The sequence below is a fragment of the Panthera uncia genome, chromosome F2 (assembly GCF_023721935.1).
Source record: "Panthera uncia isolate 11264 chromosome F2, Puncia_PCG_1.0, whole genome shotgun sequence".
In the NCBI taxonomy this organism is placed as follows: Eukaryota; Metazoa; Chordata; class Mammalia; order Carnivora; family Felidae; genus Panthera; species Panthera uncia.
The window spans coordinates 65490395-65562483 of NC_064812.1; the positions used below are offsets into that span (position 1 = coordinate 65490395).

Genomic DNA, 72089 nt, shown 5'->3' on the forward strand with positions numbered 1-72089 from the left:
GATCAGGGCTTCTTCATCGCGCATCAATTACTTCCCGGAGAGCGAGCTAAGGGCAGGCACTGCCAAGACCAGACGCAGACCTGGATTATTTCCTTTTTCTGTGCCAAGCATCTTTCCAGCTAAAACCTTTTTTCACCTGTCACTCCTGCTTATTCTTGATATTCAGTTTTCTGCCACAGCCTTCGCTACTCTAGTAGCTATGATGTCTGGGCAAAAATAGCTCACATTTTTGCTTAAGCAATAACGGCCGCGCAAATTTTATGGTTAGATTTGTCTCAAGTCCGAAGACCGCGCCTCCAAACTAATGAGGCGGGATACACCCGGAGGAGTTCGGAGTGGAGGAGCAGTGGCTGAGAGAAGGCTGTGGGGACTTGGCTAGGCGGGGCCACCCAACCCCCAGAGACCCTGACAGCACACTCCGGGAAGTTTGGACTCTTACCGCAGCTTCCGGACCCGCCTCTCTGCGAGCACCGGAACTCGCTTTCCCAGAAGGCCCCGCGCGGTGCGGCGCTGGGCGCGCTCCGGGTCCTGTCAAAGCAGGACCGGAGAGCCCGTTCTGCGGCCCCACCCCCTGATCCCCAGCTCCTTCCCCGACTCCCGCGAGTTCCAGTCCCGACTTCCAGCTCCCCAGCCCCGCCCTCAGCCGCGCGCGCTCTCCCCACCACGCCCTCGTCCCCCCGCGTGCGGCCGCTACAGCCAATGAGGTTCGGGGCCGCGTGCGCAGATTCAAACGGCGGCTCTTGAGGGAGGCTGGGCGCGAGATTCGGCGGTGCGGACAAAACCCTGCAGGAGGCTGCGAGCCCTGCAGAGCTGCTCGCTGCGGGGTGAGGGTGGGGGTCGGCGCCAGCCGCGGAGCTGAGCTCGGACCGCAGCTAGGAGGCTGAGAGGCGGCGGGAGGGGTCGAGGGAGGGCGAGAGCGCGCCTGCTGACATGTTGGGGGCATCCCTGACCGGGCCGGGCCGGGGCTAGGAGTGGCGCTGCGGGCCGGGGGCGGGTCGCGGTCCGCCCCTCCGTCCCTCCGTCCTGCCCTGCCGGGGACGTGCGTTCCACTCTCGGTCGCCTCGGAGAGGGAGCGAGGGAAGCGGCTGGAGGGTCGGGGACAAGGAACATTCGCTTGAGGCTGGAGGAGGCTGAACTGCGTCCCCGCCCAGCCCGCGCCTATGCGGTACTTGAAGGATGGCGAAGAGGTCGCGCAGGTGGGTGACATCCCTCTTACGCAGGCCTGTTGGCACAGTCTCGGCTCAGATTCTCTTCCTTTACCCGGTGCGTCCCCATCAGGCCCTCCCCAGCTGGGGCAGAGGTTTTGCTTCCCGCTGCTCCGCAGCCGCTTCGGCCCGGCTGGCTGGATCCCAGCCGTGACTTGTGGAGAGTTGGGGACCACTATGTTTAAGGCGCAGAAAGTGAGTAACAAATGGTCAGGTTGCTCTTTTGAGTTGATTCTCCCCACAGCGCACGTCCAGACTCCAATCTCGCACAGCCGCATCTTGGTCGGAGTTTCTTGCCAGGTAAGTCTGTGCGCTTTTAGGGAGTACCCTGCGCACGTAGAAGTGCTAGTGTACAGCCCGGACTTGAAAATGGTATTCGGAGAGACTTTTTTCTGAACTACTGTACCAATTAAAATAGGAACTATGTGATAAGCCTGTGCTGGGACGACTCTGCCATCTTTGCTGCCTTGACAGGTATGGAAAATCCCCTTAGGAATAGCTGATTAGAGAGGACCGTTTTGACGTGTTCTGTAGTTACCATTACCGTGTCTCAACTTTATGTTTATCTTTTTAATATCTTCTGTTGGGAAGATGCCACACTGTTACCACCAGTAGCTTCATCTTAAAACAATGTTTGATTCACTGAATATTTTTAGTGCCCGTGTTTGGCTCTGACTGTAACTAAGTGTTGCCCAGAGGTAGGGCATATTTTTTTGTTGGAAACTTGCTAGGAGGAGTTTACTCATCTAATTTTTATTTATATGTTGCTATAGTAGCTACACCTAAACTGTGTGTAGTAACCACTTAGATGGCACAAAACTAGGGTGTCTTTTGTCACTATTATTAAATAAACCTTAAAAGATGTTTGGTAGGGTTTACAAATGGCTTTGTTTATCTAGGTCCACAACCTTAAAGTCTTAACGAGAGATGTATTTCCAAACTTGGAATTTAGTACTAGGATTCACTCATTGCAGATTTCTGTTAAAAACTGGCAATAGCGACACAATATTTACTGCCTTGTTCATTTATTAAGTATCTGCTGTATGTAGGGTATTTTCGCAGAAATCAACATGAAATATATGATTAAGTCCTTGTTAGACTGTTATTTTGTGGCAAGTACAGTATAGGTCAAACTCTTGAGGTGGAACAAATATACACATACACATGCATAAACCCACCTCTAGAATAGGATTTTCAGCCTTGTCACTATTGATATATTGGATTAGATGATTCTTTGGGGGTGGGGGGGCTGTCCTGTGCTTTGTAGTATGTTTAACAGCATCCCTGGCCTCTACCCAGTAGATGCCAATAACACCCTGTTTCCCCCAGTTGTGACAATCATATGTCTCCAGAGATTATCAAATGCGTTTTGAAGGCTGGGGGGTGAAATCACCCAGGTGAGAATTGCTGCTCTAATTAACTTCCTAATCTTCAAAAACAATCAATATTAAAAGCTCCTATAATTATAATTACTGAGGAACTCGTTTAGGCCTTTTCTTTTGGATTTTTAAATATACAGAATTTTAAAAATAAAGTAACTTCATTAAGCAAGGTGACACTTAACTATGTCAACTCAGTAATGGAAGTTTGTTTATATTTATTGTGTGGCATTATCTACGTATCACTATTGATGTTAATCTTATTTGAAAGAATGCCTTAGCTAATGCTATCATCAGCATTTAGTTATGGTTAGACAGGGATGCTTGAATGTCAGAACCCTGCCCTCTCTGGTTGATTTTGTCTGTTCTTTTCATAGTTTTTGTATGCTTAATAATAATAGACTAAGAAAGGAGAAGTGATTTAATGACTAATTTGCCTGTGTAGGTTATTTTCTTTTATTGGTGGTACTGTGAGCCCTGAAATCTAAACATTAATTGTACTGTTGACTTTTGTTCCTTGTCAGCTGTATGAATTGAAAAGTATTGTAGAATGAGTTAGAAAGTCAAAAGGCTGGAGTAACTAAATGTGGTGGGGTGAAGCTGTGTTCCCTATGGGAGTGTAGAGGTAGAGGATGTGGTGAGAAATTATCATCTCTGGTGTATTTCTTAGGATCTTCATACTTGAATGTTTCATGCTCTAAATTATATTGCTTATTTATGAAAATATGTCTTATTTATCTTAGAAGAGAATAGAATGTGAAATGTTTTGAAGGAGAAATTATTTGTTGAGCAAAGTGTAGTCTCATGTCTCTTGGCTAAATATCTCAATAATAAATATGAACTTAATTTATAGTTGAATGAGAAAGGAAATAATTTAGTCAATTTAAGATCTCCACCATACAACTATTTAAGTATTTGAGCAAAAACTGTACTTTGCTGTATAAATGATTTACATAAGACTATGGGCATAAATTCTGTAGTATACTTTTTCTGTATGATATGGGGAAAAAAAGAGTAAAAAAACTGTTACCTCAGGTTGAAACAACTGAAGGATGTTGGCTCTTTTGCTTTTTGTTTAAGATTGCTGTAGTGTCTCTGAACTAGATTTACATAAAGGAAAAGGCTCATTTAATGTGACTTTAAATAGTTTTAGATCCCACTGGGGGGTTTAATGATATATTTTACAGGCAATACCAATTGGCATATCTGTTACTAACATGTATTTGATTAAAAAAATTGTTTTTAATGTTTATTTATTTTTGAGAGACAGAGACAGAGACAGAGTGTGAGTGGGGTAGGGGAGAGAAAGAGGGAGACACAGAATCCGAAGCAGGCTCCAGGATCTGAGCTGTCCACACAGAGCCCTACGGGGGCTCAAACCCACTAACTGTGAGATCATGACCCGAACCGAAGTCGGAAGCTCAACAAACTGAGCCCTCACGCGCCTCAACACGTGTTTGATTTTTAAGCATCATTATGTATTAAGTAATTAATTTTAGTTTTTAAAAGCCAGGGCTACCCTTAAATAAACTTTAAAAAATGTCATTTAGAACCTAGAAGATCTATTTAAGTAGTAACAGATTCAGATATATACACTTGATAAAGGTAAAAGCCAGATTTTGCATTGGAAAATGTTTTTCAGTGGTTATGTATGTGTGTGAGGGGAAGCAATTTTACTATGTTGTTTCCAGCAAAATGAGTATTATGGGTGAAAAGAATACTGAAGTATGAGAACTGATTTTTTAATCAGCTTTGTCATTAACTAGCAAATTGTTTTAGGAAAGCAAGTAAACTCTATATCCAGGTTTTTAAATCTGTTTTATAGGGGGTTGGATTTTATGGTCTGTATGGTAATTTCTAGATTTAATATATATCCTGTTTTGAACCCTTTTGTAATCATCCTTGCTCATTTAAAAATATATACACTAATGGAATAAAATAGAAAAATTCTCTCATTATTTTCATTTATGAATAGCTAGGTAAAATTCCCTTCAGTATGTATTTCAGTATTGCTATTAGTAATGGTCAAATGAAGTCAATTTTGTCTTACTATAATGATGCTAGCTTGCAGCCTATGTTTGGAAATAAAATATTCATGTATGCAGTACATAATATTAACCACTGGGTGGCCTGATTTCACTTTATTAAATCAACCTGGTAAATTTTCATACCTTGAATTCAATTGGACTTTAAAAAATACAGAATTACCTTGTTAAGACAGTATAATAAAGATATAATTTTGGATTTTGATAAAAATTTCATATTTGATGCAGTTTATGACTTAAAATATGATCAAGTTGAAGTGATTTTATTAGAGCCAATTTTAAAGAACTTGATATATCTCTAATTTCAAACCAGTAGTTTCTTTTCATATAAAAGTAAATTTTAAAAAATTCTCAAGTTCTTCCTTTCAATACCTTATATTACTCTTTTTAGGTGAGATAATTAATGTCCTTTAAAATTGAACTTCTCCCTAATGTTTTATCTTAATATTGTCAAGTATTTTGTGTTAATATTGTCAAGAATAGTTTGTGTATTATTTCACAGGGTAAGTTATGACTGTAATATCCTATTAGCTCATGCCTAGTGTAGAGTTATTCTTAGCCATTTTCCTGGCCTAATGAGTCATAGTATTTATGTGTGTATGTGTGCATGCATTTCATTTTGCTGTTTAATACTCATCCTAATCACTGTTCATTCATAATTTAAAAAAAAAAACCTTTTCATTTTAATGTAGTGCTTAGCTTATGTATCAGACAGTTATAGAATAAATATTTTCTTTGACTTAAAAAATAGAACTGGAAGAGTAATTTTGGAAACCAAGTCCTGGATGAAGATTCAGAAACCAAATTCCTCTTCTATTTTTGCTTTGTGATGGGACCAATAATTTCACCCATTTTGCTGTCTTCTAGATCAGTCACTCTAGATTAAAAATGGCTTATTTGTTTATAAGGTAGGGAGTTGATTTTATTTAGTTATTATCATCGATTGCTATAATATAGAAATGCTAAAGGAAGACACTGAAAAGCAGAAAAATAGAACGGATTTGTTTTGATGGTATCTAACCATTATTAAGCAATGGAACCATTTTTACTGTTAAATGGTGAAAGTGGGATGTTGGTGAGATTATTTGTGGAGTTTTATCCCTTCTCTTTTTCTTGGCAAATTGTAGGCATTCTCAGGCATCATTCTGTTGTAGCTAGTGATATTGATAATTTTCTAGGATCTTATTCTGTCACACTTATTTAAAAGTTACATCATCCTTTAACAATTACTTAACTAATATAGAAATAACTTTATGCTAAAACTAAGAAGTAGCTGGGTGGATAGACTCTAGGAAAGTCCCAGTGGTAGAGAGATGATTCTAAGAATTCTACTTTAATCCTCCCTCACACTAACCCACTCAAAAAACCCAGCTTCCTGAACATTGGGCTGTATAACTCTGTCTGAAACTGATGACCATGCTGATGCAAAACAGAGAATGAAACCGCATGTAGAAATAGAAATTTCTCACAAATCAAGTATATGGTTAAAAAATAAGGCAGAATCTTAAAGTTGAACAAGTTTTTAGGAAAACTGCTGCTTGCACACTAGTCTTTTGACCCAAGTAACATCTTTAGACTCATATCCTTAACTTAAAATATTTTGATAAGAACCCATGGTGAATTTTGTACAGATGTGATGTAGATATTTTTTTGAATACTCAAGATTTATATAGGCAGGTCCCCAAATTAAATATTGTTTTGATCCAGAAATAACCCAATTAAAAAAAAATTTTTTTTAACGTTTATTTATTTTTGAGACAGGGAGAGACAGAGCATGAACAGGGGAGGGTCAGAGAGAGGGAGACACAGAATATGAAGCAGGCTCCAGGCTCTGAGCTGTCAGCACAGAGCCCGATGCGGGGCTAGAACTCACGGACCGCAAGATCATGACCTGAGCCGAAGTCGGACGCTTAATTGACTGAGCCACTCAGGCGCCCCCAGAAATAACCCAATTTTAAAAAGCAGTCTCAAATATGCTATTGTGGAAGTTGTTGGGATCTGAGGGGAGGGAAGAAAGAGGGGAAGCTGTGAAAAGCATGACTGAGGGCTCTTTGGGATGGCAGGAAGTGTCAGTGTTGGTAGGGACAGTTTTAGGAAAGGTTAGGCAATATTAGTAGATACCCTAAAGAACCCATTGTGTACTGAATATTTTGTTTCAGCAAACAAACAATTAAAATTCTACCACTTGGAGGTGCATTTGGATTTTGAAAGTCCTTTTTAATAAATGGGAATGCCTTTCACCTTCTAAAGATATTTTCATTTGTTAAAAAAAGAAAAAAGTTCTTTCTCATATCCACTTGAGGTCAGTTGTACTGAGAGAGGTGGAAATTTTGATTGGATTGGAAGGGAGTGAGCTAATTTTGGGATACAGAGTACTTGGAGGAGGTAAAAGTAAGGAAGATCATTCAATAGTCATTAATTTTACAAATATTATAGGTACTGTGTTTGTGCAGAGAGGTCAATGTATCAGATATGGTCTTTGCACTCCTGAACTTATTATTTGGTTGGGAAGGTTGGCATATGTGATGAGCATTAAAAAGGAAGGGTAGATGCCATGAATATATACAAATGGGACAGAAAGCCTCAATATGGTGTTTATCTGATTTGGTAGCCTTAGAAATTTATGAAGTCGTTGGATCCTGAACCATCTCCATTGTAACAATTTCATCTTGGCTAATCAGGTGATATTTCTGATAGCTTTAGATGGCAGCAAATAACAGGTATTTATTTTTTTAAACTTTTATTTTCAGATTAGTTCAACAAAACAAGCATATATGAAAGTGGGACTGGCAGATTAATGTTACAAATAGACACTGGCCTTAGTGAGAGAGCATTGGAATGTTGAAATGTATTGAACTGAAGCAGAGATAGATAGCTATATAGGTAGGGGACTTGGGGTTCTTGGAGTCTTGCTTGGTCAGATATGAAGAATTTAGGTCCTATAGAAGTGACAAATCAAGGGAAATCAAGTTCCTGCAAAGGATCTGTAGACAGTATATGTTAAATCTAGGCCTCCATTTTTCAGTTTTGTAAGAACTAAACTATGTGTTAGATATTAGGAACTGCCCACATGTTCTTAAATATATTACATTGAGATTAAACAAATCATCAAACATTAACTGTTTGAAATCTGAGTGAATTTTTGGAAAAGAGTTGAAATAGCAGAAATAATCATGGATATTGCTGGTCATTCAGCCTATGCACATAATACTAATGTTGAACTACCTCTCTGTGCCACAATCCTATATGAGGTATTTTATGTGTTTTTTCATTTAATTTTATCCTTAAAGAAGCACTATCAGGTAGGTGCTCATTTCACAAACAGGTAAACTAAAGCCCTAAGAGGTTAGTATGTCCAAGGATGCAAAATAAGTAAAGTTGTAACTAGAACCTGGTTCTTCTGGTGTCTTTGGTGTCTTTCAGCTTCTTCCCTGTTTTTCTAGTATGTGGTAGTATAGTGGTTAAGTAGTGGATTTTGGAGTTCAGTCATGCTGTGTTTGGCATAACTATGGGCAAGAAGTTAATTTTCTAAGTCAAGGCTCCCTATTATGTAAAATGGGAATAATAATATTTTCTTCTTGGGGTTATTGTGGGGTTTTAAGAGAGAAATTTCATAGACGACCGAATGTCTGGTACTTAGAAAGTTTAAACAAATATTAGCTCTTGTTATTATCAGATACTCATGACTGTATTCAGTCCTCTAGCTACTCAAAGTCTTCTGATTCAGTTTATCATAAAGACCTGCCCTCTCTTCTGGGGATTTGTGCTCTCATGGCTTTAATTGTTCTCTGTATGCTGGTGACTGTCAAAACTATGTGTCTACCCTAGGCCTCCTACCTGAGCTGAAGATATTGGGCCTAGTTGCCTTCTAGATTTGCTCTGCCCATAGGATAGCACTTCCCACATGTGGCTGTTGAGCTGTTGACATGTGGTTAGTCTGAATTGCAATGTACTCTAAGTATAAAATACACACTAGATTTTCTTTAGTAAGAAAAAAGGAATGTAAAGTAGCGCATGATTATGTTGATTATGTGATAATTTTTAATGTATTAAATAACATAATTAACATTATTTTGACATGTTTTTATTTTTAAAATGTGGCTACTAGGAAATTACATATATGGCTGCATTATATTTCTATTGGACTGTGCTATTCTAGATATCTCCTCTTATATATTTCTCAAGTGCCTTGAAATTAGCTAGTCCAAAACTGCCTGAGACTCTCCCCATTCTCTTCTCCCTCCCAAAGTTTTGTTTTTCCTTCTATTCTTTATCTTGGTGGATAGCTCTGTTTATGCTCCCAAAGCCAGAAATTTTGGAGTCATTGATTCCTTGCAAAATCTTTTTCTACTTTTTTCATATTTGTCATTTTCATGCACTTCTTATTGTTGCCACTATTACTACCTTCGTTGGTTTATTCTTTTATGGTTTCTTGATTTTGTTATATTTAGATCCGTTCTACTCAAGGATATAAAAAGATGGAATTCTACCCTATTTTTTTTTAAGTTTATTTATTTATTTTGGGAGAGAGAATGTGTGTGTGCATTAGTGTACATGTTCACACAGGGGAGGGAGAGGGGCAGAAAGCAAGGGAGAAAGAATCCCAAGCAGGCTCTGTGGTGTCAGCACAGAGCCCTGTGTGGAGCTCAATCCCACAAAATGAAATGAGATCATGACCTGAGCTGAAATCGAGTCCAATGCTTAACCAACGGAGTCACCCAGCCTCCCCTACCCTATTTTTTTTTTTTTAATTTTATTTATTGAGGTAATCTTTACACTCAACATGGGACTAAAACTCATGACCCTGAGGTCAAGAGTCACACTCTTCTCTGACTGAGCCAGCCAGGTGCCCAGGCCTACCCTATTTTTTTTTTTTTTAATTTTTTTTTTCAACATTTTTTTATTTATTTTTGGGACAGAGAGAGACAGAGCATGAACGGGGGAGGGGCAGAGAGAGAGGGAGACACAGAATCGGAAACAGGCTCCAGGCTCCGAGCCATCAGCCCAGAGCCCGATGCGGGGCTCGAACTCACGGACCGCGAGATCGTGACCTGGCTGAAGTCGGACGCTTAACCGACTGCGCCACCCAGGCGCCCCTACCCTATTTTTTTTTAAATAGTATTGTTACAGTTTCGTGTTTTTTTTTTAATATATTTGGCTTCATCTAAAGTTTTTTATTTTAAAGTAGGACTCAAAGTTTGTTTATAAATTTTTTTTATTTTTTAATTTTATTTATTTATTTATTTATTTATTTATTTATTTATTGAGAGAGAGAGAGACAGAGCATGAGCTGGGAAGGGTCAGAGAGAGAGGGAGACACAGAATCCGAAGCAGGCTCCAGGCTCCAAGCTGTCAGCACAGAGCCTGATGCAGGGCTTGAACTCATGAACCATGAGATCATGACCTGAGCCGAAGTCGGATGCTCAACCAACTGAGCCACCCAGGCGCCCCTCAAAGTTTGTTTTTAAAATTTGTTACCCTCTGTCTTACCATTTATTGAAAAATCCATCTTCACACCACTGATTTGATATGTTACTGTTAAAATTTACCGAATTCCCATTTGGATTTTGTTTTTTTATGAATGTTCTAGTCTCTTCCATTGATCTGTGTATCTGTGTGCTGGTAGTATTCTGTTTTATTTATTGTTTCTCTGCAGTATGTCTTCATTGGGTAGTGCTATTTGTTTACTTTTCCATATGAACTATAGAATCAGCATGTTTAAATTCCTCTGAAAATATAATGGTATTTTAATTTAATTTAAATTTATGAATTATTTTAGGGAGAATGGACATCTGTAATTCTGTTCCTATCCAGGAATGTGGTCTGAATGTTTTTCCATTTGTTCAGATCTAATGTGTATTACAATAGTGTTTTGTTGTTTACTATATTTTGATCTTGTATATTCATATTATTTCTACATGTTTTAATGTTTTTGTTGTTTTTGTAACGTTAATGGATCATTTCTTCCATTGTTTCTTTTAACTGGATGTGACTGTGTTTTGTATTTTACCTTTACCAGTGTCAGGCCCTAATGATTTTTTACTTGGATTATTATAAAAAATTACTAATTGGTCTTTCTCCATTTCTCTACATCCTGCCAGTGATTTTTCTGAAACATGAGATATTTGTGTTTTACTCCCTTACTTAAAGTCCTTTGACCCTTTAGGATAAAGGTCAAATAAAGAATGAAAGTCAAACTCCTTAGCATGACATAAACTCTTTCCTTGTCTACAATTGACCCCTGATGGCATATCAACTCCTGGTGTCAGTAAGAACTATAGCTACTCTACATTGTATAACTCTTACTTTTTTGTATCTTGAATAATCTGTTGGGATGTATGTTTTTAGTCTGGGTGGCTTCTTCAGTCGTACCTGTATACACAGATTCAATGATTGAATTTACAAAGTTGCATAAAATTCTTGATTTCACAATTTTTTTTTTAAGTTTATATATTTATTTAGAGAGAGAGAGAGACACACATACACAGTGGAGAGAGAGGGAGAGAGAGAATCCCAAGCAGGCTCCATGCTGTCAGTGTGGATCCCAACAAGGGGCTTTATTTCATGAACCATGAGATCATGACCTGAGCCGAAATCAAGAGTCAAATGCTCAACCGACTGAGCCACCCAGGCGCCCCAACAATTGTGTGTGTTTTTTTGTTTTTGTTTTTGTTTTTGTTTTAGTGAGGATGAGGATGATGACCTCCAGTATGCTGATCATGATTATGAAGTACCACAACAAAAAGGATTGAAGAAACTCTGGAACAGAGTAAAATGGACAAGAGATGAGGTAATTACATGATAAGGTTTAGTAATTTCATACTTGTACTTATTGGTTAATAATATTTAATAAAGGAATTAAAGATCTTGAAAAGCAAAACATGAGAAAAGCTATTCATCAACTGATATGCACATATTTTTCTTCCACCAGAGGTGTGAATAGTGGTATGATGTTAAGACTGACAGAAACACTGTAGTAAATGGGAGAGCTTGTATTACAGTGGCTTATCCTTCTACAAATGGTCATCAGATATGACATGAAAGAATTAGTTATCTATATTTAGCGATAGAGGAATAGGCAAAGGAAAGAAAGCTTTCTAATTTTCACACCTGTTTTAATAGGATGATAAGTTAAAGAAGTTGGTTGAACAACACGGAACTGATGATTGGACTCTAATTGCTAGTCATCTTCAAGTGAGTGAAATATTTTCTTCTATTTATAACATGGATAACATAAGCTATTGGGTTAAATTTGCTGTTTTTCAAAAATGTGTCTTCATTATTTTAGACTTAGGTTTCCTTTCTAAAAACATCTCTGTTTTTCTGATCTTCCTATAGTGGCCAGAGGCTTAAAAAGTCCGATTTTTCTAGTAATTAGTTTATATAGGGGCCTAAAAAGATTACTAATCTAAAATGAAAATACTAGGTTTGGGTAGAGCTTTATAAATATTTGCTGATAAATGTTAAAACATTCTGACAGAAGTTAAATGTATGGAAATCTTTTGGCAGCTAATCAATAAAATCAGAAAAAGCTCTGTTGAAAGTTTGTCAACCTTTATTTGGATTTTAAGGGGTTATTGATCTTTAAAAGAATTCTACTTATTGTTCGTTCATCATACTATTCACAGGCTATTCATTAGTATGTATGTATGTAATTTTATATTACATACATACATATGTATGTAATTTTATAATTTACATACTATTCACATGCTATCCATTAGTATGGAAGTTTATAATTTACAAAATTTATAAATTTATAATTTACATATATTCCTTTTGTTCCTTACTACATTAAAGGTAGGGAGGCAAAATAGTCACATTTGAATTTGTTTTGACTACTGTGGATATCAGAAATCAGATTACCTATGTTCTTTCTAAATTGTTATGATGCTTTCCAACATAACCTGAAAATTGAGACCAGATAATGGAAAGTGCGTAAGTTTTGGAGTCAGTCTGATCTATATTCAAGTGCCAGCTCTACTAGCTGTTTGCTCTTAGAAAAATTACTAACTTCTTTGATGTTCAGCTTCCTTGTCTATAATATGTAAATAATAGTACTCGTTTTTGTAGTATTGTTGTGAGAATTAGAAATGACATATAGGATGTTGGGCATATTTCCTGACATTTAGCAGGTGTTAGATAAATGGAAACTAAATTAGAAAAGTTATTTATATTAGGTTTACCAGTTTAACTTGAGGGTATAGCAGCAAATGAAGTGAACAAAGAAATGCTACAAGCACATACAGGAGCAGTCTGATTATTTTGAAGAAAATGATAGCCTTAAAAATGGATCAGCATTGATGTTTTGAAGCCATAAATGAAGAAACTCAGTTTAAATAAAAATAACTTGAGACCCACTAGACACAAAGGCAGTGACTGGTAAACAAAGTATTTGTATTTATCCCTTTATATACTTCTAATATTTTTGTCATTCATGAAGTTAACTGTTTTATTATTATTATTATTATTATTATTTATTATACATAGGAGTTAATGTTTATTTTTGAGAGAGAGAGAGACACACACACACACACACAGTGTGAGCAGGGAGGGGCAGAGAAAGGGAGACATAGAATCCAAAGCAGGCTCTAGGCTCTAAGCTGTCAGCACAGAACTCGATGTGGGGCTTGAACTCATGGACTGCGAGATCATGACCTGAGCTGAAGTCAGATGCCCCACCGACTGAATAACCCAGGTGCCTCTAGTTTTTTCTTGATAACTTGGAGGTCATCATGTATAAAAATCCTTTAAATACCATGCAGTGGCCTAGTAATGCCTTTGGGGGTTTTTAAATTGTATAGAGTTAAGTACTGCTGTACTGTATGAATCCAGACTGCTGTGCTATTTGAGTTCATTTGTCTATTTTGTATAGTTTTCTGTTTACTCTCTTTTATTTCTCAATCTTAGATACATTTTTTTTAATGTTTATTTATTTTTGAGAGAGAGAGACAGAATGCAGATGGGGAAGGGGCAGAGAGAGGGAGACACAGAATCCAAAGCAAGCTGCAGGCTCTGAGCTGTCAGCACAGAGCCCTACATGGGGCTCAAACCCACAAACTGTGATATCATGACCTGAGCTGAAGTCAGACACTTAACCGACTGAGCCACCCAAGTGCTCAGATACATTTCTTCATGGCAGTATCTGTGTTATAAGGCACAGTGTAGAGATATATACTTAAAAATATATAGTCTAAGCCCTTCCAGAGACTTTAATTTAAAAATGAATTGAGACACAGGCATATAAGATAAATAGTACAGTTTAAAGAATGTTATTGAATGCATTATTCTTGAAGACTTTCTTCTTGAGTTTAGGTTGACTTGCTTTCTGGAAGACATTGTTCAATAACAAAATTATCAATTCTTTCAGAATCGTTCAGATTTTCAGTGCCAGCATCGATGGCAGAAAGTTTTAAATCCAGAATTGATAAAGGGTCCCTGGACTAAAGAAGAAGATCAGAGGGTAACATGTTCATATATTTTATTCTCACTGTGTAGGTGGATTGGCTTTTTTTTTTTCTTCCTAATATATTGTTTTGTCACAAAGGTTATGTTTAAATCACTTTGATTTGGTTGCTGCTTGTAGAAGAATTGAAAGTTGAATGTCTTGAAATATAGTTTTTCTGAATTGAGTCAAACCAAGTATAATATATATAGCTTTTCTTTGTGAGTTTAGTTTACAGAAGGAAAAATGTTATTAGCTTATTTATCTTATTTAGAGCTTAGGTTAGTAACATTTAGGGTATAGCTTGTTGAAAATTGAGTTAGCATTTTAAAAAACAGAATTTAATTTAATTTTAATTTTAATTTTATCTGATAACATGATATGTGAGGAAGTCATTCTTAACTTTCCCTCTTGACCTATAATGTGCCCCAAAATAAGATAGATACCAGAGCACTGTATTTCTAAAAGGTTTGGTGATTTCGATATTAAGGTAATTGTTTGTTTTATAAAAGACTGAGAAGAATGGGAAAGTTGCTGCCCTCCGCTAGGAATTGGCTTTAGTTCATGCTCTTTATGGCAGAAATGTTGTTAATAGGGTTGAGGAATTAGAGCATTTTTTCCTGCCACTCAAGGGGGAAAAAAAAGTTCACTAGGCTCAGAACTGGTAAGATTTACTTGATGGTCAGTGATAGGTTTTATAATGTGTGTTCTGTATCCTTTTAGTATGAGAAAGGAAGAAATGAGAAGACAATAACTTTGTAGATCCTTCTTGCTTCCAAACTGATTTATTTGGCCTCCAACTGAAGCTTTTTTTTTTTTTTTAATTTTTTTTTCAACGTTTTTTATTTATTTTTGGGACAGAAAGAGACAGAGCATGAACGGGGGAGGGGCAGAGAGAGAGGGAGACACAGAATCGGAAACAGGCTCCAGGCTCCAGGCTCCGAGCCATCAGCCCAGAGCCTGACGCGGGGCTCGAACTCACGGACCGGGAGATCGTGACCTGGCTGAAGTCGGACGCTTAACCGACTGCGCCACCCAGGCGCCCCCAACTGAAGCTTTTTTTAAAGAAAGAGTAGAAAATCTATAAGTCTCAACATTTTTACCGTTAAATTGATTTTCAGTGATAACATTTTAACTTACAAGTCACTTTAATTAGCACATTGTATTTTAGATAAGTTTGAGGTAAGCTTTTGTACTTGGCCAATGCTGAATTAGTATTTATTAGTATTTATTAGTTAACTTATTAGTAACTTAACTTAAATAAACTTAATTAGTAGTTGTGGTTTGGATTTAATGCATTTAAAAGAAATAGTATTCTTGAGTTATGTTTTGAAATTCTATCAAGGTAATGCTTTTTCAAATTGAGATGTATTCTCACTGTGTCATGTTAAATTGACATGTAACACTATAGTAGTTTCAAGTGTACCACATAATGATTTGCTCTTGGTTTGTATTGCTAAATAATCACAATAAGGATTCTAGTTAACATCTGTCATCATATATAGTTAAAAATTTTTTTTTCTTGTGATGAGAGTTTTTAAGATCTAACAACTTTCAGATGTGCATTACAGTATAGTTTTTATTTATTTTTAATTTTTTTTTAATGTTTATTTATTTTTGAGAGAGACACATAGCATGAGCAGGGGAGGGACAGAGGGAGAGGGAGACACAGAATCTGAAGCAGGCTCCAGGCTCTGAGCTGTCAGTGAAGAGCCTGATGTGGGGCTTGAATTCACGAACTGTGAGATCATGACCTAAGCTGAAGTCAGATGCTTAACCCCCTGAGCCACCCAGGTGCCCCTGCATTACGGTATTAACTATAGTCACTGTGCTGTACATTGCATCCCCATGAATAAACTTTTAAAAAGGTATTTCTTTTTTAAACTTTGTTTTTTCTGTTTCTTAGGTTATTGAATTAGTTCAGAAATATGGGCCAAAAAGATGGTCTTTAATTGCAAAACATTTGAAAGGAAGAATAGGCAAGCAGTGTAGAGAAAGATGGCATAATCATCTGAATCCTGAGGTAAAGAAATCTTCCTGGACAGAAGAGGAGGACAGGATCATCTATGAAGCACATAAGCGGCTGGGAAATCGTTGGGCAGAAATTGCCAAACTGCTTCCTGGAAGGTGCTTATATAAATGTATATGCATTTTCCTGTACTTAAACTTGATCTTTATTATGTTACTATTAAATATATTTGCAAGTACCCCATGACTTTTATTTTTTTTTTAGACAAGCAATTTTCGGGGGCCTATTTGTAATAAATTCTGTGTAAGGGATAGAATTACTTTTATAATTGAAATTTAGACAAGCATCCTTTTGGGCCTATTTGTAATAAATTTAGACAAGCAACTTTTTGGGCCTATTTGTAATAAATTCTGTATGAGGGATAGAATTACTTTTATAATTGAAATTTAGACAAGCAACGTTTTGGGCCTATTTGTAATAAATTCTGTGTAAGCAATAGAATTACTTTCTTAATGAAATATTTTATAGCAGTAATTTGTGCAGTAAAATGATAGACCTTCAGATTATGTGAACATTTAATAACTTCCTAGATTGTTTACTTATCAGTGCGAGTCAGACAGACCTTCTGTGTACAAACCTGGTTGGAATAGAATGTAAATTGAAGAGATTTCTTTCATACTAGATTCTATGCACAAGACCAGGGAATAGCAAATACATTGCCTAAAATAAACTATGAAAGTTCATTAGACAAAATTTAATTCTTAATTAATTATGGTATGATTCAAATCATGAGAGTAGTGTATATATCCCTGTGGCTAAAATACAGAATTTCCTTCTGGGAGAGTGATATACCGCTGTATACTATACGTTGTAAGTATTACTATACATTGCACTGGTTGAAATTTTTCCCTATTGTAGTACAGTAGACCATCAACCTTGGGAAAATCCATACCTCACTCAGAAGGTATGCATGTTTTGTTTTTTTTTTTTAATTGCTGTATGTAGTCTCTATATTATACTTCATAGTTTATAAAATGCTTTTACCTATATTTTTAATTAATCTTTATATGTAAGTGAAATATGCAGAGCAAACAATGCTGTCCTTTTTTTTTTTAATAGATAAGGAAATTAAAGCATAGTGTTGTGTTTTATTCAGGTTACTCAACTTGGTTTAGAAAATTCTGATGTTTTCAGTCTTACATATATTTTTACTCAGCTAGCTTAGTGCTTTAACATAAAGTAGGTTCTCAGTAAATGTATATTTTATGAAGGATAGAATTATTAAGTGATCACCATCTAAATCTAGCTACTATCTGCCACCATCACAAAATTGTTACCTATTGGCAACCGTCACATAGTTCTTTGTTTCAATGAGTCTGTTTCTGTTCTGTTTTGTCTGTTTGTTTTGTTTTTTAGATTCCATAGATAAGTGAAATTGTATGGTATTTATCTTTACCTGACTGTTTTCACTTAGCATAATACCCTCTTGCTCCATCTATGTTGTAGCAAATGACAAGATTTCGTTCTTTTTTATGACTGAGTGATATTCCATTGTATGTATATGCCATATCTTTTTCCATTCATCTGTCAGTGGCCACTTGGGTTAATTCCATATCTTGGCTGTATATAATGCTGCAATGATCATGGGGTGTGTATATCTTTTTGAATTAGTGTTTTTGCTTTTTTCAGATAGATTTCCAGAAGTGAAACTACTGGATCTTATGGTAGTTTTGCTTTTAATTTTTTTGAGGAAACTTCATACTATTTTCCATAGTGGCTGCACCTTTTTGCATTCCCAACAGTGCAGGAGGATTCTTTTTTCTCCACATCCCTGCCAACACTTGTTATTTCTTGTCTTTTTTTTTTTTTTTTTTTTTTTTTTTAGTTAGAGAGAGAGAGAGAAAGAAAGAATGTCTTAAGCAGGCTCCATGCTTAGCACAGAGCCTGATATGGGAGCTTGATCATATGACCCTGGGATCATGACCTGAGCAACAGTCAGATGCTCAGCCAACTGAGCTACCCAGGTGCCCTGTTGTCTTTTTGATAGTAGCCATTCTGATCTGTGTGAAGTGATATCTCATTGTGGTTTTGACTTGCATTTCCCTGATGATTAGTGATGTTGAGCATCTTTTCATGTGTCTATTAGCCATCTGCATATCTTCTTTTTTTTTTCAATTAAAAAAATTTTTTTTTTCTTTTAAGTAGGCTCCACATCCAGCGTGGGGCTCGAACTTAGGACCCTGACTGAGATCAAGAGTCGCATCATCCACTGAGCCAGCCAGGTGCCCCCATCTGCATATCTTCTTTGGAGAAATGTTCATATTCTCTCCTCATTTTTTAATTGGGTTGTTTTTTGATACTGAGTTGTGTGAGTTCTTTATATATTTTGGATATTAATCCTTACTGATTATATCATTTGTAAATATCTCCTCCCATTCAGTAGGCTTTTTGTTTTGTTGATGGTCTCCTTCACTGTGCAAAAGCTTTTTAGTTTGATGTAGTCCCATTTGTTTGTTTTTGTTGTCCTTGCCTGAGGAGACAAATGAAAAAAATACTGCTTAGGCCAATGTCCAAGGGCTAACAGCCTGTTTCCTTCGAGTAGTTTTATGGTTTCTGATCTTACATTTAGGTCTTTGATCTATTTTGAGTTTATTTTTGTATATGGTATAAGAAAGTGGTCCATTTTCATTCTTTTGCATGTACTTGTCCAGTTTTCCCAGCACAATTTATTGATAAGACTGTCTTTTTCCCATTTGGATGTTCTTGCCTCATTTGTTGAAAATTAATTGACTGTGGGTTTATTTCTGGACTATTTGGTTCCTTTGATCTGTGTTTCTGTTTTTTGTCATTACCATACTGTTTTGATTACTGTCACTTTGTAGTATAGTTTGAAACCAGGGAGAATGATACTTCTAGCTTTGTTCTCTCTCAAGATTGCTTTGGCTATTGGGGGTGTTTTGTGGCTCTATACATGTTTTAGGATTATTTGTTCCAGCTCTATGAAAAATGCCATTGGTATTTTGGTAGGGATTGCATTGAATCTGTGGATTGCTTTTTGTAGTATGTGCATTTTAATGATCCTTCCAGTCCATGAGCGTAGTATATCTTTCCATTTATCTGTGCCATTTTTGGTTTCTTTTATCAGTGTCTTAACAGTTTTCAGAGTACAGGTCTTTCACCTACTTGGTAAAATTTATTCCTAAGTATTCTGTTTGATGTAGTTGTGAATGGTATTATTTTCTTAATTTCTTTTTGATAGTTTGTTATTACTGCGCTAGAAACAACAGATTTCTATATACTAATTTAGTATATTGCAATTCTACTGAATTCACTTATTAGTACTAATGTTTTTTTTTTTTTGGTTGACTCTTTAGGGTTTTCTGTATACAGTCATCCATCTGAAATGGTGACAGTTTTAGTTTTTTTCAAATTTGGATGCCTTTTATTTCTTTTTCTTGCTATGGCTAGGGCTTCCAAAACTATGTTGAATAAAAGTGACAAGAGCGAGCATTCTTGTCTTAGAGGAAGAGCTTTCCTTTTTTTACTATTGACTATGATGTTCGTTGTGGATTTGTCATATAGGGCCTTTATTATGGTGAGGTGTGTTTCCTCTGTACCTACTTTGTTGAGAGTTTTTATCATAAATGGATGTTGAATTTTATCAAATACTTTTTCTGCATGCATTAAGATAATCACATGGTTTTTATCCTTTATTTTGTTACTGTGGTGTTGATTGGTTTTGCAGATATTGAATCATCTTTGCATCTTTAGAATAAATCCCACCTGATCATGGTATATGATCTTTTTTTTGTTAAATGTTTATTCATTTTTGAGAGAGTGCGTGAGCAGGGGTGGGTAGGGCTGGGACAGAGGATCCAAAGCAGGCTTTGTGCTGACTGCCGTAAGCCTGAAGTGGTACTTGAATTCACAAACTGTGAGATCATGATCTGAGCTGAAGTTTGACACTTAACTAGCTGAGCCACCCAGGCACCCCTGATCTTTTTATATATAGCTGAATATAGTTTGCATTGATGGTTTCCTTCTTATTTTTTTTGTTTTTCTATTCTTCCCTCCTTCCATGCTGCCACACTTTCAATGAGAATATAAGCCCCATGAAAGCAGGGACTTTCTTTCTTTTTTTTTTTTAAGTGGTTTAAAACAACTAATTTATTTAGTTCATGATTCTTTGGATGGCAGGTGATTGTTCTAGTCTGGGCTGACTGCTGATTTCCACAGAGTTTTTCGTGCATACATGGGCAGCTAGTGAGTTGTCTGATGGCTGTAACTCAGGATGGCCTCATTCCCATGTCCATTGATTTTACACTGTCAGCCAAAGTTTTCCTCCATCATGCTAGCTCAGTCTCATTTAACATGGTGAGCTCAAGGTTCCCACTGCAACAAGAGTGGACAAGCCCTAATGCAAAACCACTTTTCAAGTCTCTGCTTGAGTCATGTTTGCCGTTGTCCCATTGGTCAAGTCTAGTCACAAGACAAACTGGAGAAATAGATGACACATTTTGACTGAAGGAATTACAAATTCACTTTGCAAAGCAGTATTCATGTTAGGATGGGGAAAGTCTATGGCCTCTTTTTCAATATACCACAGTATATATAGCATTTAACAAAGATGTAACTTCAGTGGAGTAGAGTTAATGTTAAAAAGAAGTGAAGAAACATAGTTGTTTCCCCTTGAATGAGCCACTGCAGGGCTATTGCCAGGAGAAAGAAAAGATGACTAAGTTAACATTTTATGAATATTAATCTGAAAGTTGGGTAGAGGATAGTCTGGAAGAGAGAGAATTTAAGGAAGGATTCAATGTTTATGAAAGCAGCTAGCAGTATCTGGCACCTATCAGTTGCTTACTACATGATCCCTACATCTTAATTTGAATCCAGATGTGAAGTAATAAGGACATGGACTCTGGTAATGGTATGAATGTAATGAAAGTGCCAGATGTGAGAAGCAATTTTGAATGAATTACTAGTGGATTTGGAGGTTAGGGGAGAGAAGTAGAAGGGAATTAAAAAGAAAAAGATAGCTTCAAAGCTTCAATCCTTGATGAAAGATTGATTATATATTAACAGGTACAGGGAAGGAAAGGAGAACTCACTGGAGTAAATTTTTGTTCAGATACATTATATGTTAGTATAGGGTAGCATCTCCCACTGATCATGTTCAGTGGGGCGTTGGAAATATGAGTGCAAAGCTTGAGGAAGGGTCAGGAATATAGGAATAAATAGATATTATTGTCCATTTTCCACATAGGGATGATTAGAAAATGTAAAAATTGGATGAAGTGCCCGAGACAGAATACAGAGAGAAAAACAGTGTGGAGATGATCACTGGAGGAGAAAAACAGAAAAGAAATCAGAAAAGGATTATTAAAAAAAAAAAAAAAAAAAGCAAGAGGGAGGAGTGGTCAAAGGTTTAGGGAATAGGGGTGGAGAAAAATGTCATAAAATGTCAGAACTGCCAAAATAGGAAAGAGTTCAAAACAATTTCCTGAGTTCTTATCAGGAGTATTAGAAAAGAAAAATTTTGTTGCTTCAATAGGAACAACAATAACAAGTTGGGATGAGGTTGTCAGCAATACAAAGGAGCAGTCTAGAAAGATAGCTGATGGCAGATTCCCACTTGCAAGATACCTCTTTTGGATCAAGGGGAAGATCAAATCACTAAACTGTGTTTTAGCTCATCAACTTAGATTACAACTGTACCGTTGGAAACAAAGAAGTTTGACAAGATAAGAAAAATTTCTGACCTGGGCAGATGCATGGGCAGAGTGAATATTTTCTTCATTCATTTTGTTCTAATTTCTAACTTTTTAAAATGATTCCAGTGTGTTATTTCCTAGTTTTGCATGCATGTCCATTGTTTGCTTAGCCACTTTTTTTTTTTTTTTTTTTTTTTAAATTTACATCCAAATTAGTTAGCATATAGGGCAACAATGATTTCAGGAGTAGATTCCTTAATGCCCCTTCCCCATTTAGCTCATCCCCCCTCCCACAACCCCTCCAGTAACCCTCTGTTTGTTCTCCATATTTAAAAGTCTCTTACGTTTTGTCCCCCTCCCTGTTTTTGTATTATTTTTGTTTCCCTTCCCTTTACGTTCATCTGTTTTGTCTCTTAAAGTCCTCATATGAGTGAAGTCATATGATATTTGTCTTTCTCTAACTGACTAATTTCACTTAGCATAATACCCTCCAGTTCCATCCATGTAGTTGCAAATGGCAAGATTTCATTGTTTTTTGACTGCCAAGCAATACTCCATTGTATATATATACCACATCTTCTTTATCCATTCATCCACTGATGGACATTTGGGCTCTTTCCATACTTCGGCTCTTGTTGCTAGTGCTGCTATAAACATGGGGGTGCATGTGTCCCTTCAAAACAGCACACCTGTATCCCTTGGATAAATACCTAGTAGTGCAATTGCTGGGTCATATGGTAGTTCTATTTTTAGTTTTTTGAGGAACCTCCATACTGTTTTCCAGAGTGGCTGCACCAGCTTGCATTCCCAAAAGCAGGGACTTTCTTATTCACTGCTATATCTCCACTATTTAGAACTGTGCCTGATCTATAGATGGACAGTTTATCTTTTGAATTAAAAAAGTATTGGGGCTCCTGGGTGGCTCAGCCAGTTGAGCATCCGACTCTTGATTTCAGCTCAGGTCATGGTTTATGGGATCGAGCCCTGTGGAGAGTCTTGGGATTCTCTTTCTCCCTCTTCAGCTGCCCCTCTCCCTCCCTCCCTCCCTCCCTCCCTCTCTCTCTCTCTCTCTCTCTCTCTCTCTCTCAAAATAAATAAGTAAACATGAAAAAATGTATCTAGTTTCATTGTTTGTAAAAAATTTTTTTAAGCACTTACATTTTATACAGTGTTAAAATTTGTGGAATCCCTTTTTTCTTTTTAAATTATACACTTTCATTTCTTAGGACTGATAATTCTATCAAAAATCATTGGAATTCTACCATGCGAAGAAAAGTGGAACAGGAGGGCTACTTACAAGATGGAATAAAATCAGAACGATCTTCATCCAAACTTCAACACAAACCTTGTGCGACTATGGACCATTTGCAAACCCAGAATCAGTTTTACATACCTGTTCAGGCACATATTTTTAATACCTTTATTATTTAAAAAAATTTCTTTAGTTGCTATATGGGAGGATATTTGGTTTCTTAATAAAACAAATACAACATATATTAAGGGGAATAGATATTTAAATTTCCAGACTGAAAAAAAATTGCCTTATCTAGCTGTTAAACCATTAGTGGTGGTTTATCTACTTGTTTGATTGATAAATATTTTGGAAACAAACTCATTAAAATGTTTCCTTTTATATGTAATTTTTATATTATCTAGTTAAGAACCTTAGTATGTACACTTACTAATGCTATCATTCTTTGAATCTTCATTTATGATTCAGTGCTTATAGTCATCTGTGCTTTAACATCCATTGCAGTTTCCTTTTTAAAAATATTTTATGTAATTGTAGTTTTACTTATCTCTAAGAGATAAGTGTGTATAAAATGATCTTAAGAAGAAAATAGTCAAAATTCATTCATCATTTTGGGAGGTGTGGTAAATAATTAATTGGTTCTTTGATGACACTCAACTTTGCCTTTCTCCCTAGTAACCAGTCAACTAAGTGATGTCATTCTTTGTTTAGACAGGTTTATTAGAGTAGAGATTGCCCAAGTTCATAATAGGGCAAGCTGTATTTTCTTTACAGTGCATTTTCTTATCTGCAAGACATTAGTTTAGAAGTTTTCATAAGGTTTGTTTTACATTTCTCTGCCTGTCATATAATTTTTTATGTTGAACAATTCTTGGTTTTCGTCACATAAAAGGTAAAGATTAAATCAGGACTTAATAGTGTCTACCAAAAGATAAAATTTTGGTGTTAAAAGTCTGCTTAGTATGCACAGATTTCATTTGAATGTACTTCATTAAATGTGCATGCTTTTGGACATAATTTTAAAAGAATTAATTGAAAAAAGTATCACATCTTAATTTACAAATAGGAAAATATATGAAGACAGTACAGTTATCTGCTGATATTCACAGTACCTTAAGGTTTTTATTGTTTGTTTCTTTACATTTTCTTTAGAGTCCTAGATTTCAGCAGCATAAACTGAAACATTCTGCTCTGTCTTAGAAAGGTCATCATTTACATTTATTGCTTTAACTCATAGAAACAGTTTTAAAAATTATCTGGGGCCAGGAGAGTATTTAACAGTCTCCATCAAAATATATTGGAAAATAAGAGTATTTCTTGTGCTTTAAGAATGGCTTATTGTACTTTTAATAATTCTTGGAAGATTTATGTATTCATAATTCAACTCAAACTACTAAAAAGATGATTCTAATTTGGATTTGAAAGAAAAAAATGGATTGGTTTGAAATGCTGTTACAGATTTAAATGAAAAGTTTGAGAAAGATAAGTTTCTAATTCATTGGAAATTTAGTGATAACTGATACAAACCAGGTATTATGAAAATTAAATTCTTTGTTAGAAGTTATTTTTGTGATTTTGCAGCAGATAGTGATTTAGGTAGGCCATTATAGAAGATGAACAATTTTATGTTTATATTCATTACATATTTAGGTTTTTAAAAATACCTTCTCTTATATTTCATTCCACCATTGCACACTAAATTTGCATGAAACTTCGAAATTCTTATTACAGATGCTTTAGAAAAGAAAAAATAATTCTTAGTCTGTTGTCAGAGTATTAAAAAGCACATGAGTGATTATGACGTTCTCTGAGACAAGTAGTAGAAGCAGCTTCATATCTTTCACACAGAGATTGGCATGGGGAGTAGGAGTAGGAGATAAGAATATTGAAAAACCTGCTTTAATGTCTGTTCTTGTGAGTGCTTTGTATGGACTAACCCCTTCCTCTGAAAGATAAGAAAGAACGCAATTACTTTGTTTTCTCCAGGAGATAGAGCAATCCTTCTAAGAGGAGATTAAAAAAAATAATAATTTGGAGGATAGTGTAGATAATAGATGGACTGATTGGCTGATAAATACAGGCCAAGTAATTCTCATATTTCATCCAGGAGAAGATACAGCTTTCCTAAGAGTTACAACTTTTCGTTAGTAGATTCTAAGAACAAAAATGTAGCTGTTAGAAACTATTATATGAATGAATATTCAAAGTTAACAGAGATACTTCATGAGTTTCTATTGTCGATATTTGTCAAGAGTTTTTATGCTCTGCCTCAGATTTAAAAAATTTATATGGTATTCTATGTATGATACTAATGTTTTAATTCCATTTTAGATCCCAGGCTATCAGTATGTGTCACCTGAAGGCAATTGCGTAGAACATGTTCAGACTTCTTCTGCCTTTATTCAGGTAATTTTTTATTTGTAACAAAAAAAAAAAAAGAGAAAGGGAAAAAAAAACCCACACTTTCAAACATATATTTGAAAGTTCTGGGGCGCCTGGGTGGCTCAGTTGGTTAAGTTTCCAACTCTGGCTCAGGTCATGATCTCACGGTTTGTGGGTTCGAGCCCCGTGTTGGGTTCTGTGCTGACAGCTCAGAGCCTGGAGGCTGCTTTGGATTCTGTGTCTCATCCTCTCTCTGACCCTCCCCCACTTGGGCTCTGTCTCTCTCTGTCTCTCAAAAATAAATAAATGTAAAAAAAAAAAATTTTGTTTTTAAAGTTCTAATAGTGCCTATTTCCTCATCCATAAAATTAGGATGAAAACAATACTATCTGTTCTATTTACTTTGAGTATTATTACACTAGAGGAGAAACTTTTGTGAGTTTGAAAAATATAAGCTGTACAAATGTAAGGTGGTTGACAGCACCAGTAAGGTATTCCTTTCATTCTTCCAACGTAAAGCATTAGGTTGTGAATGGACATATTTTTTGTTTGTTTCTTTTGTTTTTCAAATTTTTTTTTTTTTTTTAATTTACATCCAAATTAGTTAACATATAGTGCAACAATGATTTCAGGAGTAGATTCCTTAATGCCCCTTACCCATTTAGCCAATTCCCCTTCCCACAACCCCTCCAGCAACCCTGTTTGTTCTTCATATTTATGAGTCTCTTCTGTTTTGTCCCCCTCCCTGTTTTTATATTATTTTTGTTTCCCTTCCCTTATGTTCATCTGTTTTGTCTCTTAAAGTCCTCATATGAGTGAAGTCATATGATTTTTGTCTTTCTCCAACTGACTAATTTCACTTAGCATAATACCGTCCAGTTCCATCCACGTAGTGGCAAATGGCAAGATTTCATTCTTTTTGATTGCCGAGTAATACTCCATATACTCCACGGTGTGTGTGTACACACACACACACACACACACACACACACCATATCTTCTTTATCCATTCTTCCATACTTTGGCCATTGTTGATAGTGCTGCTATAAATTTGGGGGTGCATGTGTCCCTTCGAAATAGCACACCTGTATCCTTTGGATAAATGCCTAGTAGTGCAATTGCTGGGTCATAGGGTAGTTCTATTTTTAGTTTTTTGAGGAACCTCCATACTGTTTTCCAGAGTGGCTGCACCAGCTTACATTCCCATGGATATATGTTTTGATAAACTGGGTAGAATATAGATGATATAATATAAGTTTTTTAATGACCTTTTTTTTTTTTTAATTTCCCAATTCTGGGGGCTCCTGGCTGGCTCAGTCAGTAAAGCATGTGACTCATGATCCCAGGGTAGAGATTACTTAAAATAAAATAATAAATTTCCCAAATCATTTCTGTTAAATTGAAAATATTTGCTAGCATTTCTGACTTTTTATTTCTTATTGTATTATTTTTTAATATTAAATTTATTGTCAAATTGGTTTCCATGCAACATCCAGTGCCTATCCCAACAGATTCCCTCCTCAATACCCCTCACCCACCCTCCCCTCCCTCCCACCCCTGTCAACCCTCAGTTTGTTCTCAGTTTTTAAGAGTCTCTTATGTTTTGGCTCCCTCCCTATCGGACAAAGGGCCAGTATCCAAAATCTGTAAAGAACTCACCAAACTCCACACCCGAAAAACAAATAATCCAGTGAAGAAATGGGCAGAAAACATGAATAGACACTGCTCTAAAGAAGACATCTGATTGCCAATAGGCACATGAAAAGATGTTCAATGTCACTCCTCATCAGGGAAATACAAATCAAAACCACACTCAGATATACCTCACGCCAGTCAGAGTGGCCAAAATGAACAAATCAGGAGACTATAGATGCTGGCAAGGATGTGGAGAAACGGGAACCCTCTTGCACTGTTGGTGGGAAGGCAAACTGGTGCAGCCACTCTGGAAAACAGTGTGGAGGTTCCTCAAAAAATTAAAAATAGACCTACCCTATAACCCAGCAATAGCACTGCTAGGAATTTACCCAAGGGATACAGGAGTGCTGATGCATAGGGGCACTTGTACCCCAATGTTTATAGCAGCACTCCCAACAATAGCCAAATTATGGAAAGAGCTGAAATGTCCATCAACTGATGAATGGATAAAGAAATTGTGGTTTATATACACAATGGAATAATACGTGGCAATGAGAAAGAATGAAATATGGCCTTTTGTAGCAACGTGGGTGAAACTGGAGAGTGTTATGCTAAGTGAAATGAGTCATACAGAGAAAGATACCATATGTTTTCACTCATGTGTGGATCTTGCGAAACTTAACAGAAGACCATGGGGGAGGGGAAGGAAAAAAAAAGCATCTCTTTAGATACCAGAGGGATTGTGATATTGAGCATTTGGGATTTACTTGAATTAAGCTTTATTAGAGAAAATAGATTTTATGTTGCATAAAAGAAAATAAAAATTAGAACAACAACAATAATAATAAAGGCATTATTTAAATAGTCTTTCTATTTTACTTATTTTAGCCACCCTTCATTGATGAAGATCCAGATAAGGAAAAAAAAATAAAGGAACTTGAGTTGCTTCTTATGTCAGCTGAGAATGAAGTTAGAAGAAAGCGAGTTTCATCGGTAAGAAATAAGCTTAAGTGTTTAGACCTTGTTAGAAGTCTTTTTGTGCTCTTGTAGTTTTCATCAGCATTGACTTTCATATACTAACACAGAAAGCCTATTCAGTATGACTTCAGATTTTAATACAGACTAAAAGTAGTTTTTCTAATTTGCAACTTTGAGGTTGCCTGATTTTGATATACAGCTCTTTGAACATATTTTACAGTGTTCTGTACTAAGATGCTTTTTGAGTCATAAATGTCAAGCAGACTTAAGGTATGATTATATATCTACACATATGTGTATATGTATATATATAAAAATATATGTCTCTATATATTTGTAAAATGTGTGGTTTAGATTAGTCTTTGCTTTTATTTTAGACATTCCTTGTAATGATGGCTTTAATAGAAAAAAGTTTAAAAAATAAAGAACTTAATAGACATGTAGAGATTTATGTGCTCAAAATTACTTTTATTCTGTCCTTGAACATTTTTTCCTATTTACTATATTAAGAATACAAATTCGGTAATTTGGAAAAAAAATAATAACTTAAAAAATATAGGGAAAGGGAATATTTAAATTTTATGTTCTTTAAAGAAATTTTTTTATGGCTGTTGGGTTTTGGTTACTACATGTGCAAACTCTTGTCTGGGATTTGGTTGGTGAGAACAATTAGGAGTATTAAATTAGGATAAATGGTAATCATCCTAGCTAAACTAGGCTATGCTTGATGGACTAAAAGAAAAAAAAAGTTTATACTTAAATGACAGTTTTAAAAGTTTAATATCCTGAGACTTTTTACATTTAGGAAAAGGTTATTCTTGGTTTGGGGCTTAATGAGGGGACTATCCGTTTAAGGTGACTAGGAACTAATACAAAATTGCTAAATAGAATTACCTGAGATCTTGAAATAGTGTTAGGAGGCACCTGGTGATGTCTTTATACCATTTAAAACAGTATTAATAAAAATGACACTTGTTAACTAATGGACAAGATATATGCCATAGGAAGCATAGTTTTTGTTTTGAAACTGCAAAAACCATGGGCAAATAGGAAGACCTAAAGTGCACTTATTTTAAAGTTAATTTTGTTTTTTTTTTTTTAAGAGAGTCCACGTTTCTAGATAATTATATCATGTTTAAACCATTTTTGATTTTTTTTGAGTCTACCATTATTACTATTATTATTTTTATTTTATTTTATTTTATTTTTTTGAGAGAGAGAGAAAGAAAGCATGTGGGTGGGAAAGGGGCAAAGGGAGAGGAGAGAGAGAATCTCAAACAAGTTCCACTCTCAGCGTGGAGCTGGACACAGGCTTGATCCCACGACTGTGAGATCATTAACCTGAGCTGAAATCAAAAGTCGGATGTTCAACCAACTAAGCCACCCAGGCACGCCCATTTTTAATTTAACAGGAAGATATAACTAGCTAAAAGAAATGGCATTTAAAATGAAGAAAGATATTAATTTTTTAGAACTTGTTTATTTAAATATCACTCTTATAAAGATCTGGTTGGAGATTCTAGATTCTAGAGGGAAGTTGTTACACCCAGTGAATTAGTCTATACACATAAAGTATGTGTGTAAAAGTATTTATTATTAAAAATTATGTGATAGTAATTATTGTCATTTACTGGGTATCCATTATGTTGGAGCATTGTTAAATGTTTTATGTATTCTTGGTAATCCCTATTATTAACTCTGAAGTTTGTGGTTTGTTGTTAGAAATTCATTGTTCAGGTGTGTCTGAAGGTAGCCCTGTGGTTTTTCCACTGGGCCTAGTCACCTTTGGAATCTTTTTCCCACCTCCAAACTTAATTGAAATGCTTATGGTTTGGAAGCTATCTCCAGAAAGTGACCATAAACTCAGAAGTTGGCTGTGCTAATAAAACAAGATTGCTTTAATTTCTTTTATTTTGGAGAAACTTTAAAACAGGTGGAACTTACTTTGTAACAATGTTGAAAACTTTTTTCACCTTACTTAACTTGAAACTTAACATTTTGTTATTATGAATATCTAGCACAGTCTAGTAATTTTTTTTTTAAAGTAATAGGTACCATTTTTTTAGTACTTCCTATGGACAGGGCAATGTACTCTCTAAAATATGGTAGCTACTAGCCCCATTTAATTTTAAATAAAATTTAATAATTGAGTTCCTCAGTTGCAGTAGTCACATTTGATTCCTCATATGGCTAGTGGCTCTCATATTGAGCAGTTTCAGATGCAAAAACATTGTCATCACCTCTGAGAGTTCTGTTGGACAGAGCTATTATTTTACATATTTTTTCCCTAGTTTTGTTAAGATATAATTGACATACAACACTGTATGTCTAAGATGTGCAGCATAATGATTTGATGTATATTGTGAAAGGATTACCACAATAAGTGTAGTTAACATCTGTTATCCGATACAGGTACAAAACTATATTGAAAAAGAAAAAGGGAAAAATATTTTTTTCTTGTAATGAGAACTCTTAGGATCCACTCTTTTTGTTTGTTTGTTTGTTTGTTTATGTATTTTGAGAGAGAAAGACAGCATGCATAGGGGAGAGGCAGAGAGAGGGGGAGATAGAGAATCCCAATGCGGGCCTCGATCCCATGAACCATGGGATCATGACCTGAGCCAAAATCAAGAGTCAGACACTTAACCAACTGAGCCACCAGGTGCCCCTTAGGATCCACTCTTAACAACTTTCAAATTACATATTGTTTCTTAACCATGACTCTTCAAGGTCTCTTTTCATTTTTTATTATGAGATACTAGGAAACTAAGCTCAAAAGATTGCCCAGTGTACCTCTTTAGAGAGATAAATAGGACACAGTCTCTGACTTCAAAAGATTTACTCTGCAATGAGGACACAGACAAGAAGTAGGATATAGTGTGATAAGTCACAAAGTTTTATGGGAACACATAAGAGAGGTATCTAAGGATTGGGTAGTCAGAGAAGGGTTCCTAGAAGAAATTCTATTTGAGTGCAGTGTTGAAAGACAATGATTATATTCTAGCAAAGTAGGTGAACTGGAACATTATTATAAGTGAAACAGGTAAAAGTGGATGATCAGATGGAGTGCTTTCCAGTATTTGAGGTGTATTTTAAATGAAGAATACAAGTTTTCCTTGGTCTGTGTTGGAGAGCATTCTAGATAAAGGGAGCAGCAGTATGTGCAAAGACACTCTAGGGTAAAAGACTAACTCATGAGGGAATTGCAACAACTGTAGTTGGGTATTTGATATTTCATAAAAGGAGGGCTTGTGAGTGGAAATGTTGGGAGATGAAGTGTGAAAGGTAGAGAGAGGACAGATTCTGGGAGTTTGAACTTTATGTTGTATACACATGCTAATTTTATCTTACCATGACATTATACATTTAAAAAAAATAGAGAAAAGAAATAGAGTCAAGAGGTTTAATGAAAAAAATGTTTACATCCATTTTGAGGAAAGACAGTATATTTGCTGCTATATTTTTAGCTGAAATGTTGTGAAGTGTGTTATTCTAGAAAAAACTCATACTTAAAATCCAAATTTATGCTTAGGTTGAGAATGACAAATAATATTCACATTTCTTTTGTACTTTTAGCAACCTGGAAGCTTTTCTAGCTGGTCTGGTAGTTTCCTCATGGATGATAGCATGTCTAATACTCTAAATAGCCTCGAGGAGCACACTAGTGAGTTTTACAGTATGGATGAAAATCAAACTCTGTCTGCTCAGCAGAATTCACCCACAAAGTTCCTGGCCGTAGAGGCAAATGCTGTGCTGTCCTCTCTACAGACCATCCCAGAATTTGCAGAGACTCTAGAACTTATTGAATCTGTAAGTTTGAAATTGTGAGATTATAAAAAGCTCAATTTTAGCTACATGGTTTCATGTTCAGAAACGTAGTTTAAGGGACACTGACCAGTTTCATTTTAAGCATTCCTTTATATGTCATGCTTAATTTTGTTTTGATTTTTTGCAGTGGCTTTTGGCATAAAAAATTGTATCTATATCTCAAGTATGTAGTTTGTCTAAAATTTTTAGAAGTTTTTTGTTTTTTATTGTACAAGTTGTACAAGTATATTAGAGTTGGAAACTAGAGGAAACTGTAAAGAAGAAAAATCCTCATAAGCCCAGAGTTAATAATTTCAAGTATTTTCTTTCAGGCTGTGTTCTATACATATAAAACATACATATATGCATATATTTTTAAACTGAAATGTACTCTTATGTATTATGTTTGTGGATTTTTTTGACATTATATCATGAGCATGTCTTTGTTTTCTTAACTGTTTTCTAAACTTCAATTTTATCCTTTCAATTGAATGTAACAAAATTTATTTACTCAGTGTACTGTTATTGAACATTTAGGTGGTATCCAATTTTTTAGTATTGAAAATTGCAGAGCATCTTACGTAAATTTTTGTATAAAATCATGATTATTTCCTTAGGTTAGATTGAATTTCTGGATCAAAGTGTATGGCCATTTTGAAGATGTTCTATACACATTTCCAAATGACTTTATAGAATTTGATAGTATTTTTCTGATACAGAGTAGAGTGCACAGTTTTATGAAGAATTGTACTCTTTGATAGTAACTTAAAATAATTTATTTTTTTTATTTAAAATACTTTGGCAGTATTCCTCAGCTACTGAATTGGATGAAATATTATTTTAGGATGTTCCAAACTGGAGTGTAGTGAAACCATAATCTGTTCCTTTCAAATGGTCTTAAAAAAAAAAAAAAAAGAACAAGGAAAGCCTGTTTCTCCTAATACAAATGAATAACTTTGTGAAAGTCATCTTTCTGTGTTCAATGTCAGATTTAGCTAGTTTATAACATTAACTTAAGGATTTATTTTATTGCAGGATCCTGTAGCGTGGAGTGATGTTACCAGTTTTGATCTTTCTGATGCTGCTGCTTCTCCTGTCAAGTCTACCCCCGTCAAACTAATGCGAATTCAACACAATGAAGGAGCCATGGGATGTCAGTTTAATGTCAGTCTTGTACTTGAAGGGAAAAAAAACAGTTGTAACAGTACAGACAGTGAGGCTGTTCCTGTAACATCCCCAAATGTGGCCAAGTTTAGCACTCCACCAACCATCCTCAGAAAGAAGAGAAGAATGCGAGTGGGTCAGTCCCCAGGCAGCGAACATAGCGATGGCTCCTTCAATGATGGTGGTAATACAGCACTAAAACACACACCGGTGAAAACACTACCATTTTCTCCTTCACAGGTAGTAGTGTTGTGTTTGTTTATGTTTCAAAATGTTGATGAGCTCGATTACATTAAATGTTTAATAGTCTTACTAGCAGTTTGTTGCTTTGATAAAAATGGATAAGGTATTTAAATGTATACATGAGAGTGCTGAGCTCTGGTACATCAGAATGTATCTCATAAAGTATAGTAGTTACATTACAGTATCTTAAAATTTTTAGAGCTAAAAGGGATGTTTTAGGTAAGTAGTTGCACATCTTTATAGGATTCATCAGGAAATAGGACCAGAAAGGTAAAATGGTTTGCCCAAAGTTATCTGATGGCAGAGCTGAGACTGAGATTGTTTCCTGATTAACTGTTCAACAGGTATCAAGTGTATATTCATAGATGACTGCTGCCTGGAAGAATTTCATGTGTCTGAAGGTTTTCTAGGCATGTCAGGAACTATCTGCTTTCTCCTGTAGTTATGTCCCTGGGCAGCAGCTATTTATAAGAGATACAGGGCAAACTGTATCTCTTATTTTATAATACTATCTTTCTTAATGAATACTGTGTTCGAGGCTGTGTGCTAAACACTTTTCTTACAGCATCTCAGTTAATCCTCTTGCAAAAAACCTTAGAAGGGAGGTGGAATGAAATTCAGAAGTTAAGCAGTTTGTCCACAGTCAGTTAGTAAGAGGATGGAGCTGATGTTTGCTGAAAGTGTCTTGATAGAGGTTAAAAAGTTTTACAGGAAAAGAAGTAAGTTTAATGGTCAAATAAACTTGGAGGATGCTGAGATATTATTGAAAGTGTATTTTGATGCTGGGAAGATTAGGAGGATCTGGCTGTATACAAGCGCTGTGTTCTCTGAAAATTAAACCCCCTGTGCTTCAGGGGATGCAATTGACGTGGACTACAGTTTGAAGAGTTGCATTTCCCAACATCACCCCAGCTCTTAGAGTCACAAAGCATCCTGAGGAAGGTGAAATGGGGTTGGGCACACCAGCAATTTTCTATTTTTGGAGTTTTGAACACTAGCAATTTTTGTTGAAGTATAAATTCTAAGGTGGAAAGTAGCTGAGAAGGTTGAGTAATGATAAGAAAGACCTAGTATCCCATACGAAAGAGCTTGAATTTTATCCCATAACTCATGGGCATCATTGCAGGGTTTTGAGAGGGTTTGACTGCTAATCTCAGGGTTAAGTATTATAAATATTAGGAGCCAGAAGTGATAGAGCTAGAATTCATTTCAGTTATAAGTAGCCTTAATTTCCACTTCTTCCTACCACTGCTTCTATTCTGTTGGCTACAAAAATAGTATTTCATGGTTGTATGTAAGTTAAGATTCAGTGAGTAAATTGTGTCATTTGGAAAATGAATTCTTGATACCAATTCTGGCTACTCCAAAGTTCTGAGAGCTGTATTTTAGGTAAGAAAATTTTTTAGACAGCTGTATTATCAGCAGAGCATGATTATTATTTTCTGAATTCAAAGTATTCTCATGGAAAAGGACACTTAAGATTAATAAAGACACTTATTAATAAAATAATAAAATTTTTCCAGTTACACTGTTGTATGAATCTGTTTTACTTAACAGTTTCTGTAGATTCCTATTTAATAATACACTGTTTTTAAATTGTTGTATGGTGTTTTGTAACTTTTGAATATTTTTTAAACAACTATTTTGAATGCCTATTATGTGCTAAACACTTAAAAGAGCTGAGGAGGCAGTGATGAACAGAATAAAAATTCCTGCCCTCATGGAGCTTAATTTTCATGGAGTGGAATGTAGATGAAATATTATTGATAATTCTATTCTAAAAGGAATGGAGAAATATCTTACATTTGAAAATATCTTTGAAAATCCTATCAGTGTAATATTTGTGTAGGGAAATTAATGTTCTAGAAATTGTCTTTAAACTCTCTTCCTTTTTTAGTTTTTCAACACATGCCCTGGAAATGAACAAATTAATATAGAAAATCCTTCATTTACATCAACCCCTATTTGTGGGCAGAAAGTTCTCATTACTACTCCTCTTCATAAAGAAACAACCCCCAAAGATCAAAAGGAAAATGTAGGGTAAGTAGTATTAAATAATTGTGTTAAAGAAAATGGGAAGCACAATTTTAAGAGTAGATTAGTGGGGTTTCGGGCTGGATCAATTGGTGAAGCATGTGACTCTTGATCTTGGAGTCATCAGTTCAAACCCTATGTTGGGCACAGAGCTTACTTAAAAATGTGTAATAAAAATGATCCTGTTTTTAAAAAAATAGGTTAACTTTTTGTCCACTTATACAAATATCCTAATCCCTATTCATATAGGACTTAGAATTGAAAAAAAAGATCATAACCTCATATTTTATCCCTCGTGAAACAAGGTAAACATAGTGGAAAACTTTGATATGAAGCAAACAACATTTTTAGTACTTTTTTTACATTTGTTCTTTTTCTATTTTAAGATGATTGATTGCAGTAAGAATTAGTTTAGGCAAGCATACTTTAGAATAATCCTGGAATGTTTAAATAAAGCATGTGTATATGCAAGAAAAATTTAGTGTAATGCTTTTATCATGGCTTTGCTTTCCTTAACTCTTCTAAAATCAAATTTTGACTATAATACAAATATCTAAATGATTGGCTAGGTTTAGAACACCTACTATTAGAAGATCTATATTGGGTACCACACCAAGAACTCCTACTCCTTTTAAGAATGCACTTGCTGCTCAAGAGAAAAAATATGGACCTCTTAAAATTGTGGTATGTATACTCTTTTTAATCTTAAGAATTTTCCTAATTTTAATAAAACACAAATTTTGGTATTTATCTTTGAATCTTTACATTTTAAAAAAGATGTGCACAGAAATTGATAAAATGTGATTTCTTGATTTATAAGTTAGAATTTGTTACGTTAATCTTTTTCCTTAACTTGTAACTAAACCTTTGCTTGGCTTGTTTTGAATTTATACTTTTTTTTTTTTTTTTTACTATTATATCATCTAGAGAAAGCAAATCAAGTGTCAGTTGAACCCTTAATATTAAAACCCACATTTTAGTAGTTTCTGTGGTGGTTACCTGCAGTAGAATAAAATAATTTTAATATTTTGATATACATAAGCACTTTGCTGATAATACTTATGACTCTGATAAGGCTCAGTTTTCTATTCAACCCACATCTCAGAGGTTATTTCTGAAGATAAAAAAGATAGTAGAAATAAAGAGGTTGGTGCTAAGTTTCAAGTAGTATTTACTTAGTTGCTATTATTATTTTAATAATAGTGGTAACAATAGTAGTTCATAAATGGAGGTGGGAAGTATAATCTGTGCTTTTGCATATATATTATCAACTGGAAAGTATGTTAGATGAGTTATGGGCATTTTAATTCCAGACAGATAACAGATTTCTGACAAATTAGGTTCATTAGAAATAAACTATTTTTAAAATATTGGTCACTTCTAGGAAACTTTAGTTATGTTTTTCTATTTATTTTTTTTATTTTTTTTTTTAACGTTTATTTATTTTTGAGACAGAGAGAGAGACAGAGCATGAACGGGGGAGGGTCAGAGACAGAGGGAGACACAGAATCTGAGACAGGCTCCAGGCTCTGAGCTGTCAGCACAGAGCCTGACGTGGGGCTTGAACTCACGAACCGCGAGATCATGACCTGAGCCGAAGTTGGCTGCTTAACTGACTGAGCCACCCAGGCGCCCCTATTCATTTTAAAATTCATCATTAATTCAACAAATAATTGAGTCCCTAATAAATAGGTGCCAGGCACTGGACTAGGCTCTGGGGATGTAATGTTGAACCTGTCAGGTATGGTGTCTGCCTTCATAGGAGTGTGTAGCCTAATTGGAAGTTAGACAAATAAATAATGATCTGAAGGCATAAGAATTCTACAGTGCTTCAGGGCCATTTGGTCAACATATAAATTGAATAAAATTGTTATTTTAGTAATAGTACATGAGAGAGCGCCTGGATGGCCCAGTTGGTTAAATGTCAGGCTCTTGATTTCAGCTCAGATCATGATCTTAGTTTCCCAGGTTTGAGCCCCGCATTGGGCTCTGCGCTGACAGTATGGACCTGCTTGGATTTCTTTCTCTCTCCTCTCTCTCTGCCCCTCTCCCGCTTGCGTGTGTGCTGTCTGTCTCTCTCTCTTTCTCAAAATAAATAAATAAACATTAAAAAAAGTAATAGTGCATGAGTAATTAGGTTTTAAGTGACCTAAAGTCCCTGTCAGTGTGTTCTCGTTTGGGAAGAATTTATCCATTGGCAAAACAGATGATTTTTGTCAACAATTTAAGATGAAAAGAAAGTAATGATTTAGTAATTACAATTTCTAAAATATCCATATGCTCATACATTTGTTTATAGCAAGTTGACTTTTCATTCTTCCTCCTCCTTCTCCAGTTGTTATTTACTGAGTACCTACTATATGCTAACCATTTATTTTTCTAATGTATCTTATGAGTCATATGCACTTCTTCGAGATGGCTCTGGAATTTTAATCAGGCACACCTTAAGTATCTGTTGCTTTCTTAATAAACATTGATTCTTCTAGTGTTCATTGAAAATCACTCAAAAGACTAAAAACTCTGGAAGTCCTTTAAATATAAATCTAAATTTTGGTAGTATCAAACCTAGGAAATATTAAATACAGTAATTCTTTTCTTTGTCACATTAGGACAATTAAGAGAATAATTCATGGTAGCAAATGAATTCACCTGTGTCTTAGTCACTTCTCTAGGACATTTGTATTCTTATGAGGGAAAAAGAAATTATAGATTTTTTTTAAGAGCACCTAATCTATATTATTTGTGAAATGTAATCCTTAAAACAAAAACTCGTAGAGCAATGCATAGGAACACTGACATAATTCTTTCATATCTCAGGGTGTAGGTGAGAGCACTTTAAAAATTCTATTTCTGGGGGCGCCTGGGTGGCTCAGCTGGTTAAGCGGTTAAGCATCTGACTTTGGCTCAGGTCATGATCTCTTGGTTTGAGTTTAAGCCCCACCTCAGGCTCTGTGCTGACAGCTCAAAATCTGGAGCGTGCTTCGGATCCTGTGTCTCCCTCTCTCTCTGCCCCTCCTCTGCTCTCGCTGTGTGTGTGTCTCTCTCTCAAAAATAAAATAAACATTAAAAAAATTTCTATTTCCATTTTTAAAGTTTTTGTAAGTGCTTTGAAATATCATTTATATATGAATGTTATTCTCCCTAGCTTTGTTGACTGCTGGTCATTCTGTGCTGTCAGTTTGTTCTTTATTTGGTGGCACTTTGATTACTTATTTTTTTTAAAGCAGATCTTGGTTATGGAAGGTGTTTGATATAATTAAACAAATTTTTGCTTAGCTATTTGATAGAAAGCTCGATAAATAATATTTTGAGACTATTTCACTATTCAGCCCACACTCAGGTTTCTTTCCAATATACGCATAGACATATATACCCACACTGCTTCTTGAACACCGTCTCAGCTCTAAGCCTAAGGCTAGGGGTACAAAAGTATATACAAAGATGAAAAAGATGTGCTCACTGCTCTTAAGTAGCTTACACATTTAGTGGTAAGAAAAATGTGTTAACTAGTAATTACATGCTATATAATAATTACAACGAAAGTAGAGTAAGAGCTAGTGTGGTCCCTCCCAATTTGTTCTGTATTTCTTATTTTTATATAAAAATATTTGGGAAATTATCTCTCATCAGTTTAATTCTGAGGATCCTGACTGAAGCAGGAGCTACAGTAGATTCCCCAAGAAGATTTTTGTTTAGTAGCCTGGAATAAAGAAAGTACCACACTTCATTCAGTGCTTGCAATGTGCAGTATTAGTTTTGCCATAAAACTGATTAGTTAAATTCATTCAGCTTATGTATCTATAGGGACTGGGTGAAAATAATGCCAATAATTAAAAAGTATAAAAGATTGGTTTCTATATATGGGGAAAAAAGGGAATTGCTATAAAAGACTTTTTAACCCTTTTAAAAACAATTTAGTCACAGCCACTTGCCTTCTTGGAAGAAGATATTCGGGAAGTTTTAAAAGAAGAAACTGGAACAGACATATTCCTCAAAGAGGAAGATGAACCTGCTTACAAAAGCTGCAAACAGGAGGTAATCTTTTAGTATTATTGTTAATAAAAGTCTTGATTTTAAAAACAAAAGTGACTTTACCATAATGTTTCTATTGTAAATTATTCCTTCTAGCATACAGCTTCTGTAAAGAAAGTCAGAAAATCACTGGTCTTAGATAATTGGGAAAAAGAAGAACCAGGGACTCAACTATTGACTGAAGACATTTCAGACATGCAGGTTTGTAAAGAATTTTTTTTGTTAAGATGGTGGCTTGAAGTCCTAGTGGTTCTTGTTTCTTAGAGATTCATAGAGAGTTTCTTTTAGTATTTATTATTTTGCTTAATTCAGAGAGAAACTATTAACTATAGAGAATATTTTATTTACTTCCTTGTCTTTTATATTTGTTTTGAGAAGAGTTCACTCACTTATGTATAATGTCAAAAAATGGTAGTTCTGAAAACTTTAAATTTCAGTATTTTTCTTGGGCTAATTTCTGAAATATTTAATTTTACTACATTACTAGAAATTTTATTGGAGCCAAAAGCTTTCTTGGAGGGAAATGAGCAGGGCTTCCACTACCACTTACTCAGTAGTCCCTCTATTTGTCTCCATTTTTGAATTATTTTCCTTTTTCTTTTTTCTCTCTTAGTCAGAAAATATATTTACAACATCTTTATTAATGATACCATTATTGGAAATACATGACAATAGGTGCAACTTGACTCCTGAAAAACAAGATCTAAATTCAACCAACAAAACATATACACTTAGTAAAAAGAAACCAAACCCTAACACTTCTAAAGTTGTCACATTGGAAAAGAATCTTCAGGTATGAATTTATAAGTTTCTCTTAGTGATTTTTGTTGTTGTTTATTCAATTATCACTTTGGACTTATCACAAATTATACTTTTTCTTTTTAAATTCAAAATTTACTATAGTAGTAACTAAACATTCACCATTATTTTGTCACTCAAACTAGATTTGCGTTTTTGAGAGACTCCTTCATCAGGACACATATAAACTAAACAATTGGAGTTGTAGCCAGAGTCTCTTCTGTTGATTTCTTAAGTACTATTTAATTTTAATTTTAATTTTTTTTATTAAAAAAATTTTTTTTAATGTTTATTCATTTTTTGAGAAGGAGAGACAGAGTGTGAGTGGGGGAGGAGCAGAGAGAGAGGGAGACACAGAATCTGAAGTAGGCTCCAGGCTCTGAGCTGTCAGCACAGAGCCCGACGCAGGGCTTGAACTCACGAACCATGAGATCATGACCTGGCCGAAACTGGATGCTTAACCAACTGAGCCACCCACGCACCCCAGCACTATTTAATTTTTAAAATAAAGATATTTAAGTTTCCTTCTGGCATTTCTTCTTCTGTAACAAATATGTATATCCCTAATTGTTATCTTGAAAGGGTAAGTGGTTGGAAGCAGTTTCAGCTTGATTTTGTTGGTATAATTGTTTCCAGTCAACTTTGGCTCAGAAGTTGTAAAACAGAATTCTTTTTTCTATTGCTGTGCAGCCATTATGTTGCTGTAAATGAAGCCTGGAAAGTTTTTTTACTACGTTATCTTAAGAATTCAACCGAGATAATTTGAGAGTTCATTGAGGAGGAAGTTCTCTTCTTTATACCACAGTGACTGCAGCCCTAGCATTCTGACATTTAAGCAGTCCTTAAAAACATATTTGGCAATCAAATGTGGCCACCTCGTCTCAGTCCTTAGCTGCCACTCTTCAAAGAGCCATGAAGCACATTCTCTCAATCCATTTAAAATGATTTGATTTCCCAGTGTGTAACGTAGAACTTTTCAGGAAAAAATATATATAGCAGGCCATACCTATAATGTAGTAATCTTTATAATAGAAGAAAACCAATGAAACAAACACAAACTTGATCTTCTGTTATGAATATATTCCCTAATTTGCAAAACAAAGCGTTCTCAGCTCATTTTTTGACATTGCATCCTCTCTTTGAATCTTTTGCAAAATTTTGAAGCAATAAAGACTGACATTTCTTTCCATGTTAAGACTGATTTGATTTGGGGGGAGTCGTGGGTAGAAACCTTTCAAACTGCCTCCACAGGTCTATAAACAATATAGATAGCTAAAAAACATGGACTTAAAAAAATAAAAATATGGACTTAAAAAAATTGGCCATAAATATTTCGGTATGTATTTTTAAAACATTGTTTAATAAAAAGAATCACAATGCCATTGTCAAAACATGTTTACAGTGATTACTTATCATTAAATCCAGTCAGTTGAAATAATTGACTTTTAAAAAGTGTAATTGTGAAGTGGAATAGTTATTTTAGTAATTTTCACATCGCTATTAATATTTCCTTCACAGTCAAATTGTGAATGGGAAACAGTGGTTTATGGGAAGACAGAAGACCAACTTATCATGACTGAACAAGCAAGAAGATATTTGAGTACTTATACAGCTGCCAGCAGCACTTCAAGAGCTCTCATACTGTAATTGTTATTAAAATTGATGAAATGCCCCACTCTCTTACTATATTCTTTACTAAATTAGGTTGCAATGAAATTTTTGTCAAGTAATTGTTTTTAAAGTTTTAATACAGCACTAAAACGGTTTACATCATTTTTCATATTGGGCAGGCAGAAAGCCCAGCCACTTAAGTAAGGGGTAGGTAATTTCATAGTTTATTTTTTAAGAGATGAGATTTTTAAAAATTGTTTTTAAAGAACGAGATGGGTAAACCATATTAGAATGTTACAGATATCCTAAAATTCTCACATATTTTCTTCACAAGATACATGTTGTTACTCTCTTGATGCTGCAGTTTTTTACAGATAGGTTTATGAGTATGTATGACTTCTGCATTAGTCTGTGTATGAGAAGCACACATGGTTTTATGAAGTACTTTTGCCTATGTGCCAATTTCCTTAGGCTATCATTTACAAAGAAATACAATGGAAAAAAAAATTGAAAAGGAGAGAAAGTTGCACTACTAATTTTTGGTATTTTTTAAAAACAATAAAATTAACTACAGTGTTAAATGTATTTATTTGAGCATAGTACTAAAAACAAAAAGCATTGAAAAGGGTTTTTTTCCTTATTAGTAAAGAGTCAGTATTTTCTTCATAAATCTCAGAAGAGTTTTGTTGAATGTATTGTACAGTATGTAGGCGCAAGAAGACTTTGTAAATTGGAAAGAAGTCTTTTTATAATTTATTTTCATTTTTAAAGCTTAAATGTAGATATTTATACCTATACAGGGTGTCTAGAAGCCAATGTTGTTTCCTGTTATTTACAGCTAACATAGTAAAAAACAATTTTGACTTTTAAGTATGAAATAGTAGTAAGTTATAGCTGCAAAGAATACAGTATCTTTACTGTATGTCACATCTACCTAAATATTGCACTATGCCCTTTAAATCATGTTGGTTATAAAATAGTTCTAAAAATTTACTAAATAATAATTTAATATTTTCTTTTTAAATTATATGGGGGGGGTCATATAAATTAATCTGGTGATTTGTATATGTGTTTGAAAATTTTGCATTTTGTTTAAACAAATAATATGGTACTTTGGTCCCTAAAAACAGTCTGCACTTAGAAGTTTATTATATTTACTCAGTGTTTCAGAAGTAGAGAACATTACCTTTTATTTATAAAAATATTTTGTCCTTTTATAAATGTTTTGTGTTTCTCTACAGGTTACAACAGTTGCTTCAGTTGCCTGTTTTAGGTGTTTGCACTTATTTCTTTTTTGAAAGAATGTCTTTATTTGCTTTTGTGTAGAGATTTTATGTACTTTTTTTGAGACATATAATGGTGTGCTGTCAACTTAAACACTGACAGGCAAATAGAATTGTACACTGTAGTTGTAATTATTTATAATTGACACACTCTCTCCCTCTCCACTCCTGAAGTATGCTGCTATAGAAAATAGCAGAATCGGCTTGCTGCTATGAGAGAAGGAAAGAGCCACCACCACTTGCACTGTGTGAAAAGGTAAAAAGCAAATGATGGCAAGTTCTCAAGTTAACTTAGTGGAATCAACCATTACCAGGCAAATTCTTGCAAATGCCAAAATACTATGCCTTAAAACAAAGACAGCTTAAGATTTTCTGATGTTTTTATGTTAATAGAAATGGTAATACTAAGTATTTGAATTCCTAGCTCTTGAACAGTAGACCTAAAAGGGTTTTAAGCTATTTAAATCCACTTGCTCATTTTTGCATATTATATGTAGTGAGAAGTGAAGAAAATGTATGGTACTAAGATTATGCCTTGTTGATAACAAATAGATGAACCAATTTGAATCTTCTTAGTGTGTTTGTTAAGTATGTTGATTGCTTCCTAATTAGTGAACTTCTCACAGAAATATCACTTTATAAAAACCAATGATTGTAGCAAAATCATACTGGATCATTTCTATTTCAGTTACTTTGAACTAATAGCACATAATGGTTTTTGTTTGTTTGTTTGTTTTAATGTAGCCCATAGCCCTTAGCTGGTTTGGATGTACATAGTCTCCAGTCACCAAAGTATAATATCTTGGAAGAGCTATATTTTTTTAAAGCATAATTTTTCTTGAGCATTAAAGTATCCCAAGTGTAATATATTGCAGATAAGCCTGGGCTTATTGGACGGACATAGAACGTATTTGGGTTGGTATTGGTTGAATCCTTTAGTTAACTGCTTTGTTGCTTTTTGCAAGAAGATTTTTAATCTTAAACGTGTCAGGCATCTTACATCACCTTATACTGTTGTGTTCATTTGAATTTCTTTCAGTATTTATAAAAATGCCAGACATACATGTAGCAGCCATACTTGCATGGAAACTGACTACACATATATAATATTGCATTTTGTTGTAAGGTTTTCACATTAATACAGCAATTACCCTGACTAAATTGAGTTTTTTGATGTATGGGAAAACTTTCCATTGTAAGAGAATCTTGCATACAATATTGACTATTAACATCCATAATAAAGCATCTGTGTACAAGCTGACTTGGCATTCCTCATTTCACTTTGGTTTTGTTTTATGATGTTCATTGCATCCTTAAGGAGTTGACCCAACATTCTGTTCTTAGACTTTTTCCCCCTCCTTTAGAACTACCTATACAGGTGATTTTATCTGTTAACACAACTTGACCTCTTTACTCAGGAAGTGGAAATACTTACACAGTCTCTTGCAGAGCCATATTTTCATCTGCTTTTAGGTATTTCCATAGGACTCTTCTGTCAGTACCTTAAATGCATCTTCTCGTTTTCCGAACTTGGACCTACCTTTCAATTTTTTTTTTTTTCCTTAGTGGTGTTGCCTTTTCTTCCATCACCCAGTGAAAAATCTCCTGCCTCTCTCACTCCCCGCATTGAAGTCTGCAGTAAATTTCTCAGCCTGCGTAAGGCTGTTGCTCTAATTCCATTCCTTCATCTCTTACTTGGATTATTTCCATTCTATAGAAATATCAAGAAATTGTGCTAGTGACATCAGGGTGTCACCTGCAAGGCCAAATGGTCACCCAGTCAGGTCTGTGGAGTATTACATTGCTTCAGTGTATTCATCACCATTTAGATTTTACCTTTAGCTTTCTAGGCTTAGAAATCTGATGGATTAACCCACCAAAAATGAGTTTACCCTTCAGTACAATGCTGATCTCAAATGTTCAAGACTGACACATGAAAGTAGAATGCCAGTCTATTAATTTACAGTGTGAAATACAACTGCTAAGAGGATGAAGCACATTCTCTTCTTCTGTGTAAGCATAAAGAAACAAATACAAAAATCACAAAGAGGGGCACCTGGGTGGCTCAGTCAGTTAAGCGCCTGACTCGATTTCAGCTCAGGTCATGATCTCACAGTTTGTGAGTTTTAGCCCGGCATCAGGATTCTTGGGATTTTCTATCTCCCTCTCTCTCTGTCCCTACCCCCCTTCAAATAAACTTAAAAATCACATAGATCTGATCACATATCTTCTGTTCAAAGACCTTCCATGATTGTCTGTTGTCTCCTGCACTTCCTAACATAGACCTGGTGACTTGGATCTTCCAAGAACATGTATGTGCATGCCTCTGCTACCATGCCTGTGTTTGTAATGTTTTCTCTGTGTGATTGCTTTGCTTTGTCTCCTTAGCCTGTTAAAATTTTACTCATCCTTGAAGACACAGATCTGTGAATCATTTCCTGATTATCCTAGTGCTTCCATAAAACTTTCCCACTAGACTTTGTTTTCAAGAGTGGGGACTGCTATTTATAGCTCCTTGTCTAGCATGGTGCTTAGAAAAATCTCAGTAAGTGTTAAATTGAAAGAATTTTTAAAAATTAGTCATGACTATCAGGGAATATTAACCATACTTTATACAACAGAATATAAATGGCTTTGGTTTCTTAGTTATCTACATGGAACTAGTTTTACTTTATAGTCAATAAGCTATCATTTTGTTAGAATCTTTTAGCTCATTTTATAACCATGTAATTTCCTACTTAGTTTATGCAGCTATAGAGTGATAGGCTTGCCAGCTAATCAGACCTTTAATTATAATGTAAAACAGATGGTAGTTTTCTCAGAGGTACTTCCCACTCTGCGAAAAGTGAAAATTTATTTTTAAGTAGTGGAGGGTAAAATGAACCAAGTGAAATTCAGTAAAAATTTATTTTTAATTAAGTAGTGGAGGGTAAAGTGAGCCAAGTGAAATTCCATCATAACTTTACATTTTCCCCTTCCCTGGCATTTTTTTTTTTAATGAATAGATATGGTCAAGAATCTGTGAAATATATCAGTAGAAAACCAAAATAAAGTATATCAGAAAAAAATTATTCATGGCTGACATGTATCAAAAAGAGAATGTTTTGAAAACTTTTTAGTGTCTTGGCATTAGTACATTAAAAGCTGTTGCATTTGAGCAAACTCAGTATTGAAAACAGTGTACTCTAATGCCCTTATTTCTGCAGGTCTCAGATCTGGTGTGCTTTTTCAAGTTCCAAGTACAGAATGTGCTAGGTTTGAGTGGATTTTCCTGGCCAGCACAGGGAAAGAGGGAAGGAGATTGACTTTGCTGTGATTTTACTACTGTAATTTTGTAACCATAGCTCAAAAGATTGGATCAAATTCTGACACAATTTGCTAAGCCCCAATACAGTTAGCACTTATTTATTCGTTCAATTAGCAACCACTACTTAACCAAGTGCTTGGAGTACCTGGTACTAGGTATTGGGGATACTAAGGTAAACAGGACATGACCCTTCCCTTAAGGAAGCTGATACTCTAGAAGGGGATGTGAATAAGGGTGTAACAGAAATGGCATCTCTTCCTTAGGCTGAAAAATGAGGTGGATCAAGTAGCCAAGTTTCCTCTTATATTTGTAGATGCTCATTTGAGAATTCGGTTACTGCCTAGATAGTGTGGATTTCTTTTCCCCGTATACTATGGACAATGGGTAGGCTCGCACCACCCAGGGATCTTGCACCACCCAGAAGCTCACAGCCTGAAAATTTGAGTACAGTGTAGCAGATGGGGCCATGTGCCAGTCACACAAGTTATGTCATTTAATCCTCCCAAAAACTCTATTAGGTAAACATTGTTATAATCCACTTTTATGGATATGGAAACAGGCTTAAGAAACTTGTCCAAACACACAGTACAATGTTGAGCTGGTATGCATTCAATCATCTGAGATTTGGGCTGATTCTTTAAAATTAAGCATAGGTTGGGGCGCCTGGATGGCTCAGTCGGTTAAGCATCCGACTTCAGCTCAGGTCATGATCTCACTGTACATGAGTTCGAGCCCTGTGTCAGGCTCGGAGGCTGGAGCCTGCTTCGGATTCTGTGTCTCCCTCTCTCTGTTCCTCCCCTGCTTGAACTGTCTCTCTCTCTCTCTCAAAAATAAATAAAGATTTAAAAATTAAAATTAAGCATAGGATGGGGCGCCTGAGTGGCTTAGTCGGTTAAGCGTCCGACTTCATGACTTAAGATCTGAGGTCATGATCTCATAGTTTGTGGGTTCAAGGCCTGCATCAGGCTCTGTGCTGACAGCTCAGAGCCTGGAGGCTGCTGCAGATCCTGTGTCTCCATCCCCCGCTCATACTCTGTCTCTCAAAAAATAAACATACAAAATTTTTTTTAAAATTAAGCATAGTATACAGAAGAGTACATAGTGTATGATTTTTTTTTCTATGAAAGTACAAAAACAGATGAAATTAATGTATGCTATTAGACGTCAGGGTAGTGGTTATCCTGGGTAGGAGAGTTGTTGAAAGGCTTGAGGAAGGGGGCTTCTGGAGTGCTTCTCACTGCTCTTCTTTAGCATATCTTGAGCCCATTTCTTCTGGTAAAGTAAATTTATGCAAAATGTTTACATGAAATAAGTGAATATTTCCATGGGCTGTAAATGCCAAACATACAAATTTTGTTTGTAAGAGCTTACAATCTGATTAACCCACCATTCCCAAGTTCCCTGTCACCCAGGGCTAGTACACTAGTAGACCTTCACTAATTAATTGAACACTTTTTGCTCAACAAGGAGTACAAATAGTGATAGATGAGAGGGCCTGTACATTTTTTAAAGTTTAACTTACTTTACCCAATTATAACTTTTAATAGACATTTTTAAATAAGGTATTTTACATTCTTTCCACCCCTGCCCCCACATTCTTTGAAATCCAAAATGCATTTTATACTTCACAGTACATCTCAATTCAGACCAGCCACACTTCAAGGGCTCAATAGCCACATATGGCAAATGGCTAGTGCACTGGGCAATGCAGTTTTAAGTCACCAGGAACTCACAGGGAAATGTTTTGTAATTCAGAAGAAACACTACTCATTTCAGGCCACAACAGAATAACTTAGTAAATTACAGTCATTGGAATCTTTCCTCTCTGCCTTCCTTTCTCCCTGTGTCTTTTGGAGTTGATTACTTTAATCCCAACTCTTCTCCTTGCTGACCTTGGGACCATGCCTTGTCACAAGCTTCAGTTTTTTCATTAGTAAGATGGAGGTCTAATACCTTCTTACCCTCCAAATTGCCATCTCTTCCAGTGGATTGTAAGCTCCCTAAGAGAATGTGTCCAGCATTGAGCGTACCACCTAGAACTATGCAAAACACAAAAGATAGAATAGTGAGCAAAAACAAGCAGCCCTGGAAGCATGCTTAAGTTCTGCAGGGGCAGGGGGGCGGAGATAGAGCTCTAAGCACTATGAAGGAGAGAAATATGGCCCCATGAGAAATTATGACAAAGGAAACTGACCTGTTTTCCTCAAGAGAAAGTTATGTGTGAAGTGAGTTCTAGCAGATGGATCAGCATGAGGTAACTAGGTAAGGAGAGTAAGCCCTTGTGGAGGGAGCAGGCATTCCATATTCAAAGTCCCCAAAAGACCCCAAAGCCAGAGTATAACAGTGAGGTTGGTGGAGGAGGACAGTGCAAAGAAGGCTCCTGAAGAAGCGGGCAAGCCCTGGTAGGCCATGTTAACCCCTGGGAAGCAGTCTGATGGAGATGAGCATGTAGGATGTGTGTTAGAGGGTGCTCTTGTAATCAACACCTGAGGAAGGGGAGGGAACAGGACTGGGCAGAGGGAGAAGCTGGCCCCATATAGTGCTGTCTCATTGAAGACCTTGGCCGACTCCATGGGGAGCTCTGAGGCTCAGGTGGCCCTTCAAGATGTCCCAAGTCAGGTGAGGCCAGGTTTTTCCAACCCTGGGTCTCATTGAAAGTGGGCTGTACCGGGGCGGAGGGGAGGGGGGTGCTGCCCTTTGGTGAGGACTCTCCTCAGAGAGCCAATTCATTGACTTCAGTTTCTTTTGTGGAGTAAGAGGCAGGGAAAGACAGGAGGAATTGATGAGGTGGGAGGCATGTCAGAGATCTGATGAGAGTAAAGAATTTTTAAATGATTGGTGAGAACGGGGAAGGGATTTATCAGGGAAACACAGTAGAACTGCCAAGTAGTACTGAGGACTTGTTTAGGCGAGCATGAGTTCAGGCCCTCTGCTAGGTCCATAATGATGCTTTTGTGTTAATTAAGCCCCACTTGTGCCCTCAGCTGGGGTGCACGACCACAGGCCAGGGGCCCTGCCCTGATACATGGTGATACACATCTGCCTCACCCTTGGCATCCACTGCGAGGACCAGTTGATCCAGGGCAGAAGCAGATTGCATATCCATCTGCCAAATGGATGCAGCAAAAGGACTGAGGGGCAAGGGAGTGTGGAATATTATCAAGAAAGGTGGTTTGTGGGGGCGCCTGGGTGGCTCGGTCAGTTGAGCGACCGACTTTAGCTCAGGTCACGATGTCATGGTTTGTGAGTTCAAGCCCCGCGTCAGGCTCTGTGCTGACAGCTCGGAGCCTGAAGCCTGCTTCAGATTCTGCGTCTCCCTCTCTCTCTGCCCCTCCCCCACTCATGCTCTGTCTCTCTCTGTTTCAGAAATAAATAAACATTAAAAAAATTAAAAAAAAGAAAGGTGGTTTGTGGAATGAGGCAGGATAACCTCACTGCCTCATGAAGTGGAGGTCACTTTGACTCTTCTGAATTTCCATTGCACTTTATCTGTCTCCTATTTGTAGTTATCATTACTTCTGTCTCTTTTTAGAGCTTTTTGTGTATGCCTTGGCTCCTCTTCTAGATTTGTACATTTCTGAATAGCTCCAGCTCCCACTGGGCTCCAGCCCTCAACAAATATTTTCTAAATATTCTGGAGAGTTGTTTTCTGGTTTTTGGCTCACCTACATTGACTTGGTTTCTAGATTAGCCAAGTATTTGTTAGTGGAGGAGGAAGGGAGCTTTGGAGCCACACCTTAGGTTCATCATTAAGTCATTCATGCAACCAATATTGACCATGTCCTACCATAAATTAGTAAGGATAAAACAGACTTGGTTCTAATCTTATGGGATTTGATATTTGGTGATATAGGGAAGGAAAAATTCTTCTTCTACCCTTCAAGGTCTTTCAGCTGGACTAAGAATTAAATTTGCCCAAGACAGATTAACAGAGAAAACCCCAAAGTTTTATTATGTGTGACAGAGGCCCAATAATGAAATCTGAGACCTAAAGAAATGATCAAGGCAGGCAGTTTTTATACATTTTGTTTTATTTTTTATTTTTTATTTTTTTAGTTTTTATACATTTTAGACAAAAAGACAATAAATTGTGAGGAATTGACAGGACAAACAAAACAGATGTTTGGGAGCTTTAACTAGTAGGGAATTCTAAGCAGAATTAGGGCCGAGGTAGTAGATTAGAAAAAAATAACAAGATTTGTTTCTACAGCTTTCTCGTCTTTAGAGATGTCTCTGGAGATAAAGATGTCTTTTTACTTCTTAGCACAGGGAGGATATTTTTCATATGGGAGATTTGTTTCCTGCTTTCAGGGTAACAGAGAAGGGTCTGAGCGTCCTTATATCAGCATTTTCTTACGAGGCTTTTATTTAAAATAATCAATATACCAAAGGGGCACATTTTTTGGTGGCCTGCCTTTGGCCCCTACAGTGGAGAGAGAGACACATTAAACAAATAACCGCCCTACTGACTATATAACTACAAACCATGATAAGCATTCTGAAGGAAAGGAATACAATGTTTTATGGATGTCTAGAACAAAAACTCCAGCTAATTGGGTGATTGGGCAGGAAAGGTTTTCATTGGGAAATGATGCTTGAGTAGAATCCCCAGGTGTAGAAGGGGTTAAGAAGAAGAGAGATAAAATATAAGAATATGAACAGAATGAGGGTCGCCTGAGTGGCTCAGTCAGTTGAGCGTCCGACTTCGACTCAGGTCATGATCTCACAGTTTGTGAGTTCAAGCCCCACATCGGGCTCTGTGCTGACAGCTCAGAATCTGGAGCCTGCTTCGGATTCTGTTTCTCCCTCTCTCTCTACCCCTCCCCCACTTGCACTCTGTGTCTCTCTCAAAAATAAATAAACATTTAAAAAAATTTTTTTAAAGAATATGAACAGAATGAGGCTAAAATTTTTTATTGGTTGGCATTTGCTATATAGGCTCTATGCAACCTTTCAACAGGGCAGGCTTTCTAGGTTTCTATGCTTCTGCTGAAACAATGCATTCCAAGATCAGAGGCCACAGCTGCAGGGGGTTAGGATGCATGCCTGGAAATGACTTATGTGTCTTTCAATGCTTCAAGAGGACCCAAGAACTGTGGTACCGGGTCAGGGAGTGTAGGAAGAAGGAATGCCAGCTCTTTGATCTCCTGGTTCTCAATTGCCAACTGTAGCTACTTCTGGCAGAAATTTTCCCTACAAATGTGTATCATCTGTTAATATAACTGTATTGACTCTACAAAAATCAAACCCAACATATACAATTAGAGCCTTATCAGTTATTATAATTATCAATATATTGTGTTTGCTATTAAGTACTATACATAATTAATTTACTAATTAGTTTATTGAAATAGTATTAAAAAAACTTGAAGTGACATAAAGGTATATAAAGGCAGTTATTGGGAAAATTCTTTCTTTACAAACAATATAATAATAAATAGAGTCTACTGGATTTTCCTTAGGCACTTCTAGGTTGGTTGGTTGGTTTCTTATCATCCAGTCAGCTCTTGCTCATAATTTTGTCATTTCTGCTCAAGGACTATTGACTCATCCTATAGAAGTCACTGTACTCAATTATTTTAGATCATAGAAGTTTGAAAGAGAAAGATCTTAGATATCTCTCTGAAAAAACGAACTTATTACACTACACTCTGCTCTATAGTTTCCTATTGCTGCTCTAAAAAATAACCACAATTTAGTGGCTTTAAATAACACATCTTTATTATCTTACAGTCTGGAAGTCAGAAATTTGAAGTCAGTTTCATTGAACTAAAATCAACATGTAAGAAGGTCTTCATTCCTTCTGGAGGCTTGGGGAGAGACTCCATTTCCTTGCATTATCTAGCTCCTAGAGGCCGCCTGTGTCCATATCTCATGGCCCTTTCCTCCATCTTCAAAACCAGGAATGATTGGCGGTGTCTTCTTCATGACACATACCTGTGGCGTTCCTCTTTCTTTTTTTTTAAATTTTTTAAAAATGTTTATTTATTTTTGAGACAGGGAGAGGCAGAGCATGAACAGGGGAGGGTCAGAAAGAGAGGCAGACACAGAATCTGAAGCAGGCTCCAGGCTCAGAGCTGTCAGCACAGAGCTGAACGCAGGGCTCGAAGTCACAAACCGTGAGACCATGACCTGAGCCAAAGTCGGAAGCTCAGCTGACTGAGCCACCCAGGCTCCCCTGGCGTTCCTCTTCCTAGTCAAATTTCTCTCTGTCTCCTTTTTGATTACACTGGGACCACTTGGATAATCAAAGCTAATCTCCCCAGGTCAAGATCCTTAATCACATCTGCCAAGTCCTTTTTAGTATGTAAGGTAACATGCTTATGAGTTCTGGGAATTCACACATTGACATTTTTGGAGGTCATTATTCAGCCTCCCATATTAGGCTATTATTGTAGTGTGAATGGTTGCATTTGTGGCAGAGGTTTGTCCATGGGCAAATTTTGATTGAGCATTATATAACATATTAACTACATAATGTTTATATAATGCTCAGAAATTGTAGTCAATGAAAAGAAGCTGTCCAGAAAGCCCATTTATAAGGTGGACTTTATCTGAAATACTCCTTACTTTTTCTGTTACATTATTTTAGTTTTATTCTCATTCTTTACAAACTTTTTTAAGTATGGAAGAGGTTTCTCTACCATTCATTCATTTATCCAATAAATATACATCCATGTATGTGTATGTGGGAAGTGTTCTCCCCAGGCACAGGGCTGGGCACACTCTTCTAATAGGAACCACCATTCATCAAGCTACATTGATGTTAATAGAAAAAAATTCAAGGGGTGCCTGGGTGGCTCAGCCAGTTAGGAGTCTGACTTCGGCTCAGGTCATGATCTCACAGTTCGTGAGTTCGAGCCCCACATCGGGCTCTGTGCTGACAGCTCAGGGCCTGGAGTCTGCTTGAGATTCTTTGTCTCCCTCTCTCTGCCCCTTCCCCGCTCATGCTCTGTCTCTCAAAAATAAATAAACGTTTAAAAAAATTAAAAAATATTCAAATGAGCTCAGCCTAATGTTTGAAGAATATAGAAGCCAAAATTCAAGATATAGAGAAGAAACTGGGTTGAAGGTTTGGGAAGAGCAACAGTAGGAATTAGTACAATTTTCTCTTGCTTTTGGTCTGGAGTGTAAATATGTGGGCCAAATATCTTGAGAGGTGAAATAATGAAGTTTACCATAAAATCAAAAGTTGATAAAACAGATACATGCTACCACTTTTATAAAGTTAATTTACAATTTGAGGTCAATTCTAGCTCTTAAAGAATGCAAAATTATTAGACATTTTAGTATTTAAATACTTTTAGTATTTAGGGAAATTTCCCTATAAGTATTCAGTTATCTCCAAGTATATTTTAAGCATATACTCTTTTAGGGGCGCCTGGGTGGTTCAGTTCGTTAAGTGTCCAATTCTTAGTTTCGACTCAGGTTATATCTCATGGTTTCATGAGTTCGAGCCTGGCATTGGGCTCTGGGCTGGCAGCGCGGAGCCTTCCTGGAGACTCTTTCCCTCCCTCTCTCTCTCTGCCCCTCCCCTACTCACTGTCTTTGTCTCTTTCCAAGTAAATAAAAAATATATATCATATATTATATGATTATATATATATATGATTATATATATATATATTTAGCTATATATCGTATATATCATATATATATATGATTATATATATATATATTTAGCTATAATATATATATAATATATATACTCTTTTTAAACATGGAAGAGAATTTTAGTAAGAGAAATCTTAGGAAGTAACAGCCATATGTCACAACCCACTCTTTAAAATAAGTTAACGAGTAACTTGTTTCCTCTCTCCAGTATTCAGAGGTGGTATGCAGTCGATTTTCCTGCTCCTTTGTCCCAGATCTGCTTGTGAGATGGTGCCAAGCCTCCCTTTTGGGTGTGTTTTTCCTACCCACCTTGCAGCTCTCCCTGTTCATCCCTTCTTCCATTATTATATAAGGGAAGGTAACTGAACTGAGGTTGAAGTAGCTGTAACTGTAAAAGCTTTTCTTTTACAATGGCAGAACTGCACCCCAAGGTTCGTTGTTCGAAATGGAATGAGACAACTTGGCATCTCTTGCCTTTTGGGGTATTAGCACCTTTCCCCAGGTTGTGTCTTATTTCACAGGTACCTAATTAGTCCCTGTTTTTCAGAACCTGTAGAATATCAGGTGCAAAGCAGCCATATGAAAGTGGTCCTTAGAGGGATCTATGTTGTAAACTGTGGAATAAATGACCTAGGGACAACTTTCAGAGTTTTTGTAGCATTTTGGAAAAGTTGTCCCAGCAAAAGCTACCTTTTTTGGTGAGGAAGCAGTAACAGGATATAGTTAATCAAAACTTTTGTGGATTACTTACAAGATAAAAAAGATTGTGGCAGTGTCCCAGTGGTTTGAAGGAAAGCTTTTCTGTGTTGTCCACACTGGATTTCCCTGTAGTGATTGGTAAAAGCCAGCTCATCAAGGGTGGTGAGTCCCTCTGATGAATACAGGCCACCAGAGAGGACAGCCCTGAGCAGTGTGCACCTCCAATGGGGCGTGAAACAGTCACAACTCCAGGCTTTTGTTCCCTAAGCAGACCAGCTTGGGCAGGATATTCATCAGAGACTGCTCCAAATTGGAAACTACAAAGTTATGAATAGTCCGTCTGCTCACAGGCTAGAGCCGTTGAATCTCTTGAGTCCTCTAACTTTTTGTAATTGCTTCAGCACATCCCGAAACAACAACAACAACAAAACCTCAAAATAACCCCCAAAAGGCAAAACCCAAAATCAGGTTTTATGAGGCATTATTTTCAGAAGAAATAATTAAGGGGAAGACCCAGATAAAGAGTTGCTTTACTTAATTCCTAATTTTAGCTATAAATTGCTAGAGAAGGGTTTGTTAAAAACTAACAAAATCTATTGGTCTAAAAATCCATGAAAACTGGCATAAGAAAGAAAAGCATAGATTGTTGAAAAAATGACAATAACCTAACCGGAAAGGAAACAGTCTCTATAAGGAGCAGGGGCGGAGCACAATGTTCCATAAGCAGCCTCTACCTCCCCATCATTGGCGTTAGGAAAGTAATAACCAGCCTGGGTGGTGCTGCATGGGTTCCAGCACTGAGTTTTGCATTATTTCATTTGGTTCTCATAGCAACCTCTGCAGGTAGCTATTATCCATTTTATAGATGAGCAAACTGAGGACCGGAGAGGGTATGCAACCTGTCCAAGATCATAATAGCAGATGTGGATTTACTGTAAAGCAAATGAAAGGAATGTTTTAGGGACTCCACTTGCAGGTCCTCTGTGAATTCAGGAGTCACACGGTGTGGAGGCTGGGAGGGGAAACCAGATTGTAATCAGGGAGCATCTCTGTACAAGCAGTTCTGGTAAATTGCCTGAAGAGAGCTCAGAAGAAAAGATCAAAATCTCCAAATCTCCAGAAATTTGTTGTGATTTCCTTTTTCATTCCAAAGAAATACTTAATTCTGCTCTCAACTTTGTATTCTTTTTAAAAAAATTTTTTTAATGTTTATTTATTTTTGAGAGAGACGGAGACAGAATGAGAGTGGGTTAGGGGCAGAGAGAGAGAAGGAGACACAGAATCCAAAGCAGGCTCCAGGCTCCGAGCTGTCAGCACAGAGCCAACACGGCGCTGGGCTTGAACTCACGAGCTGCAGGATCATGACCCGAGCCGAAGTCGGACGCTCAACTGACTGAGCCACCCAGGCTCCCCTCAACTTTGTATTCTTAAAGACCACCTCTCCTCAAATTGTAAAAGCTTTCGGCCCCATAAGATATACATCTGCCCTCGTAGATAAGTGGTAAGGTGGTAGAGACGCATTTCGAACCTGGGCCTTCTGATTCCAAGACCTGTTCTATTTTTAGACTATGTAGAAACACAGAAAAGTATAAATAGAACATCAGGTGAAAAAACAGAGTAAGAGAACTATAATTGTAATAATGTAAATTTTTTGTATCTGGTAAAAAACTCAAAGGAAAAACTTTCAAGCTAGCAGTGGATATGTTAGAATTTGTGGGTTATGAGAGATTTTTTCCCCCAAATTTTCTGAAATGCTGAGTTACTTTAATAGTATAAGACAAGACTGGAACTATAAGAATTACTTGCATTTGAATTTTTTACTGGTTTAATGAATTACAGGATTAGTTAAGTGTTGATAAGGCAAGGGCAATTTACCAACAACTGAACTTATGAATTCAAATAAATTTCAGCAAGTAGTTAATTTTTTCTTAAAGCATTTGTATATGATTTATCTTATCTTGGTGGAAGAGTAAGATTGAATTTGATTTCCAAATACCACGAGGTTGCATTTGTTTTGCAACATATCCTGACATCCACTGTGCTTAAATGTGTTTTCTCATTTATAGAATAGAGCTAATATTGCTTATCCCTCCTCTAAATCTGGTTTCTGGAGGTGGTGGAAGTGAACAGGAGGTTAGAAGGCCAGGATCTTCATCCTGTATCTGACATCAGCCTTGGTCAGTTAACTTAACCTCTCTGAATTTCAGAGTCTTCTTGCTTTCTTTCTTTTTTATCTTTCTTTCTTTTTCTTTATTTTAGAGAGAGAAAGAGAGGGGAGGGGGAGAGAGAGAGAGAGAGAGAGAGAGAGAGAGAGAATTCCAAGCAGCCTCTGCACAGTCAGCACAAACCTGGACATGGGGCTCCAACCCACCAACTATGAGATCACAACCTGAGCCAAAATCAAGAGTCAGACACTTGGCTGATGAAACCACCCAGGTTCCAGTATCCACTTTCATAAAATGGGCACCTTTGAGTTGGCATAAAATGAAATAATGAATGTGTATGTGTCTGTCAACCATGGATTGCCTATACAAATGAAGCATTCTTGTTAGCCAAATGACCAACTATCAGGAAAACAAGTCATTGTAAATAGAAACGCTGCTCAAATTCTCAGAATAGACTGTCCAACCAGCAGAGGCAAGGATGATGATGAGGGCAGGAAACCCCATTTGTCTCATTAACTACTGTGGTTTGAGTACATAACAGGCAGATAGCAAGTGCTCAATAAATTTTTGTGGGATATATACACACATGCATATATGGAAGAACAGTTCCATTTTGCTCTACTCCAATGTTGGGCTCAATGCTAGAGGGTAATTTTGATCAATGATGGATGATGGAAGAATTGCATTTTAGGCAGAGAGAATAAGAATGATTAAAGAGTGGAGAAATGGAAAATTAAGGACATTAAAATAGGGGATGACAAGTGGCTCACTTTGGTTCGAGTGTGGAGTGCAGAGTAAGAAATAATACAGTGAAAATGCACATTAGATCCAGATTCTGAAGAGAATTTAAAATCCTGGAAAGAGATTGAACTTTATCCTGAAGGAATTTGGGAGCTTATCCATCTCTGAGCATGATCAAAGAATTATGTGTATAAACTAGAGCCTATGTATAAATAAGATATGGTATGTATTATCCCCATGGAACAATGGGAAAATTTGTTCTGGCAACAGGATGGGAGAGACGAACAGTATGGTTCATAAGTAATTAAAACTTATTCCCATTCAATTAATCAACCAATATTCATGAATACCTCCTGTGTGCAAGAACTTGCTGTGGGAGCCGTGTGTAGCAATCACAGATGTGCAAGACAAAAGCAAAGATTCATACTGCTTAAAGCTTCCCCCGAAAGATGAACATACACATGTGAAAAGTTTAGCAAAAACACATACATTCCTATATAAAGAAAGGGTTGTATATAAAGAGCTTTAAGAGTTCTTGGAAGACTGGAGGCTGGGCAAGAATAAACATTTCTATGAAGGTCATTGGAACCATTAGCGTATTAGTCTGCTTGAGCTGCTGTAACCAAATACCATATGGTGGGAGGCTTATACAACAGAAGTTTATTTTTTCACAGTTTTAGAAGCTGCAAAATCCAAGGTGCCTGCAAATTTGTTTTCCGGTTATGGCCCTCTTCCTGGCTTATAGAGGGACACCTTCCCTTGTATGCTCACATGACCTTTGCTCTGAGCTTGTGCTCAGATAAAGAGAGGGAGAGAGCTCTCTTGTGTCTCTCCTTATAAGGACACCACTCTTACTGGTCAGGCACCCCCTTTACGATCTCATTTAACCTTAATTTCTTCCCAGGAGGCCCCATCTCTAAATGCAGTCACAATTGGGGTTTAGGGCTACAACATACAAATTTTGGGGAGACACATTCAGTCTAATAACAATTAGCAACACTTGAATAAAATTCATAGATTAGATAATAGTATTGTATCAATGTTAAACGTCATGATTTTGATTATTATACTATTGTAAAAAGGAATAGATTTTCTAGTAAATATTCACTTATGTATTTAGGGATAAAGAAGTATGATGTCTCCGACTCTCTTACTTTAAGGAAACAGTGTGTGTGTGTGTTTGTGTGTGTGTGTGTGTGTGTGCATGTGTGTGTGTGCATACAGAGAGAGGGAAAGAGAAAGAATGAGAAAGCAAATGTGGCTAAAGGTCAGCAATTTGTGGAGCTGGTTTGAAGGGCTTTAGGAAAGTCCCTTGTACTATTTTTGCTACTTTTCTTTTAGTGTGAAATCATTTCAAAAGGAAAAGTTAAACAGAAAATGTTTTGGGAAAGCGCAAGAAGGCTGGGATTGTGGGAGAGATAGGAACAAATACTTTCTTCCAAACACTGTCCCCCTAGCCTTCCCTACACCTTTGGTGTTGAGGGCCTATGCTCCAGGTCCATGTCTTATCTCCCTCCTTAAGGATTGCATCCGATTCATCTCTGCCCCTCACAGGACCAAGGGAAGGCAGGCAGTTGATTAGTAGGTGGTTGATAAACCTCATTTAAAGGACTTGAAGTAGTAAATTTAATTTATACTTTTGTATTTGGTTTACTGTTCACTTTTGGAAGGAGAGAGTATATGATGTAACCAGGGAATCATAAATAATTTGGGGGATAGGTATGATAATAGTATCTAAAGGTACTGGAATTATTGAGCACTTTAGATCTAGTGATAGGTTAGTTGTGTGGCTTGAGTCCTTTAATTGTTTTCTCTCACTGTAATTTTTACAATGTGGTTATAAAGAAGAATGCTTTCTCATGTTTGTTGAAGGAGAAAGAGTAGCATAAGAAATCATTTCCCTAGGCCATAACACAAATAAAAGGCATAGCGGGGACAGGATAAGAACACAAACTCTTTGGAATTCATTAGACCATTGCAGCACTGTATTATATTGCCTGAATTCTATCATTCAGTTTGGGATTGTTTTGATCAACCTTTTGATCTGATTAAAGAATTATAAAATGTTTTTCTAATTCCTTTGTCTATATGAAAAATGATTCTATCTTGGATGAGGATATGCTCTTGAGAAAAGTAGGTGGGCATAATACATTAAAAAAATTTTTTTTAATGTTTATTTATTTTTTGAGAGAGAGATTGACAGAGTGTGAGCAGGGGAGGGGCAGAGAGAGAGAGGAAGACACAGAATCCAAAGCAGGCTCCAGGCTCGGGGCTGTCAGCACAGAGCCCAACGCGGGGCTCGGACCCACGAACCATGAGATCATGACCTGAGCTGAAGTCGGATGCTCAACCGACTGAGCCACCCAGGCACCCTTGGCATAATACATTTTTAAGTAAAAAAGAATTAACTTATAGAATAATTATTCTAGAACGTTCTTTTTATTTTGGAGGTGTTCAGATAATAACCTTTCTTTTTAAACCAATGAGGAAGGGGCACCTGGCTCAGTTGGTTAAGCATTTGGCTCTTGATTTTGGCTCACGATCTCATGGTTTGGTTCATGAGTTTGAGTGTTGGGCTCTGTGTTGACAACATGGAGTCTGCTTAGGATTTTTTCTCTCTCCCTCTCTCTCTCTGCTCCTCCACCAGTTGCTCACTCACACGCTCTCTCTTTCTCTAAATAATGAATATTTTTTTAAAAATGAGGATATCTTTCTTTGGCAAAATATCCCAGACTCCAAAGGTATCACTTCTCTAAGCTCCCAATGTTTTTGAAATCTTAAATTTAAATGTTTGGGACCCACTCCTGGGACTCCTAGATAAAAAAACTCCATCTCCAGAGCTTTCTGCTGGAGGGTTCCAGAAAGATTTCTGACTTTTACTCTCTTCCAGACACTTCCTTGTATTGTCAATATTCTTGGATGTGTTCTGTGGTCAATGAGCTAGGACATCAAGCTTGAGGAGAAGTTAGGATTTAGGTCTTCTTGTTGTTTTCCTGGCACATTGATATCAGAAACTGTACTCATAGTAGTTGGCAGGGTAGTTGCTTCTATAATATTAAATGTGAGATAAATGTGTGTCATGATGGTATCTTTCTAGAGTCTGTGATGAAGAAGTTGGTCAATGGTTTCCAACCCCAAATCCTCATACAGAACGTGAGGTGTGGGAAAGAACAACTGGCCGGTGGGAAAACAAGGACCATTGCTCTCTCAACAGCTGCATGGATTTTCTTCTCTGATAATCCAGAGAAAATGTCTTAAATGACAAGTCAGGATATCTATTTAGTAAAAACCACAGTGAGAGTAGGTGGCCGAGAAGGTAGAAAGGTTGGGTGAGCCAGAGCAGAGGAACCTTAGAGGCAGAACTACGCTGGGCTGTGTAATTAATTACCAGTTGTCAGCTCTTGTTTTTCCCCCCGGCATTATAAGGAGGGAGAGAGAGATCTCCTCATTTGTGATATTTTCATGAAAACATAAGGTGGAGTGTGTCCTGGGAAAAAATACTAAAGTACTATCATGCTCAAGAATATGATTGCTGTTTTTTAATTCTCGTTTATTATCTTAAGAGTTGAGATGAAGTCATTTCCTGACACAGATATAAATTATTATAAAACTGAAGGAGAGAAAGTTCCAGAGTGTATATTTGGAGTTGTGTGCATTAAATAATTCATGTTACTAGAAAGCTCAAGATATACTTGATTTCCCACCTATAAATAAAATTAGTCCAATTATTTTATTTGGTTTCACAACTGTGAGTTTACTAAAAATTACTGAATTGAGTGAGTAAAATGAGTAAATTTTATGGTATGTAAATTGCACCTCAAAAAAGCTGTAAAAATTCAATTTCGTTTGATATGTGTAATCAGTAAAATCGTAACAAAATTAAAAAATAGGAGCAAAATATTTTTAGAAAGATATAGCTCAGTTCACACCCGCGTGTAATACACTGGGGTTGTGGAGGGATGGTCAAAAGTGAGAATCTGACACTGATCCACATGATAACCATGAAAAAATTTTGAATTTTCAGTTTGCAGACTGTTCTGAAAGGTTTCACTCAAGCAACTAGCCCTCATCTGAATTCCACGACCTCTGATGACTCCATTAATAATTACATAAGCATAAGCAAATCCTATGCAAGGTCCCTCTAGCTTGAGTCATGTGTCTGATAACATGACCAATGTTAATATGTTACTCTTGGTGGGTTTTATAAGCAGAGTTTGGAAACAGAAGACCTATGTTTATCTTAGTGTTTTTTTTTTTAATATTTATTTATTTTTGAGGGAAAGAGAGTGCAAGTGGGTGAGGAGTATTTATTTCTTGAGAGAGAGAGAGAGGCAGAACATGAATGGGTGGGGGGCTGGCAGAGAGAGAGGGAGATTCAGAATCTGAAGCAGACTCCAGGCTCTGAGCTGTCAGCACAGAGCCCAACTCAGGGCTTGAACCCATGAACTGTGAAATCCTCACCAACTGTGAGATCACTACCTGATGCAAAGTTGGAAGCTTAACCAACTGAGCCACCCATGCGCCCCTACCTTTCTGAGTTTTTATTTCTCAGTTCTAAAATGAGGAAACTTTTTCCTCCTTACCTTCCTCCCTACCCGCTCCGTCCCTTCTCCTTTCTTCCCTTCAACACCTGGGTATTGAGCTGCTAACTACTTCGGGAAATAAAGGTAAGCATAACCCATAAGCCCTCAAGGAACTCCTAGTTTAATTTTCAGATACCTAATTACAGTTCGTGTGCTTAGTGATAGCAACTCCCTCAGCTCTTTGAAGCCTGCGACCCCTAAATTAAGTCTTAAAGTCAGTAAATAGGCTTTGGGCCAAGGTGGAGAAGTCTTTGCCAGCAACCGGCTGAAGCACAGCAGAAAGGAATGCTTGGCGGGTGCAGGCAGCGTTCACGACGCCCTGGCCATCCCTATCCGCACCGTGGGAAGCCCGCTCACTCACACAACACCGGAGCCAGGCTAGAGGCAAACACACAAGAGTGCCAACCGACCTCCTCCTGTATAACGTGCATGGGTGCCGAGGCCTCAAGCACAACCCTACCCCGCACCCCTGCACAGCTGACTCTTCCCCGGTTTGAGGAGGTCGTGCCTACCTCTCTTCTCAGACTTCCCTTCACTCACAGCTTGCTCCTTTTTATTTATTTATTTTTAATTTATATATTTTTTAAATATGAAATTTATTGTCAAATTGGTTTCCATATTTGTTAAAAAAAAAAAAAGTCTAGCACAGGTGGAAATACCTCACCTCTCCCCGGCCACACCTCCCAAGCTGCGTGCATCGCACCCACCTGTCTGCTTTTCCCTCCTTGACGAAGGTGAGCTGGACCCTGCGCCTCTCACTCAGCCAAGCTTGTGCTTTTGCAACCCTCCCTTCTCTCCCAGCATCCCTCGCTGCTTGGCCATTCTTGTCATCCTTACAGCGGTGTTGAAATATCTCCCACCTTTAAAAAACAGCCCTCCCTCAGCAGACAACAGTCTCCACATCTCCCATTTTTGTTTTTCTTCACAGCAAAACTCTTCCTCAATTTCCCTCTTATTCTGCTTGCCCAGTTTGCTGTCCTAGTCTGATTATCTGACCACTTAGGACGAGTGACAGTGCCTCTCTCTTCTGCCAGAGCCACTTCTTTCACTCGGCCTCTGGGGTCCTTCTGGTTTTTCCCCTCTCTTACTAGCTGCCCCTTCTTGTTTTCCTTTCCTGTCTCTTCCTCCTCCTATGCCCAACTTCTAAATATTGGTGTTCCTAGTCGTCTGCCCTGGAACTCCTTCTCTATAGTTTCCTCCAGATGACTTCCTCTAGTCCATGCTTTAAATAATATTTATAAGTAAGTGAAAGAGTGGTCTCCAGCATTTATTTTAAAATTTCCTTGTTATATAATTATAGAAAATGTGTAAAAGTCAGAAAATGCAGATGATCAAAAATAGAAAGAAAAATCAGCCATAAACTCAATATCCAGAAACAATGAGTTAACAGCCTGGTACATATATTTTTTTCTACATACAGACATACCCACATACATGCATGTATATATCAATTTACATTAAAATATTTTGTAATGACATAGGATTATATTATATATATTATTTTATAACTTGCTTTTTAAATTTAAGAATGTTTTTGTGGATATCCTTGGATGCCAACATCCACAGGCCTCCAGCATCACCTTTCATCACTACATGGTATTTTATAGTGTGTACGTTCCACAATTTATGCAACCCAACCCATTCTTAATTGTTAGAGTTGTTTCTAAGTTTTTGCCATCGTGTGAAAAGGTGGTGCTGGGAACCTTTGAGGTCTTTGTCTTTGGGCCCTTCTGAATTGCAGTCTGGGACAGTCTTAGGAGATGGGAATTGCTGAGTCAGAGGCAAGCGCATTTTAATGCATACTGCCAACTCAATGGGGTCCTGGGGCTGGTCCATCCTGGGGCTGGTCCATCCTCTTTCTCTGGCTGAGAGCCATAACCCCCGCCCCCTGCCCCGTCACCTGTCAGTCCTGGGCTGACAAACCATGCTGGTGCCCGCCCTGAAACACAGGCCCACCTCGCCAGGCACGGCCTTTGTCTTCCTCCCCTGAGCTGCCAGCCGGTCTGAGTGCCTGGGAGGCCCCTGGGCCTTGGCGCACGCCAGCAGTGCGCCCTGTCGGGCCTGGCAGGGTGGGCCTAGCCCAGGCTGCACAAATGCACAAAACTGCCCAGAGAAAGGCCGGGGGCGGAGCTGGGCCGGTGGCCTTTGTGTGTGCCAGACACCAGATGGGACACAATTAGGGACCTGCGGAGCAGGTCAGATGGCAGGCTCTCCACGGACCTGCTGCTGCTGCTGGTACAGACATTTTGGCGGGAAGAGAAAATTCTTTAAGCACACACACACACAAGACTTCTCCTCTGTGACAGGCCCTTTGGACAAATGTCTTTTTGACTTTGTGTGTGCTTAGGGGCGTGGTTGCTGCTCAGAACTGAGCTCTTTACTTCTGAGATAAAAGACTTTAGCTCTGTCAGATGTGGCGGACAAATGAGGGGGAGTTTCCATATGGCCTTTCAGGGAGCAGAGAGCAGAGCCCTGTTTGCACTCGGGTGAGCGCCCGGCTGGCCATTGTTCAGAGAACTCTTTGAAGGCAAAGGATGTCAGTGAGGGATGGGTTTGTACTGGGTCCAGGCTGTGTGAGCTGCAGAGAGAGAGGGTAATGAAGAGGAGGGAGGGACACGGGGACCTCCCAGAGAGAATCCCCCTGTTGATGTCTTAGGCCAGGGTTCATGGGCAGAGCAACACCTGACAGGTAGGAGATGTGGCCAGCTCCTTGACCAGGTGTTGATTTGTGGAGTGTTTGTGGGGGAGTGAGGGAGTGGGGAGCAGGGGGGGTAGGTTGGTAGGAGGTAAGTGGACAGAGCCTTACTCTATCCGCAGCCACATGCCTCATGGCCCTACCACCTGGGGTGATCCTATCTCTAGGTCTGCAACAGAACTGATTCCAGTAAATGGGGCTTACCCCAGCCTGAGGCTTGGGCACTATTTAGACGAAATGGAAAATGCCCTATTGTTTAGGTTTGAATGGGGCATTCATTTCTGGAGCACCACTGACCTGGAACAGTAGACTTAAACGGAAATGATGTGAAGATCCCTCTCTATCTTCTGAACATCTGCACCACTGATTTACTCTCTTCAGGTCTAGGTGTTCTCTCAGAAAAGGCCCCTGTTATATCTGCTATGGTGACTTTGAGTCCAACACATGAGCATACTTCATCATTTAAGCAGAGAGAGCAGTGTGTACAGGTAATGACACTTGGCCCAAATGTACTATGGGGCATGAGGAGCAGGGAGAGGTCCAAAGTGAGTGAATCCAGGATAAGAGCCCAGCACAGGGGTGAAGGGAGGAGGCGCTCCAGGGGGGACACCAAAAAACAATTCTGACATGTTTGTCCATGGCCAGCCTTGCTTGAATCCACCTTCCCACCTAACCCCACATTTCTAGAAACCATCCTGGATAATATACACAGATGCCCATCTCTGTTGGGTTGATGTGTCATTGGTCTTCTAAAAAGAGAGTAAAATCTCTTTTGCAGACAGACAGAAGGATGTCACAGAGAGTCCCCTGGAGTTTCAGGAATTGTCTTCTGGAAGTGGGGCTCTTCCAGAGCATTGCGTGGCCAGCATGAGGAGTCAGGAGGCCTGGGCTTGAATCCTATATCCACTTATTCCCCGGGGACTTTGGCCCAGCCTTTAGACTACTGACCCTGTTTCCTTATTGTTAATCAGGAGAGAATAATATCCAGTTCACAGGGTCAGGGTAAAGATGAAATAAACTCCATAAAGACGACGATGTGGTGGCATCTTCCCAGAGAAGCCATCCCCCTTTGCCTTGACTGCAGTAGGCAGGCAGCCTCTTTTCAGAATAGTGGTGTCCTTAGATTATCTTCCTCATTTATTTTTAGTTCTCTGACTCTGAGGGGTTCAACACAGTGGCCATTAACCATGTGTTGCTATTCATCACTTATAATGTGGCGGGTTTGAATTGAGATGTGCGATAAGGGTAAAATACACACCAGGTTTTGAAGACTTAGTACAAAATGGAATGGAAAATATATCCCTAATAATTTTTATATTGGACAGATATTGAAATGATAATATCTTGGATTCATTGTGCTAAGTGGAAATATTAAAATTGATTTCTGTTTCTTTTTGCTTTTTAAAATGTGGCTTCCAGAAAAATTAAAATTCCATACGTGGAATGCATTATATTTCAATTAGACACAGCTGACATAAGTATTAGGAAAAAGACGACTTTCTTACTGTCCAGCCCTCATCCTCCCTCATCAGGCTGGCTGCTTGGGTGACACAATTCTCTGATCTATCTTTATCTTACTCTCAGGAATCCCAGTCTTTCTGACTTCAGTGTTTTTTGTTTTTTCTTTTAATGTTTATTTATTTATTTTCAGGTGGGGGAGCAGAGAGAGAGAAAGAGAATCCCAACAGGCTCCATACTGTCAGTGCAAAGCCCGATAGAGGGGTCAATACAGGGCTCAATGTGGGGCTCGATCCCACAAACTGCAAGATCATGACCTGAGCCAAAATCAAGAGTCTGACACTTAACTGACTAAGCCACCCAGGCGCCCCTGGCTTCAGTGTTTTCTAGTACGAGATTGTTTTGAAGCTGGGAATCTTGCCTTGTTTCTAAAAATCAGGAGCCAAGCAAGGCTCTGCCCTCTGGTTGACTGGCACTGTTCTGGAAATGAATTCTGGCTCTTAGCCTTGTGTTTTAGCACCGGTGATTAGACAAGGCCCAAGTCAAAGGAAAATCTGCCAAGAACTTTCAATGTTTGTTGTCTTTTTATCTCACTGTGTCTTTTCTCTTTTATAAGTTTATTTCTTTAAAGTTTATTTCTCTATTTTGAAAGAGAGAGAGAGTACAGGGGAAGAGCAGAGAGAGAGGGAGAGAGGGAATCCCAAGCAGTCTTCGTGGAGGGATTCCACAGCCCAGAGCCCAGTGCAGGGCTGGATCCCACCAACCTATCTGCAAGATCATGACCTGAGCCAAGATCAAGAGTCAGAGGCTTAACTGACTGAGCCACCCAGGTGCCCCTCTCCTTTATAAGTTTAAATCAAAGCGTAAGACAGTTAAGGCCTGAGGGGATATTTTGATATGGTGAGACCTGTGGCCGTGACTTGGAGAAGGTGTCTGTGAGCAGTAATAAGCCCTGAACACTTCAGCAGGGAATTTCCCCACGTGTGGTGGTTCTCCACAAGGACTCAGAGAAGGATAACTCCTTCTCACCTCTGCTGGGAAGCCACTGAGCGTGTCTCACTTAGTTCCCATTGAGGAAGTGATTTCACACCAACCTCTTTGTATTTTGGTCCAGGCCAAGCAGAAGAAGTTGCGTTTTCTTAACGTTGAATTCCCTTCTAAATAGTTTATAATTCCGTTACATTTCTGTTTTTAAGAGGAGTGAAAATGGGAGTCAGGCCAGGGGTGGGGACATCCAGGCCAGGCCCTGTGGGCAGGTCTCCAGCTTCTGCAGTCAGAGGGTCTGCCGACCTTGGCACCTGGTGTAAAGGAGCCTTCCCACTGGCCTGCAGCCCACACTGAGGCTGGAGCTGGGCCTCCTGGGCACCCACCCAACAGACTTGTGGACGTGGATGATGGGGAAGCCTCCCCACTTCCATTCCAAGTGTGTGTGTGGGGGGGGGCGGTGCTAGGGGCCCTCCTCCAGGTTTTACATTTTGTTTATTTTTTTAAAACATTTTTTTAAGTTTATTTATTTTGAGAGAAAGAGAGGGGGCACAAGCAGGGGACGGGCAGAGAGAGAAGGAGGGAGAGAGAGAGAGAGAGAGAGAGAGAGAGAGAGAGAATCCCAAGCAGGCTCCGCACTGGCAACGTGGAGCCCCATGTGGGGCTTGAACCGACGAACTGTGAGATCATGACATGAGCTGAAACCAAGAGGACATTCTACCTACTGAGCCACCCAGGCACCCGTATGTTTTGTATATTTTTAAAAGGTCCTGTTCTCGCCTGGCTGATAGTAGTTGGGGAAGTCGCCCAGCCTCTCCAACACATGATGGAATTGGCAAAATGGTTCTGCAGTCCTATCCAGTTCCCAAGTCCTGTGATGTGAGAAAGAAGAAACAGCTGGTTCAGGGGAATCAAGTTCACCAGAAAAGGGCCTGGATGTTCTTCTCAGAACAGCACATACCCAGAAACAGAACAAACAGAAACAAGTACAGGTGAAAGGAGATTGTTGTCAAGTGGGGTTTCTTATCTGATCATCTTCTCATTTCTGATGATGAACATGCCCAGTGGTAGTCATCACAACCCCAGGCTGTGATAAATCGGAGGCTTTAATATTTACCGTCATAACACACCTGTGTTCTGTGGCCATCTCCCTGGGAACAGGGCTCGTGCCACTTCCCAGCCCTCAGGCATGGCCTTGGGGTGGGGGGAGGGGTGCTGGACTCCACTCCAGCCCCTGTTAACTTCGAGATGCTGAGCAGGTATTGACTGCATGGTCGTAAGGAAGTGGGGGGAGTGTGGGGATGGAAGACCATGAAGGAAGGGGATAATATCTATGTCTTCCACTGGGAGTTGCAGGAAGCAGTAGAAGTCTCATAAATTGTTATCCTTTCCCACTCACTCCCTCACCTGCAAAGAATGCCTGGCGTATAAAAACTCCAAAGCACAGATATGGTCATGTCAATGCTCTACTCAGAAATCTTCAGTGACTTCCTGCTGTCACATTTGGGCATTTGGGACTATGCCTGAACTCCTGGCCTTGCTTCTTGGCTTGCTCCCTCACACTCCTCAGTCGGCTTCTCTCATCTCCTCAGAGAAACGCTTCATTTTCCCGCCCCCATACTTCTTCTGGGCTAGCTGTTCTTTCTAAAGTGCTCTAATTCTATGTCTACCTCTTGAAATCCTAACCATCATTTAAGGCCCAGATGGGTCTGCTGACTTCTTCACAAAGCCTTCCAGGATTTCCTGAGCCAGGAATTTTCTCTCCCTTATCTGAACATCCATCGTCTTCAGTTTCTCTCTCTCTCTCTCTCTCTCTCTTTTGAGAGATACTACTTGCTTTCTACCTATTCTTAGAATTATTTCTACACATCTTTGACCACTCCTTTATGTACCTGACAGCATTTAGCTCATGTTAGGTACTTACAGGTACTTAATAGGTATCCCCTGCAAATGTTTCTGGATCCACATATGAGATGAAACCAGCATAAAAATGCACACATTGGTGCTGATATGGCAGTACAGCAGGACAGCTGCCAGGCCAGGTGAGACAGGGATCGAAGAGCAAATGGCCTCAGACCACCTCAAAGCACAAAGGCTTTCTTTTCTAGAACTGAATCTGCTGGTAGCTTGCCAGCCCTGTCTGCCTCCCAGACAGGATCTATTTTTTTCTCCTTCTCTTTTCTTTTTTGGGCCTCACACACCTGCATCCCTCTCAGTTTGAATAAAGGAAGAATTGGAAATACAAGATGCACTTAAGGGAAAAGAAGGACTAATTTTGAAAGATTATGTTGTGGTTAGGCTAATCTCACAATACAGAGAGTTTAGTTCTGCGTATTGTTTACCTTAAAAAAAAAACATATTTAAAACAAGCTTTAGAGCTGTATGGGCTCGAAACCAGTACTTCTCAAGCTTGACTGCACATCCACACCACCAGAGGGTTTTAGTAAAATGCAGATCCTGGGTAGAGTCTGCAATTCTGGATTTCTTACAAGCTCCCGGGTGATACCTATGCTCCAGCTGTGTGGCCCACACCTCTAGAAGCAAGGATCTACACATAATTTTCAAATTGTGCATAGTAACTAAGTTTCTCAAACCACTTTGCTCATTTTGAATCCCCATAATATCTTCTTTGTGCTGTTCTCAAGGCACATTTGGTGGATTTCATTTTATTATAGCTATGGTATATATCAAAAGAAATCTCCCTGAAGACAGAAGCCCCAGAAAAAACTAGCAAGTCCTCCTCGGGGCCCCTGTCTCTTTGCTCCTCATCTGTTTCATGTTCATCCCATTATGTTATTGCCAGAGCTCTACCTCTGTCCCACCTGCCTTCTCTTCTGTGCCTTCAGTCTTCTGTGGGCACTTCACTCATGGCTATTGAAGACATGAAGTCAACAAGGGAAACTAAATCACTGAAAACTTTCTGAAGATTTTGTCTGCAGATTTGGGGCCCAGAATTTAGCCATATGCTAAAAATTGGGGCTCTAGGGACCTAAATCCCATTAAGCATGCACTGAAAGCATGTGCCTCCTTAAAAAGGCTGATTGGTTGGGCAGGGAGTCTGTCGGTGGCATCTGAGTCACTCATTCCTGAACCAGGACTTCCGACGTTGAGTGGAATTTCCCCTCTTTTCCATCCCTGGTACATTCATGTGACTCAACCTGAGGGCACAGTAAGTAGGGAGCTCACTGACTTGGTAGGTATGACATTGAGGGTGGGGCAATATTTCTTAACCACAAGTAGCCAAATTATTTCCCCTTTCAAGAGGGGTTATTGTTGCTCATGGTCATGTAGCCATCATTTGAAAACATTTTCAAGAAATTTTTTCTTTTTCTTTTCCTGTTAAATTTAAAGACAAATGGTTTCATGCTTCTTGTGTAGTTCTTTCAGATACACTACAGCTGTGGGTAATGGGCCAGTCTAGGATTGAGGCCACACACAGACACACTTAGGGTCCGGCAAGTTCCTGAACCTCCCTGAGCCTGTGTGTCCTCATTTAGAAAATGAGATTGCAGGGAGGGCTACCTCATAGCACCTATTTGTGAGAACAGGTGCTGGGCCTATAGTAGCCACATGTACAACATCAAGGGAACCCTAATGTAAACTGTAGACTTTCATAATTTATAAATATTGGCATATCAATTGGAAGGCATGTACCATACTGATGCAAAGTATTCATAATAGGGTGTGAAGGGGTGAGGGAGTACGTGGAAATTCTGTACTTTCTGCCTATTTTTTTTTCCTGTGAAACTAAAGCTGCTAAAAAATAAATTTAGAAAAAGGTTTTTAAAAAAATAAGAGATGCATATAGTAAAAAAATACTCAGAGTTCAAAAAGATATGTTGTGAGGAGTGATGTTCTCCCCATTCTTGGTCCCCTGTGCCCTACATCCTGCTCTAGAGGTAATGGATCATTGTCTTTCAAAAAATGTCCTTCCAGGGGAACCTGGGTGCCTTAAACGGTTAAGTGTCTGACTCGGTTTTGGCTCAGGTTATGATCTCACAGTTTCGTGTGTTCATTTGAGCCCCACATTGGGCTCCGTGCTGACAGTGTGGAGCCTGCTTGGGATTCTCTGTCTCCCTCTCTGTCTCTCTCCAACTTGTGCTGTCTCTGCCTCTCTCAAAATAAATAAATAAACTTAAAAAAATTTTAAAATATTCCATAACAAGCACATATAAATATAAACTGCCTACATTTAAAAAAAATTTTTTTAAACGTTTTATTTATTTTTGAGACAGGGAGAGACAGAGCATGAACAGGGGAGGGTCAGAGAGAGGGGGACACAGAATCGGAAACAGGCTCCAGGCTCTGAGCGGTCAGCACAGAGCCCGACGCGGGGCTCGAACTCACGGACCGCGAGATCATGACCTGAGCCGAAGTCGGACGCTCAACCGACTGAGCCACCCAGGCGCCCCTAAACTGCCTACATTTTTAATATAAATGTTGCATGTTGTATATAATTTTTCATTAAAAAGAAATAAAAGACTAATACAGATCAGAAAGTAATAGAGTAAGCAAAAATCCTCCATAAATGATGGCGACAGGGACAGAGCAAGTGTCAAGTGTGCCCATGGGGTTGGTTGATGGGGTGGTTTTGATGCAGCTTTGTCAAATAGTTGTCCCGTCAAAATAGCTGCGTCACAAAATCTGTATGCAAATAGTCTGCTTCTGCCTCTGATCAGATGGTAATACGACGATCATATGAAAGCTGTACATTCTAATGTGGGTTATTCTCTCCAAAACCTTGGCCAGCAGTCCGTTGATTCTGGTGATATCATCTCCCAAATGTTTTTGGAACATCTCCTTTGTAATTGCTCTTCAAAGCCGGTGAGACAATTTGTTTTCTTGCATTTTTTTAATAGTGAGAAAA

The 72089-nt window shown here is 37.7% G+C and overlaps 1 protein-coding gene across 4 annotated transcripts; it reads left to right on the top strand.

Annotated features, from left to right (window-relative positions):
- The first annotated feature begins 597 nt into the window (after nt 1-597).
- On the top strand, nt 598-44237 carry MYBL1 (MYB proto-oncogene like 1). Of its 4 annotated transcripts, XM_049633310.1 has the most exons (17): nt 603-1196; nt 11314-11419; nt 11752-11823; nt 14000-14092; nt 15981-16201; nt 22984-23158; nt 25341-25415; nt 27915-28019; nt 31581-31814; nt 32847-33215; nt 35116-35258; nt 35822-35936; nt 39171-39287; nt 39381-39485; nt 39898-40077; nt 41601-41725; nt 43151-44237. In XM_049633310.1, exons 1-17 carry the CDS (start codon nt 1177-1179, stop codon nt 43161-43163), a joined length of 2268 nt encoding a protein of 755 aa, XP_049489267.1. In that variant the 5' UTR covers nt 603-1176; the 3' UTR covers nt 43164-44237. The 4 variants fall into 4 exon arrangements, with proteins under 4 accessions (XP_049489269.1, XP_049489271.1, XP_049489267.1 ...); XM_049633312.1 differs by lacking the exon at nt 39898-40077 and having other exon boundaries at nt 598-1196; XM_049633311.1 differs by having other exon boundaries at nt 604-1196; nt 41601-44237.
- The last annotated feature ends 27852 nt before the right edge of the window (nt 44238-72089 follow it).

Bases quoted from the DNA above. Each gene is read 5' to 3' on its own strand.
- MYBL1 (XM_049633310.1), top strand. From the start codon at position 1,177: ATGGCGAAGAGGTCGCGCAG. The intron at 23,159-25,340 runs GCACATATTTTT...ATTCCATTTTAG, and splicing joins AGTTTTACATACCTGTTCAG to ATCCCAGGCTATCAGTATGT. The intron at 39,288-39,380 runs GTAATCTTTTAG...TATTCCTTCTAG, and splicing joins ACAAAAGCTGCAAACAGGAG to CATACAGCTTCTGTAAAGAA.